General features: G+C 38.8%; 1 pseudogene; it reads right to left on the minus strand.

The window, feature by feature from the left end:
• Positions 1-48,454: 48,454 nt before the first annotated feature.
• Positions 48,455-49,343, minus strand: LOC139035510 (zinc finger CCHC-type and RNA-binding motif-containing protein 1 pseudogene; annotated as a pseudogene).
• Positions 49,344-72,089: the final 22,746 nt, after the last annotated feature.

Raw genomic sequence — 72,089 nt, forward strand, 5'->3', positions numbered from 1 at the left:
TTTATGTCCAAGCACCACTTCCTTTCTCTTCTTCTTGAAAAATTTTTCGACCTTTTACAGATTAATCGGTTTCTGTCACATGGTGCCTTTATTCATCCCTTGAAAGATGGTCTCAGATGGTCATCTGGAGAGCCAAACCTAAAACATCCTAGTTTCTAGAAATCAAAACCCCATCTTCTCTGGCTTTTGATAATGTCTTCGGGCTGGGGGAAAATTATCCGCCTAAGAAAAACAAACACTCCTTCTACTGTGTGTTTGTGTTTGCATGGATCAATTGTGAGACAAACAACATTCATTGACAGTTGCTGGCCATGAGTCTGCCTGTTTGAAATACCTTAGTCAGGAGAAGTACCACAAACTGAACCGAACAATCTCTCACAAAACATCTGCAACCATCTGACCCTGGCCTTAACCTTTAAATCTATCTTTTCATATTCATCTCAAAAGACCTTGTCAATGGCCAAGGAGACTCAAGAAAAGGATTCTTCAACAAACAAAAAAGATACAGAGGAAATTCAACCCAGATTAGGTGGCAGAAGATAATACAGTTTGCTCATTTTTATTCTGCTGCTCAAACTGGAGTTGAATTCATTTTCACTTTATCTTTATTCATGTTATTTAAACATAACATTCATTAGGATTGTGAACTGCAGCAGATAGAAGAGAACAAAACTGCTCACTAAATTCGTTGGGCATCTGTTCCCACTAGAGGCGGCCCTTTGCCAGCTCCGCATCATGTCGGTTTTTTTCCCCTGAATTCGTTTCAAAGTCAATCCATCAGTTTCTGAACTGTTTGATCAAACTTGTCATTAACCAAGTGAAACATTTAATTTGTATTAACAAAAATGGGACAAATAATTAGTATAGGGATTAACCATTTTACTTTTTTTTTCATTGTTATTTATTAAACGTGTTCATTGTTGATAGAATTTTTTTTCGGCGACACTATCTGGTTTCACCGGAAATAATGGGAAACCTTTTTTTTTTTTTTAATGAAAATACTGACAAACTGATGGCCATTTAAAAACACACACAAATATCTGGATCTCACAGCTTCTGCTAGTAACTGCTCATTTCTAGTCACCATCTTCATTAAGATAGAAGCACAGATTCCCCTAGAGCTGTTTTATGAGAAACAGCCAGAGTTTTATGAGAAAATAACCAGAGCTATATCAAATATCAAAGGACATTTTATTTTCATTTTTGAATAAACTTAACATTTCATTTTAGCATCTCACCATACTCTCTCTAACCATGCCACTCTAACACATGGCACAGGTAACTTACCACAAAGAGCTCTCCTCTTCCTCACACTTGCCTACAATATTTATTTCCATTTTGCCGCCATGAAATTGCTATTTATATAACACATGAATTAGACATGGAGCCAATGCTGTTGGTTGGGATTTTTACTTTCAGACTTAGTCATCATCTTGTGCAATTGCCGTGACCGTGACCTCTTTGGGCACTTGTCGGCCTAGCTATGACAATTTGTTAATGAACTAGTTTTGTTTTTAATTGCTTACTTAATTATGGAGCACCAACATAATAGCATTTCTAATTTGTATCATAATTGCGTGCAGAGATGAAATGTTGGTGTCTATCATATGCTTGCTTCTAATCATCTCTTGTTCATGGAAAATTTTCCAAAGAGATATCTTCTTTAATATGGTGATGTGGTACCAGTTATATGACTGTTTTCTTAAATGCAATTGTGTCTGTAAAATAATTTCAATGTCTCTCTCTCCAAGTGTGTATAAACATGTATATATATATGTTATTTAAAATTTTATATTTTCAGTAAAAGTACATGCAAAAAATACCTATCAATGCATAAATAACAAACATTAATTGGCATTTTGACAATGATATCTATGTCCATAACAATTTAAAAGAACAGTTAATAAAAATATTTCATTTAACCTATAGGATATTCTCACTATTGCCTTAGTGTTATTGCTGCTGTATAGAATGTTTGATTCACCACTGGTGTGTGTTGTGTGAACCAGTTTTCAACATTCTTCAAACCCATTGGGAAAAAAAAAAGAGGCCCATCATTCTTTAAAATCAAATCACTAATCTAATAGCATTTCTTTCTTGTCATGATCTAAATTTGAAAAATTCAGAGAATTAAGTCAAGTCTCTTTTCAGATAAAGAACAAGTGGAAAGTAGGTTTCAGAAACAAAGTCATGGTAGAGTCCATGAGGTCACCATCAACCTGTGTCCTTCTCCATGAATTTCCTTCTTTACAGTTAGTTTCCCGTGGAAAATATATATTGAATGAAAAACATTAGTTATGGGCCCAACAGCACAGTTCAAAACATGTGTAGTTGACGTATGTTTCCCTCCCAAAAATACAAGTATTGGCCTGTTCATTGTCATCTACACAAAGAACTGAGTCCTAAAATCCTTTACTCAACTAAATTCTTAATAAGTAAACTGAGACTAACCCTCTAATACCAGATTTGTTAAACAACATGATTTAGGTCCTTGCTATTCATGCACCTTGTACAACTAAAATGACTGGTAAAGCTAGAATCATGAAAGAGTCATTTTATGTAGCTGCTAAATTCCTCTCAAATCTCCTTGCAACTTAACGAGTAAAGAAAGCTCAATGTGTAATGCCAGCTAATGTGGTTTATGCTAGAAAATAGTATCAACCTATCTTTGTAGCTTATCTAAGCCAGGATAATACTTTTAGCCTTTATAGTAGACCCAACTCCATTTTTTCAACTCTTGACTATGTATTTCCTGAAATCCTTTTCCAAAGAGTTAAATTGGATGTGAAATCTGTACTAGGCTATGGAGCTGTCTTTGTTCTAAGTCTCGCCAGCAAAGCCTCGTCTCTGTATCACTTTCATTGCGTTCTGATTGAGCTTGACAGTGTGACAGGAAAGCAAAGGGAGGCAATTCCAAACTGAATGAGAGCCTTTTTCAGCCACACAGCAGCCTCCTCCTTAGCCCCTAAGAAAAAGAGGTAACAGATGCCGATAGCAAAGCATCCCTAACAAAGTCCTAACTTTGATGCAGGCAAAAGAAGAAAAAAATGTAAAAGATTGTCTCAGTGCAGGAAAACCTTGAATGGAACACAAAGGAAGCAAAATGAGAAAAATTGTGGTGCAGAAAACGGCTGGGAGAGTTATGTAGCGGCAGTGCATTTAAGAAATCATTTTCCTCTTCAAGTGGTTAGGGTCTTCAGAATCTGCTCTGCCATGTATGGTACAAGGAGAAGCCTTACATTAGTTGAGGCCTGAGCAAAAGGTGATTAATGATGCTGTGATTGCTTGGACATTGTTCATGGGACTAATGCACAGTTCCTTGGGTGGAAAGAAAAGCTCCATTAAAAAGACAAATCTACCATATAGTTCTTACCTTTGTACTCTGGGAAGTATACTTTTTTCTGATTAAAAAAATGAGAAGTTACCACTTTTTACATTCTATAATTAAATGAATTGGAGCATCACTTACTTTATGCTGCTTTATCCTGTCTGAGGATCAGCCTCTTGGCCTTGTCAAAGAGTAGCTTCTGAGGGTACTATAATCTCTGAAAGGAAGTTATTTAGTTGCCTTGAAAAAGATTATTATAAGAGACAAACATTTAAAAATGTATATTAGTCTCTCTTACTTATTCAGGAACTAATTTAAAATATCATTATTTGTGGTGAGAACATGAACCAAAGTGGACAAGATCTATCCAGCTGGACCAAAGCATTGCTAATGTTCATGTAGTGCTGCTGCTGCTGCCAAGTCGCTTCAGTTGTGTCCGACTGTGCAACCCCATAGACGGCAGCCCACCAGGCTCCTCTGTCTCTGGGATTCTCCAGGTAAGAACACTGGAGTGGGTTGCCATTTCCTTCTCCAATGCATGCATGCATGCTTAGTCACTTCAGTCGTGTCCGACTCTGTGCGACCCTATGGCCAGCAACACACCAGGCTCCTCTGTCCATGGGATTCTCTAGGCATTGCTTAGATAAAGACAGGGAAATGTGAGTAGTCCCATCCCATCCACATACAAGCCCTGGGATCAGAACAGGTCCTGAAAGTTTGCAGAAACAACTCACTCTTTTGCTGGTGGGAGTGGGAGATATAGGGGGAGAGCAGAGTCTCATGGTGCTCTTGTCTCTACTTGTCTTCATTTATTTTCAGAGACTAAAATAAATCAATATGATACAGAGATTGCTATACTCTATCATGTAAAATAGTGGGGAGCATGCAAATGAAGAGTTCCTTCCTTGATAATCCTCAGTGGCTGATGTGCTTGGTAAAGCCTTGTGAATTCAAAGCTCAGTGACATGAGAAACATCCCCTAAGGAGTCGTTATTGGCTACTGCGATATCTCTATGCTGGTGGCATGGCAGTATAAACAGTACAAGCATTAGTCCTTATTACAGGCCAAACTTAGGCAAGACCCTGGTTTACTACACGGAACACGTTGTTTTAACTGGAGGATAATAGTTTTAGAATGTTGTGTTAGTTTCTGCTGTACAACAAAGTCAGTCGGCTCTATGTATACATATGTCCCTTCCCCCTAGAGCCTCCTTCCCACTCCCCCCATCCCACCCCTCTAGGTCGTCACAGAACACTCAGCTGGGCTCCCTGTGCTATCCAGCATCTTCCCACCAACTATATATTTTACATATGGTACTGTATATATGTCAATGCTATTTTCTCAGTTTGTCTCACACTCCCCTTCCTCATCTGTGTCCACAAGTCCGTTCTCTACATCTGCGTCTCTATTCCTGCCACATTTGTATTTTGATACTAATATCACAAGAGAATTTTTTCTTTTAAGCAGACTCGTTTTTAGACCAGTTTCAGGTTCACAGCAAAATTGAACAGGAAGTCCAGAGAGTTCCTGTAGGCCCCCTTCTCCACACTTGCACAGCCTTTGCCACTAAGACATCCTCTACCAGAGGAATGTTTCTTCTTGTTGTCCGTTGCTCAGTCGTATCCAACTCTTTGCGACCCCATGGACTGCAGCACGCCAGGCTTCCTTGTCCTTCACTATCTTCCAGAGTGCTCAAACTCATGTCCATTGAGTCAGTGATGCCATCCAACCATCTTGTCCTCTGTCATCCCCTTCGCCTCCACCTTTACTCTTTCCTAGCATCAGGGTCTTTTCTAATAAGTCAGCTCTTCGAATCAGGTGGCCAAAGGATTGGAACTTCAGCTTCAGCACCAGTCCTTCCAATAACTACTCAGTGTTGATTTCCTTTAGGATTGACTGGTTTAATCTCCTTGTAGTACAAGGGACTCTCAAGAGTCTTCTCCAAAACCACAGTTCAAAAGCATCAATTCTTTGGGGCTTAGCCTTCTTTCTGGTACAATTCTCACATCTATACGTGACTACTGAAAAAAAACATAGCTGTGATTAGATGGACCTTTGTCAGCAAAGTAATGTCTCTGCTTTTTTAATATGCTGTCTAGGTTTGTTATAGCTTTTCTTCCAAGGAGCAAGAGTCTTGTAATTTCATAGCTGCAGTCACCGTCTGCAGTGATTTTGGAGCCCAAGAAAATAAAGTCTCTCACTGTTTCCATTGTTTCCCCATCTATTTGCCATGAAGTGATGGGACCAGATGCCATGATCTTAGTTTTTTGAATGCTGAGTTTTAAGCCAACTAATTACTTTACATCATTACAGTAGTTTTTGTTATACATTGATATGAATTAGCCATGGATTTACATGTATTCCCCATCCCAGTCCCCCCTCCCACCTCCCTCTCCACCCGATCCCTCTGGGTCTTCCCAGTGCACCAGGCCCGAGCACTTGTCTCATGTACCCAACCTGAGCTGGTTATCCGTTTCACCCTAGATAATACACATGTTTCAATGCTGTTCTCCTGAAACATCCCACCCTCGCCTTCTCCCAGAGTCCACAAGTCTGTTCCATACATCTGAGTCTCTTTTTCTGTTTTGCATATAGGGTTATCGTTACCATCTTTCTAAAGTCCATATATATGTGTTAGTATACTGTAATGGTCTTTATCTTTCTGGCTTACTTCGCTCTGTATAATGGGCTCCAGTTTCATCCATCTCATTAGAAGTGATTCAAATGAATTCTTTTTAATGAGAGCCAACTTTTTTAAAGTACAGATTTTGTGTGATCTTTTTCCTCTGGAAATTTTGTGACTTCTTTTCTTCCCTCAGATATGTTAATGCTGCTTTGTCTCAGGTTGAAATGTTTCAGTTGCATAATTAGACTAGAATAAAGGTTAGTTACAGTCTATGAAAATAAAGCTTAGACCAGGAGCATGGTTGGAGCAACATTACAGCTATCTGCACATTTTGCTAGAACTGTAGTCTAAAAATGTGCTAAAGATAAAAGAGGCGAGTAAAGCACCAGATAACCTGGAGCTCTAGAACTCCTAGCTTAGTTTATAAATGACTATCTATCTGTGCTAAAGTAAAGCCTGTGTATATTTAGTTGATGATTGTGTGTTGAATGCATATGTCATAATTGACACGCACAGATACCTAATTCATATATGTGACGGTCCTGCAGGTTAACATGTTCATCTATATATGAGTTCTCGTATACTTAAGATGCTAGAAAATTCACAGAAACTTAAATCATCTCTCTTATATACTCATATACAGATTATACTATTATGTTTTCCAGATAATTAATGTCCTCTGTCTATATTTGACATGATTTGATTTCCTTTAAAGATAGCTAATGAGATAAAACAGGCACTATGAACCAGTTAAATCAACCACCTAATCTTGCACATGAAACATTAAACAGAAAGGAAGCATCTGCAATTAGCAAATTGCTTTGATGTGACTAAATATCTGGCTCCCTGCATCATCAACATTGTGGGTCTAAGTCCCAGATGAAGCTGCTGATCTAGACGTGCTGAATGTAAATAATGAGCACACGTTTTCTCATGGAGCTTGCTTGTTGAGGATGGTGGTTCTGTTTGATTCAGCAGGGCTCAGGGGCTTTGGACAGGGTGTGGAGAGGGAAGGGGGAGAGGGAGATGTGACCCCACTGACCATCTGAAAGATCTATGTTTCCTTCTTGAAAGACAGAAAACAGAGCACATTTCTGACTGCAGAAGGGTGTTGCATTGCTGAATAAGATGCTGAAAATGCAGATCTGGTAAGGGGATGGTTATTACCTGTCTATGTCCTCAACAGATAGTTACCAATTATCTGTTAAATATACACATGCTTTATTTTAAAATAGATAGATAATCATTTATTAGTTAAACTAGGGGTTCTAGAGCTCCAAGTTATCCTCATGTTTTCCTCATCCAGATCTTATCCTAACAGTGGATCTGGCCATCAGGTCAGTCTAACATGGATCTGAAAAACTCACATACTGAATTCTTCACTGTCTACCTGATAAAATTCCAAGGTTTACCCAGGAAGTGGATGGAAGAACACACCTTCTCTTCCCAATGACACAAGCATGAATGTGGGAAAAGCCATATGGAGAGAACCAATGGACATAAAGACAAAAATCTTTGATATGTAAATGCTCATTTAGGAAAATAGCATTAATTTTTTATTATATGCTAGCCACTGTTTTAAGTGCTTTCCATGGGTCATCTCATTTAATCATCTCAAAAAAATGTGCAGGAGGTGTGTATCACTCTAATTAACAGATTTTTAAAAATAATTAACAGATGAGGAGGCAGAGGCAGAGAAAGGTCCAGTGACTTGCACAAGGTTGCCATGTCCTTGGTAGATGGTGTGTGTTTAGTTGCAAAGTCATGTCTGACTCTTTTGTAACCCCATGGACTGCAAAACCACCCCCCTGGACTGCCTCCAGGCTCCTCTGTCCATGGGGTTTCTCAGGCAAGCATACTAGAGTGGGTTGCTATGCCCTCCTCTAAGGGATCTTCCTGACCTGGGATTGAACCCTGTATGTGGTACAGCTGGGATGTAAATGCCACTGTTTCCAGCATTTGTGCTCTTCACTGCTACACCACAGCTGCCAGGAAGGCTCCTAAGGTCAGAAGACCTGACCTTAGCTAAAAATAAACAAGATTGACATAATGGGAAAAAATAACAACTAGAACATGAGCTTTTGGAAAAGTAGCTGTATTTACGGGGGACAGGGTCATGATGTCCAGTCATTGAAAGCGAATAGTCCTAGGGGTGATCACTACTAGGACAGCCACCGCCCCCCACCTTAAGTGATAAGGAAGGAGAAGGGGGACAGCTGGAGCCGTGGGCATCTCAGTGATGCTGAAAAGGCTGAACACTGCAGGGTAGTTGCTAGGTGCCAGGCCTGCTCCGGAGCGTCTTTAGTCCTCTTGACAAAATTGGGAGGCATGTGTTAAAGCCTCATTTTAAAAAATTGAGTTGATTTTGTTTATTAGAAAAGTTTCCTGTGTACATAAAAATTGTGCAGACAGTATAAAATTCCCATAGTTCCCATATACCCCTCCCCAAGTTTCCTTCATGATTAATATCTTACATGAGTGTAGTACCTTTCTTACAATTGATGAGTGGATATGATTCACTCTTAATAACTGAAGCCCACCATTTACACTAGGCTCAATCTTTGTATTGCACCATTTTGCAAGTCTTAACAAATGCATAGTGTCATGTATCTACAAAAGCAGTATCATACAGAATAATTTGCTGCCCTGAAAAATCCTCTGTGCTCCACTCATTCATCCTTTTCTTTCTTCCTTCCCCCACCAACTGACCTTTTTTTTTTTTTTTTAAGCTATCTCTATAGTTTTGCCTTTTCCAGAAGTTGGAATCACACTTTATGTAGCCTTTCCAGATTGACTACTTCCACTTAGCAATGTGCAACTCAGGTTCCCCCATGTCTGCTTAAAGCCTAATAGCTCATTTATTTTCATCACAGAATAGTATTCCATTGTATGGGTATACAACAGTTTGTTTAGCCATTTCCCCGCTGAAGAACATCTTGGTCGTAAAGTGTTATGTTTTGAATGTGGAAATGAAAACTCAGAGAAGTTTTCATTGGGACTTCTCTCTCTGGTGGTCCAGTGGTTAAGAATCCACCGTGCAATGCAGGGGACGCAGGTGCGATCCCTGGTTAGAGAACTAAGATCCCATCTGCTGCAGAGCAATGGAGCCCGTGTGCCACAACTACTGAGCCCACGTGCCGGAACTAGAGAGTCTGTGTGCCGCAACGAAAGATCACGCATGGTGCAAAAGATCCTGTGTGCCGCAACTGAGACTCTATGCAGCCAAATAAATACATCGTTTTATTTTTTTTATTTTTTTTTTTTTTAGACATATATATATATATGTAAACCTTTATACAGTAGACACTTTAAATTTTACAATTTCCTTACATTTTCTTTTGGTAATGTATGTATATATATATATATATGTATATATGTATATGTATGTATACACACACACACACTTAAATTAAGACATTATAATCTCAGAAGTTTGACTTTCTGGTAGAAAGCTTTCAGTTCAATTCAGTCACTCAGTTATGTCTGATTCTTTGCAACCCATGGACTGTAGCACCCCAGGCTTCCCTGTCCACCAGCAACTCCCAGAGCTTGCTCAAACTCATGTCCATTGACTTGGTGATGCATTCCAACCATCTCATCCTCTGTCATCCCCTTCTCCTTCTCCCTTCAATCTTTCCCAGCATCAGAGTCTTTTCCAATGAGTTAGTTCTTCACATCAGGTGGCCAAAGTACTGGAGTTCCAGCTTCAGCATCAGTCCTTCCAATGAATATTCAGGAAAGATTGATTTCCTTTAGGATGGACTGTTTGGATCTCCTTGCTGTCCAAAGGACTGTCAAGAGTCTTCTCCAACACCACAGTTCAAAAAGCATCGATTCTGTGGCATTCAGCCTTCTTTATGGTCCAACTCTCACATCCATACATGACTACTAGAAAAACCATAGTTTTGACTATACAGACCTTTGTTGGCAAAGTAATGTCTCTACTTTTTTTTTGTTTTTGTTTTTTTTGTTTTATTTTTTTTTATTTTTATTTTTTTTAATTTTTATTAGTTGGAGGCTAATTACTTTACATCATTACAGTAGTTTTTGTTATACATTGAAATGAATTAGCCATGGATTTACATGTATTCCCCATCCCAGTCCCCCCTCCCACCTCCCTCTCCACCCGATCCCTCTGGGTCTTCCCAGTGCACCAGGCCCGAGCACTTGTCTCATGTACCCAACCTGAGCTGGTTATCCGTTTCACCCTAGATAATATACAAGTTTCAATGCTGTTCTCCTGAAACATCCCACCCTCACCTTCTCCCAGAGTCCACAAGTCTGTTCCATACATCTGAGTCTCTTTTTCTGTTTTGCATATAGGGTTATCGTTACCATCTTTCTAAAGTCCATATATATGTGTTAGTATACTGTAATGGTCTTTATCTTTCTGGCTTACTTCGCTCTGTATAATGGGCTCCAGTTTCATCCATCTCATTAGAACTGATTCAAATGAATTCTTTTTAATGGCTGAGTAATATTCCATGGTGTATATGTACCACAGCTTCCTCATCCATTCGTCTGCTGATGGGCATCTGGGTTGCTTCCATGTCCTGGCTATTATAAACAGTGCTGCGATGAACATTGGGGTGCACGTGTCTCTTTCAGATCTGGTTTCCTTGGTGTGTATGCCCAGAAGTGGGATTGCTGGGTCATATGGCAGTTCTATTTCCAGCTTTTTAAGAAATCTCCACACTGTTTTCCATAGTGGCTGTACTAATTTGCATTCCCACCAACAGTGTAAGACGGTTCCCTTTTCTCCACACCCTCTCCAGCATTTATTGCTTGTAGACTTGTGGATAGCAGCCATCCTGACTGGCGTATAATGGTACCTCATTGTGGTTTTGATTTGCATTTCTCTGATAATGAGTGATGTTGAGCATCTTTTCATGTGTTTGTTAGCCATCTGTATGTCTTCCTTGGAGAAATGTCTGTTGAGTTCTTTGGCCCATTTTTTGATTGGGTCATTTATTTTTCTGGAGTTGAGCTGGAGGAGTTGCTTGTATATTTTTGAGATTAATCCTTTGTCTGTTGCTTCGTTTGCTATTATTTTCTCCCAATCTGAGGGCTGTCTTTTCACCTTGCTTATAGTTTCCTTTGTTGTGCAAAAGCTTTTAAGTTTCATTAGGTCCCATTTGTTTATTTTTGCTTTTATTTCTGAAATTCTGGGATGTGGGTCATAGAGGATCCTGCTGTGATTTATGTCGGAGAGTGTTTAAATACATCGTTTTAAAAAAAGAAAAGTTATCCTGTGTCAGTTCTCAAAGCTAGAAAGGGATAGAGCCAGACCTTCCGGTCCAAGTCTAGAGATTTCCTCGTCCATGACAGCTGCTTGCAGAGCATTAGGGAAAACTGTGGTGGGCAGCAGGGAACAGTGTACACTGAGGGACTTATTTAGTCAGACTGCTTGTCTTCTTTTCCTTCTTAAGTGGTCCAGCTGCATTTTCACTATGCAAAATGTGTGCTTCTAGAGGAGCTAGCCCCAGCAGAGTCATACATTTCCCTAAAAGTGAGAGTTCTGCTATGCCAGGAAAGTTACTTCAGGGAAGACAAATAATCTATACCCCAGACCCCTGGTTGACAAAGTGAAATATCTTGGGAGCATTGGCCAGCAGATTACCACCCAAGGGAGTGTTGTTTTCAGAAGCCCTGCAAAGGATTTATTGACAGCACAGATTACCACCCCAACTCCCCGTGGGGCCTTCATTCCTCTCATTTAAGGGATTTGAATTCCTGTGAAGGGTCCAGCCCCATGGGGAAGAAAGCAGTTCTGTGAATAAGGACCAAGAGCCAAGTGAGGAGGTGAGAGGCAGAGGGAGAGGAGATGAAAGAGGGAACAGGATGGTGTGGATGTGAGTTGAAGTCACTACCCCTAAACTAAGCCCCCTGTTTCCTTACTCAGAGGAACTCACAGTGGTATCACTTTTTGGGTCTCCTGGGCTCTCACTCATGGAATCAGTGATGGTTGATTAGTGAATCTGTGAAACTGATCCTTCCTCTCCTTTTCTTGTAGGAGTGAGCCACCAGACACAGCACTCTTCTATCCTTCTGTCCGCAAGATTTGTCACAGGAGGCCTGTCCCACGCAGAAGGCCTCTGGCCATCCAGTGCAGCCCATGCCTGTGGGTGGCTGTAGGTGGAGGTCTGATTATCTCTATGTTCAGAACTAGAGAGCATTGTCTGCCAATAAAAGTCACATTCTCCAACATCTGCTTTGCCAGTGATAAAGGTGGCAATTTGCTCTGTATCTGCTTTACTACTTTATCTATTTCAGTTTGTTCAGAATGAATGAAGAGAAGGAAAGTGATATTTTCAGGGAACTCATCAACCAAGTTCATGGGGAGTCAGAGATTACCTTTATCCCTTTACAAATTTCCTTATTTATGACTTTTTTCCCAAGGATGCCTTGAACGTTGACAACAAAGATGGAGGAAGGAGACAGAGGGTGACAGGTTTGAGGAGAGTCATCAATAATAATTATAACTACTACCAGCTCACTGAATTCTTATGAAAGTGATACCTGTGATGTTCAAATTGATATACCCATTTTATTGACCAAAGGCAGAGAGACTTGTCCAAGGTCACATAACTAGGAAGTGATACATCAGATTCTAGTTGATTCCAAACCTTCCACTTTTTCATTGCATTTCTCCCAGAAGAGTTAGGTCTTCTTTCTCAATGCTATTTTCATCTCCACTTCCCTTTCATCCCTGGTGCACTTTCCCCACATCTGGCTTACATCTGACTTGTCACCTTAGGCCCCCTCAACCTCAGCTTTCTACTGAGTCCATTGTGCACACTACTGCAAGGCTAGCCCTCCTAAAACTTGATTTCATATATGCCATTCCCGATCCATGATCATGCTCATTTGTTCCATCAGCTCCTAAAATATGACTTCACTGTGAAGAAATAGAATACTCATCAATAGCTCTAATTCAGAGCCGAAAATCTGACCTGGTATGAACTATTTACACTGAACTCCGTATAAGTCATTTCACCCTTCTTTGAATAATAGCACTCATTTTTCCCTTCCCATGACAGTTATTATAATCCACTCAATGACCCTATTTCTTAATGTGGAATTACAAACTCTCCCCTTGAGGGAGCACTACACACCCGCCAATATTTACTTGTCCTTGAATTTCTCTTCTTTCAGGAAGAAGATCACAGATGTATTCCCCAAGCCCATCCACAGGCAGGGGAGATAGAAATTGCCCCATAAATACCTGTTAAATGAATTAAACAAGTTCCCTTTGGTATTCTTACAGTATTAGGCATGCTGCTGCTGCTGCTGCTGCTGCCGCATCGCATCAGTCGTGTCCGACTCTGTGCGACCCCATAGAAGGCAGCCCACCAGACTCCCCCGTCCCTGGGATTCTCCAGGCAAGAACACTGGAGTGGGTTGCCATTTCCTTCTCCAATGCATGAAAGTGAAAAGTGAAAGTGAAGTCGCTCAGTCGTGTCCAACTCCTAGCGACATCTTTTACTATTGTGATTATGTAACTATTATTCACTTAGTATCATTGTATCATGATTGGTCAACAGAAAATAATAGAATTCTATGTCACCAAAACTACCATTTAATAGAAAAACCTGTAATTACTTTTTAAAATCCAGATGAATGTCAGAATTATCTTGGAATGTTTTGAAAAATAGTAACGCCCGGTGTTGCCCTTTTTCTCCAAAGCTCCAGGTATGTTTCTAATGAGCAGCCATGTTTAAAAACAACTGGACTATATGTTGATCTTTTACTTTTATCTAGTTTGTTTAGCTTTTTCTATTTCATATTCAGTTCTCCTGTTTCATTTAGTTTATGTTCTCCAATTTCTCCGTCCCTTCTTTTTTTTTTTTTTTTTTTTTGATGTTCTTTCTCAAGCCTTTATCAAGCAGAGTAGAAAGTATATATATACATATATATAGTATATATATATAAAGTACAAATACACACACACACATACTTTGTGTGTATGTATGTATAACATGTATAGTATGTATGTATAACATATATATGTATACTCAAAATAGTATGTATAATATATATATGCATGCTCAAAAATGACAGAATGGTCTCTTCATTTCCAAGGCAAACCATTCAGTATCACAGTAGTCCAAGTCTATGCCCCAACCACTAATGCCAAAGAAGCTGAAGTTGAACAGATCTTTAATGACCTGCAAGACCTTCTAGAACTAACACCAAAAGAAGATGTCCTTTTCATCACAGGGGACTGGAATGCAAAAGTAGGAAGTCAAGAGATACCTGTGGTAATAGGCAAGTTTGGCCTTGGAGTACAAAATGAAGGAGGGCAAAGGCTAACAGAATTTTGCCAAGAGAATGCACGGGTCATAGCAAACACCCTCCTCCAACAACACAAGAAACGACTCTACACATGGACATTACCAGATGGTCAATACTGAAATCAGACTGATTATATTCTTTGCAGCTGAAGATGGAGAAGCTCTACACAGTCAGCAAAAACAAGGCCGGGAGCTGACTGTGGCTCAGGTCATGAACTCCTTATTGCCAAATTCAGACTTAAATTGAAGAAAGTCTAGACCATACCACTAGACCATTCAGGTATGACCTAAATGAAATCCCTTACAATTATGCAGTGGAAGTGACAAGTAGATTCAAGGGATTAGATCTGATAGACAGAGAGCCTGAAGAACTATGGACAGAGGTTCATGACATTGTACAGGAGGCAGTGATCAAGACCATCCCCAAGAAAAAGAAATGCAAGAAGGCAAAATGGTTGTCTGAGGAGGCCTCACAAATAGCTGAGAAAAGAAGAGAAGTGAAAGGTAAAGGAGAAAAGGAAAGATAAAACCATCCGAATGCAGAGTTCCAAAGAATAGCAAGGAGAGATAAGAAAGACTTCTTCAGTGATCAATGCAAAGAAATAGAGGAAAACAATAGAATGGGAAAGACTAGAGACCTCTTCAAGAAAACTAGAGATACCAAGGGAAAGTGCAAAGATGGGCACAATAAAGGACAGAAATGTTATGGACCTAATAGAAGCAGAAGATACTAAGGAAAGGTGGCAAGAATACACAGAAGAACTATACAGAAAAGATCTTCATGACCCAGACAACCATGATGGTGTGATCACTTACCTAGAGCTACACATCCTAGAGTGCAAAATCAGGTGGGCCTTAGGAAGCATCACTATGAACAAATCTAGTGGAGGTGACGGAATTCCAGTTGAGCTATTTCAAATCCTAATAGATGATACTGTGAAAGTGCTGCATTCAATATGCCAGCAAATTTGGAAAACTCAGCAGTGGCCACAGGACTGGAAAAGGTCAGTTTTCATTCCAACCCCAAAGAAAGGCAATGCCAAAGAATGTTCAAACTACTGCACAATTGCACTGATCTCACACACTAGCAAAGTATTGCTCAAAATTCTTCAAGCAAGGCTTCAACAGTGCGTCAACCAAGAACTTGCAGATGTTTAAGCTGGATTTAGAAAAGATAGAGGAACCAGAGATCAAATTGCCAACATCCACTGGATCATAGAAAAAGCAAGAGAATTCCAGAAAAACATCAATTTCTGCTTTATTGATTATACCAAAGTCTTTGACTGTGTAGATCACAACAAACTGTGGAAAATTCTTTAAGAGATGGGAATATCAGACCACCTTACCTGCCTCCTGAGAAATCTGTATGCTTGTAAAAGAACAACAGTTAGAACCAGACATAGAACAATGGACTGGTTCCAAATTGGGAAAGGAGTACATCAAGGCTGTATATTGTCACCCTGCTTATTTAACTTATATGCAGAGGACACCATGTGGAATGCCAGGTGGGATGAAGCATAAACTGGAATCAAGATTGCTGGGCGAAATATTAACAACCTCAGATACCCAGATGACACCACCCTTATGGCAGAAAGCAAAGAGGAACTGAAGAACCTCTTGATGAAGGTGAATGAGAAGACTGAAAAATCTGGCTTCAAACTCAACATTCAAAAAACTAAGATCATGGCATCTGGTCCCATCACTTTATGGCAAATAGATGGGGAAACAATGGAAACAGTGAGAGACTTTATTTTCTTGGGCTTCGAAATCACTGCAGATGGTGACTGCAGCCATGAAGTTAAAAGACGCTTCCTCCTTGAAAGAAAAGCCATGACCAACCCAGACAGCATATTAAAAAGCAGAGACATTACTTTGCTGACAAAGGTCCATCTAGTCAAAGCTGTGGTTTTTTCAGTAGTCGTGTGTAGATGTGAGAGTTGGACTCCAAAGAAAGCTGAGGGCTGAAGAATTGACGCTTTTGAACTGTGGTGTTGCAGAAGACTTTTGAGAGTCCCTTGGACTGCAAGGAAATCCAACCAGTCCATCCTAAAGCAAATCAGTCCTGAATATTCATTGGAAGGACTGATGCTGAAGCTGAAACTCCAATACTTTGGCCACCTGATGCGAAGAGCTGACTCATTAGAAAAGACCCTGATGCTGGGCAAGATTGAAGGCAAGAGTAAAAGGGGACAACAGAGGACAAGACAGTTGGATGGCATCATCGACTTGATGGACATGAGTTTGAGCAAGCTCTGGGATCTGGTGACAGACAGAGAAGCCTGATGTGCTGCAGTCCATGTTGTCACAAAAAGTCAGACATGACTGTTAACTGACTGAACTGACTATCATTTTTGATAGAATAATCACAATGAAAGATATGGGTACTTCAGATTTAGCATATTTTTAAAACTATAAGGGATAGGAAAGATTTGTTCCTGAATGTATGTGTTACAGCCTGTCACCCTTTGAGATCTTTCTACCTTCTTCTTTAATTTAACCATTATCTTTATCCTTCAGAGATTTTTGGAGACTTGCTGAGGTTTCTGCTATGACAAGAATGTTTCGGTTTGGGGAATCCGTTTTCTTTGGACAGGACCACCTGAAAGTGATTTTTTAAGCCCATGCTAAGCAGATAGCATTCCCTGGATTAGCAGTGGGAGTAGCAATGGTGGTATAATAGACTAACAATATAGTAGCACTGATGGAAAATAATAGACGAGTAATCAGCACTGAGGGACTTCCCAGGTGGCGCTAGTAGCAAAGAACCTACCTGCAATACAGGTTAGATGTAAGAGACCCGGGTTCAATCCCTGGGTCGGGTAGGTCCCCTGGAGTAGGGAATGGCTACCCACTCCAGTATTCTTGCCTGGAGGATCCCACGGACAGAGGAGCCTGGCGGGCTATGGTCCATAGCGTCACAGAGAGTCGGACACTACTGAAGTGGCTTGGCACCCACACAGGCAGGCACGCAAGCAGCCACTGGGATTTACAGTTAGCTGGAGAAATACAGTAAACAAGAATTCTGGTTAAACAGCATTTAGTTCTTCAAATAGGAGATGGGACATTGGAGAAATGAGGAGAGAAATTTTTATCTAGGAGAAAAAATAAAAATGAACAACTTGGAAGGATACTGACATTACCCTTCCATTTCCTAAAAGATCTTTAAAAAGAAAATCTTTGCTGATTAACTCCTAGGCATTCATTGTTTGGCCTAAGATGCATGCATATCTATTGTTTTAGGTGAATTATACCATTGGCAGAGAAACTAGAGTGAAGCCCACAGACATGCCTGACAGAACCAAGATCATGAAGAGTAGTTAAGAACTCAGTAAGTGTACTGTGGCAATACAGAGAAAAAGCCTTAAAATGTGTGTCTTCTTTAACCCACACTTTCACACCTAAGACTTCTCTCTGAGAATAGATTTGTATAAGTGGCAAAACTCAATGTAAAAGGAAATTTACCACAGTGAATCATGCCACAGCAAATCTACTAGCAAATTATATGAATTTAATATCCAATAATAGAGAATTCATTCAATACATTTTGGGACATCTATCAGTTGAATGCTATTGCCATTTAAAATAATATAAAGGTGTGTTTACTGACATAGGGAGATGCTTGCACTATATTGTTAAGGAATAAATTAATATGTAAATTATCTGGATGTGTATTTGCCAAAATGTTATTAATGATGACCTCTGAATGTATTCAGATAAATTTTAAAATATTTTTCTGTATTACATTTTTTTCTACAGAGTATTACCTATATGATAAAAGTAAAAAAACAAAAGCAAACAGGTAATCTGGTGAACAGCTGAGACAGAATGTCTGGGTTCCCACTGAGCAGCTGATGGAGGATTGAAGAAGCAGATGTTCTGGTCTCAAACCTAGAGGTGAGTACATACCTCATCTGAGATAATTCCCCTTTACCAAGAGCAGTTAGGGTCTTTTACTAAAACTATACTTCATGCACCATGAGCTTCATCAAACTGGTAAAGAATTAGTCGTTTAAAATATCTGCCATGAACAAACAGGCAAAATGGTCAAAATGACATCTTCACTTACTTTCCCCACATGAAGAGCAGGGCTGATATTTAATAGTTTGCTTCTATCAGGCGCACTTACACAGGTGATCAGCCCTCAGTGGACGCCTTTGTTTATTACTGAAAGAGAAAAGCAGCCTGAATTAGTTATTCAACAGATGCTCTTTGATCACTCAACTGAACATATCTTTTATTAAATTTAGAGTTCTAACATTTGGCATTTCATTTCTTCATTAGGATACATCATTGGGCTGTTCATAGTTAAGAGAATTCATCTTATTTACAGCTGATGGGTCATCTCAGTTATCTATGGCAGGAGCACATTTTCCTCTGTGTCAAAACAGTGCAATTAATTTAAGAAATTCACTCTTGGGGATATCTTTATCCAGCTTTTTTGTTTTTGTTGTGTTTTTTTTTTTTGCAAATCTTTCCTTTCTTCTCTTTTCAGTTCAGTTCAGTTCAGTTGCTCAGTTGTGTCCGACTCTTTGCGACCCCATGGACTGCAACACATCAGGCCTCCCTGTCCATCACCAACTCCTGGAGTTTACTCAAACTCGTGTCCATTGAGTTGGTGATGCCATCCAACCAGCTCATCTTCCATCGTCCCCTTCTCCTCCTGCCCTCAATCTTTCCCAGCATCAGGGTCTTTTCCAATGAGTCAACTCTTTGCATCAGGTGGCCAAAGTATTGGAGTTTCAGCTTCAACATCAGTCCTTCCAATGAACACCCAGGACTGATCTCCTTTAGGATGGACTGGTTGGATCTCCTTGCATTCCAAGGGACTCTCAAGAGTCTTCTCCAACACCACAGTTCAAAAGCATCAATTCTTCTGCGCTCAGCTTTCTTTATAGTCCAACTCTCACATCCATACATGACTACTGGAAAAACCATAGCCTTGACTAGACAGACCTTTGCTGACAAAGTAATGTCTCAAAAAAAAAAAAAAGTAATGTCTCTTCTTTTTAATATGCTGTCTAGATTGGTTATAACTGTCCTTCCAAGGAGTAGGCGTCTTTTAATTTCACGACTGCAATCACCATCTGTGGTGATTTTGGAGCCCAGAAAAATAAAGTCAGCCACTGTTTCCACTCTTTCTCCATCTATTTGCCATGAAGTGATGGGACTGGATGCCATGATCTTAGTTTTCTGAATGTTGAGCTTTAAGCCAACTTTTTCACTCTCTTTCACTCTCCTCAAGAGGCTCTTTAGTTCTTCTTCACTTTCTGCCATAAGGGTGGTGTCATCTGCATATCTGAGGTTATTGATATTTCTCCCTGTAATCTTGATTCCAGCTTGTGCTTCTTCCAGCCCAGCATTTCTCATGATGTACTCTGCATATAAGTTAAGTAAGCAGGGTGACAATATATAGCCTTAACGTACTTACTCCTTTTCCTATTTGAAACCAGTCTGTTGTTCCATGTCCAGTTCTAACTGTTGCTTCCTGACCTGCATACAGATTTCTCAATAGGCAGGTCAGGTGGTCTGGTATTCCCATCTCTTTCATTCATTAAAATAGTGATGAACCCTACTTTTCTGAACTGTGGACTAAACTGAACTCAACATATTCCCAAGGAATGCAGTTTCTCATCCTCAAATTTTTAATATACAAATGGTGCAATATCACTTCAATTCTCTGGTCCAGAAGTTTAGAATCATCCTAAGTCTCTCAGGCTTCCACTATTAAATTAATCATCCAATGAGCCTACCTGCTAAATAACCCAGTTCTGTCCTGTTTTCTCTATTCCCCCTCCAATTCATTAATTAAACAAATACTTATTAAGCAGCTACCACTGGGGTTTTACAGTGGTGAGCAAAACAGTCTCTGCCCTCATGGAGCCTATAATGTAGCCGGAGAGACAGATGATTAAAAGGTTATCTTATTGGGGAGTGATAAATTCAGTGATGATAAAGTAGGGGGTTATGGGATGGGGAGTGTGTTAGGCTGGATGGTAAGGCATGGCCTGTTTGTGGAGTGGACATTGTGCAGGAAAAGCTGAAGGATGTGAAGGGGGAGCCATCGCTTTCAGAGTGGGGAGAGCCACTCTGGCAGAGAGAAAAGAAAATGCAAAGATGTGAGGTGGGAAAACATTTAGTGTGTTCTAGAAGGCCAGTGTGCCTCAAATGGAGTGAGTGAGAGGGAAGTGATGACAGCCAGGCAGGGACCAGGCATGCAGGGGATGTCTACCATTTGGAAGGAGTTGAGATTTTTCTTTAGTATGATAGGAATCTATTCAAAGTCTTGAGGAAGGGAATGACATTACTTGATTTAAGTTTTTGAAAGACCACCCTGACTACAGTGTGGGGAAGATTCTACAAGAGAGAAACCAGAAGGTCAATTAGGAAACTATAGACATCCAGGTAAGAGATGAGGGAGCTGGTAACTGTGGAGTTAGTGAGAAGTGATCAGATTCAGGTGTATTTTGAAGGAAGCGCCAGTAGTACTCCCAATGGATGGAGGAGATGGTAGGAAGGGAAAGAGAACAATCAAAATGACATCGAGGTGTTTAGCCTGAGCCTGTATACCTTAATATAATTTGTTAAACAATTTATCTTTTTGCCTATCAGGAGAAAATTGTCTTTCTCGTGTATTCACTTCCTTTGTAAGTGTGGATTTATTTCTTGCTTTTCTGTTGTTTCTTTGCTCAGTACCAATTAGGAATTCTTTGAATTCCTAATTTAAAATTAAAATTATTAATGTATTATCAATTTGTATATTATGTAGTATGTTATAAGGGCTTCCCTCGTGGCTCAGTGGTAAAGAATCTGCCTACAATGCAGGAGATGCGAGAGACATGGGTTTGATCCGTAGGTTTGGGAAGATCCCCTGGAGAAAGAAATGGCAACCCACTCCAGTATTCTTGCCTGGAAAGTCCCGTGGATAAAGGAGCCTGGTAGGATACAGTCCATGGGGTCACAAAGAGTCGGACATGACTTAGTGACTAAATAACAACAACAAACAATATATTATAAACAAAATTATCAATATAAACTAAAAAGTAATTTTCTAAGTATTCTTATTTTCAGCTCTGTTTTCGTTATTCTCACATACTAGTTTTACAAATAAATTTTAGTGTCCCCTTTATCAAGTTTGTTGAAAAATGGTCTGCTAGGAATTTTTATTTTATTTTATTTTTTTGAATTTTTATTTTTTAATTGTATTTATCACTTAGTTTTGTGTATAATAGGATTCTAAAATATTCTTTTTCTTTCCTTTTACAATGTCCTCTGTAAAGTTTTATAATTTCTTTAGTACAAAGTGTACACATTTCTTCTTATTTTTTCTTTTGTGAATGGAAAACTATTTTACTTTCTAATTAATTATTGCAGGCAACTAAGAAAGTTATTACTCTGTATATTTGTATTTTAAACCAGATAATCTATTAAATTCTCTCATGTTTCTAGGAGTTTTTAAGATGATTCACTTGGGTTTTTCAAGACTGTAATCTTTATAATCTGCAAATAAGGATACTTCTGCCTCTTCCTACCCAATATTTGTGCTTATCTCATTCTCTCATCTAATTATATTGGTGAGCACTTCAAGAACAATCATTAAATAATTGTGGTGATAACAAGTACCCTTGTCTTGTACCTGGCTTTTATGAGACTATTTCTAGGTTCTCCCAGTAACTGTTAAAACTAGCTATTACAACATATGTATGAAATATCTTTTTAAATATATGGCTTAAAAAGCTTTACTCTATTATCACAATAATAAGATCTTTTAAAAAGCCATTTTTGGGGGGAGGGATGGCAAATATTGAACTAATCATGGAAGATTTTTTAAAATTATTTTTTAAAATTTTAAATTGAAATCCAGTTGAGTCACAATGTTTCAAGTATACAGCAAAGTGATTCAGTTTTATGTATACATTTATATACCTCTTTTTTCAGATTCTTTTCCATTATAGGTTATTGCAAGATATTAAATATAGCTCCCTGTAAGAGAAGATCCTTGTTATTGAATCATGTGATTTTAATTCTCTGATCTGTTTATATGATAATGTCTCTGAATAGATTTTCATATGATTGAACTAGCTTCAGAAATTTGGAATTACCCCCAATTGGTTATAATATATTCTTACTTCATTCTACTATTCTCATAGTTAAATATGATAGTATTTTATTTGGTGTTTTGTGTCTTATTCATAACTGAGATCAGTGTGTTTCTTATTTACACCTGGTGGGCCCAAAATTGCACATTCCAGCAAAATGTGGGGTTAAAATGGTCATTGTTCCTGCACCCACCTAGCCGATGCGCTCCCGGCAGCCCGTGGCAATGCCCACATAGCCTGGCTGTCACACAATCAGCCTAGTGGGTGGTATGTTTCTTACACCTTCTGTGAACAAGCGAGTGTTGGGCCTGGTGGTCCCCAATTATTTTAGCTCTCCTCTCCTTTCAGGAACCAGCGAGCCAGACTCCTTCAAGCAATAAAGAAAACATGCACTATTTATTAAGTTCTTATCTACTGCTGACCATATAATTGTAAATAAGGAACCAGTTCCTGCCCTCACAGGGCAGATTGTAAAACCAAATGTGACACCTCCTCATATGGGAGCAAGTATCAAGGATCGGGAGCTGCCCTGCTGGCTCAGACAGGAAAGACTGCCTGCAATGCAGGAGACCCAGCTTCGATCCCTGGGTCAGGAAGATCCCCTGGAGAATGGAAATGGCAACCCACTCCAGTATTCTTGTCTGGGAAATCCCATGGACAAAGGAGCCTGGCTAGCCACAGTCTATGGTGTTGTAAAGAGTCAGACACGACTGAGGGACTAACACATCAGGGATCTGAATTCTGTTTGTCCAACTTCATCTTTGTTCTTCAGGCATAAACTTCCCTCCTTTTTTTTTAAAAAGTGAATTTGAAATGTATTTTCTGAAGTTAATTTATGTAAGAGAAATTTCCAGAAGCACTGCCTGGGCCTGCAGGGCCTGTTAAGCATTAGCATCCTTCCTTGAGGCTTTATTTCAATACTCCCCAGGTCCATCTGCAACCTGTACTTTGAATCTGATTAGTTGCATAATAACTCTTTACATTTTTATACAGTGTGGCACCTTTCTTTGGATTAGCTTAAAGTGTTTTACAGCCATTATTCTATTAACCCTCACCCTAGGGAGTGTTGAGGGTGGCATAGAATATGTTATTATCTTTCTTTTCTCGAAGGGACATGATGGCACAAGAAAGTCAAGAAACTTGAGCAATAGCACACATGAAGTTGGATGGAACCGGTTATAGAAACAGGTTTTTGCTGCTGGGGCATAAACCTGTCTGCTTCCCTCTATCAGACAGTCCCAAATAGGCTGAATGGTGATAGTGAAGGTTTTTCTTTTGTCAAAAGGAATGAGTTAAATATATGCTGGAGGAAGCAGCAGCTGAGTTAAGCTAAATCATCCAGAGCGATAGAGAGCTGTTGAATACACGTCCTCAAACAACGCGCACACATACTTCAAGTCTACTTTACTACATGATAAATGCTGCCACATGCAGTGGGAGGAAATCAGGAAGTGCCCTGCTTGACACTCAGTCATGTCTGACTCTTTGTGACCCCATGGACGGGCTCCTCTGTCCATGGGATTCTCCAGGTAAGAATAATGGAGTGGGTTTCTATTTCCTCCTCCAGGGGATCTTCCTGACCCAGGGATTGAACCCAAGTCTCCTGCATTAGCAAGAGGATTCTTTCACCGCTGAGCCACTGGGTAGGAACTAAATACTATGTATTTGTTGAAGAAAAGAAAGAAAGTAGAGAGAAGCGAAGATAAGGCATTGTTCTCATCGTGGAGAAGCTTACGGCTGGGGAGGGAGAAACACTGCAAACTAACATAAAACAATAATGTGCTGCACTAGAGAGCATTGCCCCTGGCTGGAGTGGTGTGCAGAGGAGGAAGAAGCCATGTGGCCTGGCGCCATCACAGAAGCCTTGCAGTAGATGCAATCTGAATTGGCTCCAGAGAATGCATGCAAAGATATATTTATCACTATTAATGTGATTATAATCATTATTTTTTACTGTCATTCAGTTCTAATTAAAGACACTGCTGCATCCATTACTGTCCCATCTCCACTCCATGTGTATCCCTCACTGGGGATCCATCACTGGCAGATGTTTTCCTAGCACTGTCTTTTTCTGACCTGGGTTGAACAAATTAGAATTTTACATTATGGAAATAAATATTATTGTCTTTTGGAAATTTCAACCTCTTCTCACCCACAAACCAGGGAAGGTGGAAAGGTTCAGAAGCTGAAATCTCTATTCCTAACTCCTGTTGCCTTTAAACTAGAAGTAGACTATCAAAATAAGAAAAAAAAAAAAAATTTATTCAATATTGTAGGAAATGTATATCAACCCGAACAGGAGATTTCAGGTTGTTAAAAGATGATACGGATTATTCGGGGTCTGAAGAAGGCAGAAGAGGGTCTAGGCCCAGATTTGGAGGCATTCAGACTTTGAAGAGTCTTATCAGGGCAGTGAAGCTGGAAATATTAATACGGTGTGCACCAGTGCAGAAAAGTAGAACCTATAGCCTTGCAGCTCAGTCCCAGGTAAGACTGGGGGGAAGGGGAGCATACAGGCATGACCCTCAGTTTGCATTTCAAGCTTGCAGGCTTACAGGGCTTCTCAGGTGGCACTAGTAGTAAAGAACATTACTGCCAATGCAGGAGAGGTGAGAGAGTCAGGTTCTACCCCTGGGTCAGGAAGCTCCTCTGGAGGAAGAAACAGCAACCTACTCCAGTATTCTTGCCTGGAAAATCCCATCGACAGAGGACCTTGGCAGCCAATAGTCCCTAGGATCACAGAGAGTCAGACACAAATGAAGCAACTTAGCGCGCACGCAAGCTTACAGCTGCAAGGGGGGTGGGGGTAAGAATATTTAGAAGAGAGACTGTAAAAATTTTTCTGAAGTTCATTTCCCATTTACTACTTTTCCATCTAATGGAGAGCCTGACTGAGAATGAGGTTCATATCAAATTCCTATTTCTCTTTTCTCTCTTTGAATGTTCCCAGTTTAATTCGGGCGCATGCATTATCAAACATCTGTTTTAATTACAGCCATTGTTAAGGTAGTTAATCAGTTGTCGTCTCTCACCAGCCAAAATCCTATACTGCTGAATTTTCGTACAATCAAAGATACAATAAATATAAAAGGAATTCTTGTATATCAGCACGAAAAAAATGCATACAACTTCTTTGCTCACTGATGCAACCAAAACACCCAGGAGTTATTATAATGTGCATTCCCTTGACACAGACTTTTATTTCATGCAAATGACTGTGATTAAGATTCAAATACTTTTTTTTTTCCATTTTCACACATTACTTAATCAATGTGAAGTACTGTGTAAAAATTGCATCTCTTCATAACAGTGATTTTGACCAAGTCAAGTGTTGCTCCTAGAATTATAATCCAGACTTGTGATTCAATTATCATTTAGAGACTTTCTAAATTCAAATTAAGTTCACTCTTCCCTCCTTCTCCCAAGACTGTAAACTTAATATCAGTATGGATCATTTGTGAGGTGTGATCAAAATAACTTTCCACCGCAAGGACATACACAATGTGATGTGTGAATTTTCCCTTGCTTGCAAAAAAAGCACAACAATCAATAGTACCTGGCCATTAAAATGTATGAAATGCATGAAGTACAGTCTATTTTTCCATTTATGTTACACTTAGCTTTTAGGTTGAATAATACTGACACTCCCGAGAATACTTATCTATTTAAAGTTAACCTGGAGCAGTTGTACAAACTGCCGTTTAAAAAGTTAAATAAGAACTTATGGAATACTTAAAGTTTGGCATCTCCATTTAATGATTTAACTATTGGGCATTCAAAAGCACATTCTTACAGGAACCAATGAGGAATGCATAAAATAAAGTAGGGTTCCAGAAGCATCTCATACAACTATAAAACACTGATCTATTTACCGTTTACGGCACCCAAGCTAGAGGCTGAATCTTGCTTTGTTACTGTTTGTGACTCTTTCTTGCTCATCTTGCATTTCATTTATACTAGAGGAAAAATTAGATTTTACCAATGACTAGGTTTGAGTTATTACCAAACACTATCTACATTCATTTTCTTAAAATATGTTTTTTTAGCCTCCAAGTTGAAAACAAAATCCAATTTTAGATTGTTTTTCTTTTTTCAACACTCATCCCAAATTCCTCTTTTTGTGTCCAACTGCAGTAAGCAGGGGAAAATACTCATCTTCTGTTTTCCATGCTTCCTGGAACACAATGCTATTTCTATACCAGAGCTGAATTTGTTGAATTTGAATAATTTTTTTTTTTTTTGAGAGAAGGATAATTTGCATTCAATGGAGTTTGATAAATTCAAACAGATAATGTTTGAATCTGGATGTTCATTTTTGAAAGTTGTTTCTTGAACATTCTTATGATGATGTTCCATCTCTTCTGTCAGGAAAGGTTGGAAAGACATGGGCAGTTAGTCCAAATGAGAGTCCCAACTCATAGGGACCCTGACCAGTCAGAACCAAAGGTATTGTCTTGAATTTACCAGAAGACTGGGAAATATCTGTGAGACTGAGATAGTTCTGTGAGAGGAAGATCCGTGTGAGAAGTCAGGGTAGCATTCTGTAGGAGTGCAAGAAGCCAGCCATGCCCGGGTCATCTGAAGTCAGTCCAGGCTGCTTACAGAGAACCAAAGGGATAATTCCTACCTATTCTGATCTTATTTAGGAGGTTCTGGGGGAAGGGTGCTTTAGGATAAAGCTTTAGGGGAAAAATGAAATTGTGTCAGAAACTACTGACTGGGTACTAATGTCCAATTTTCCCTATTCCATAGTAATAGAATTTTTGTTGGATTTTTACGGTTGCCTGGAATAAAGGCTTTCCCAGGCACCTTTGCAGCTGATAGTGGACCCATCACTAAGTCCTGGACAATGGAATATAAGCAGAGTAGTGGTCCAGAATTAATTATCCCATGCCTGGGGCCAGATATGGCTTGGAGTTCAGATTTTTCCAGATTTTGAAGGTGCTATGGTGCACGTACTGCTTATTGTGGAATATGTCAGTTGGAGTCAGGGACAGCATATCACTGTCGACTGCAGCAAAGCATAATATTTACTCTAAGTGGGATAAATAAAGGTCATAGTCTCATGTCAGCTCAGGTCAAATTTTACCTCCAAGTGAGTTTTTGTTGAGCGTGGGATGAATGGAGAAAGAATCGGCATATATACACTACCATGTGTAAAATAGATAGCTGGTGAGAAGTTGCTATACCACACAGAGCTCAGCCTGATGCTCTGATGGCCTAGAGGGGTGTGATGGGGGGAGGGGAGGGAGGCTCAAGAGGAAGGGGATATATGTATAATTACAGCTGATTCTCATTATTTTACGGCAGAAACCCACACTACATTGTAAAGCAATTTCCCTCCAATTAAAAAATACCTGAAAATTATATGATGATGAGGAAATGGCTGGAGAGAGGAACAGGCATTAACACAATATAATGCTTTGTAAGCGTAACCCTGATTTCAGCAGACTTAATGGAGCCTAAATGAAAGATGGTACGCATTTCTCAGAAAGTTAATTCTGTGATCTCCCTCTTGTAAGAGGGAAGGGGCCGTAAGGGCACCCCGAGCAGGTAGAATTGTGTTCAGTCCTCGGCTATGTGAGGGGGGTCACAGCCCCCCAGAGAGTGTCTCCAGGAGTGTGAAAGCAGCTGCCACCCAGTAAGGGTCCCACTTTGACAGCACAGGGATGTCAGCTCAGGGTTACACAGTTGCAGTCCTAGGAAGGAGCTTTTCAGACATAGCATTCGCTTTCTGCTCAGATAGGGAATGCGTCACTCTGCCGGAGTACTAGTTTTTACAGATGACAAAATAAAGCTGTATATGTCTCATTATTTAAAAAATAAATAAAATGTATAAAAAAGTTTAATTTTTCATATCTTTTTGGATTTTAGAATTATGTATTACGTGGTAACTTCTAGAAAACTCCAGAGACAGTTGACAAATATCCTTCGTCCTTTCCCTGTTCTTTCCTACATCCAGCCTCCTGGAGTACGATGCTTCTTTAGACCATGAGGACTGTGGTTAAAGAGACAATCTCTACTGCCCTTACTACTTTCCTCAAAGAGCTATTATCTTTTTTTAAAAATCTCATTTATTTTTTTCATATACTGACTTTTACAATTTTTATTTTTTAATTAAATGGAAGATTCTTTAAATTCTGTGGTGTTTTACAACTTTCAGATGTTTCACACACACGATTTTATATAATTTCATAATAACACTTTTTTTCTCCCTCTCCTTTCTTCCCTCTGCACACTTTCTTCTCTCCCCTGCTAACCACTAGTTTATTCTCTATATCTGTGAGGTTGCTTCTTTTTCTTTTCTTTCTTTTTTGTTTTATTCCCTAATTGTTGTATTTTTTAGATTCCACATATAAGTGACATCATACAGTATTTGTTTTTCTCTGTCTGACTGACTTCACTTAGCACTCTTGTTGATCAGTTGCCAAGTCTTGTCCAACTCTCTGTGACTTCATGAACTGTAGCATGCCTGGCTGCCCTGTTCTTCACTATCTCCCTGAGTTTGCTCAGACTTATGTCCATTGATGCCATCCAACCATCTTATCCACTGTCACCCCCTTCTCTTCTTGTCCTCAATTTTCCCCAACATCAGAATCTTTTCCAGTGAAATCTGCTCTTCGCATCAGGTGGCCAAAGTATTGGAGTTTCAGCTTCAGCACTGATCATTTTTGAAAAATAAAATATCTACTTACTTGGCCGTATTGGGTCTTAGTTGCAGCATGCCAGATCTGCACACATTTTGGTATGCAGGCTCCAGAGCACACAGGCTTTTCTCTAGCTGCTTCTCTCTCAGGTTTAGTTGCCTTTCTGCAGTCAGGATCTTAGTTCCTTGACCAGGGATCAAACCTGAGTCCCCTGCATTGAAAGACAGATTCTCAATGACTGAACCACCAGAGAAGCCCCAGAAGCCTACTGCTCTTGAAGACCACTCCAATCCTTCTAACCACAACATCATCATGATGGAAAACATTGGTCAGAATGGCTTATAGGTCTCATCACTTCATAGCCACCCTTCCAGCCTAATTTTTAAATTCACTTTTGTGAACTTAAATTTTGGAAAGTCAATTAAGCTGTCATCTTGGCCATACTTGTTGGGACACTGCTGTCTCATTGAGGTGTCACACACTCAGTGGTTGGTGGCTTTTTACTATTAATATCTAAGTACCACAAGAAGTCATGATTTAATAACAAAGCAGTCCTAGCTCAAATCTGAGACAACTTAGAAGTTATAATTTTATCATACTCACAAATAACTGTCATTACATTCCTGCAATTTCTGGCACAATTACCCTAGAAAACTATGGGGATAAAATTTAACTGGTTAGCAAAAGAGAAGGCAGGGCTAATGGAATTGGTTTTGACCCTGGAGAAGTGTGTGTGGGAATGAGCCCTTCTCAGTCCCATAGCTTTCCAACTCTTATTAGCATAGTTGGAGCTCAAGTATCATTGTGGCAAATACAGTAAAACATTAACAATTGTATCAATGTGATGAACATATTGATATGCATTATACTATTCTCCCTACTTTTGTGTATTTGACAATTTCATAATAAAATTCTGAAAACAAGGGGAAAATCCATCCAAATAATACTTTTAAAAATTAGCTCCCAAATAGTATTATTTAAGTGAAATGGTCTAAGCATTTAGCCCTGTACTGTCCAACACAGTATCCAGCAGGCATATGTGAAAGTCGCTCAGTCCTGTCTGACTCTTTGCGACCCTATGTACTAAACAGTCCATGGAATTCTCCAGGCCAGAATACTGAATGGATAGCCTTTCCCTTCTCCAAGGGATCTTCCCAACCCAGGAACCAAACCCAGGTCTCCTGCATTGCAGGTGGATTCTTTACCAGCTGAGCCACAAAGGAAATTCAGCAGGCACATATGACTCTTTAAATTTAAATGTAAGTCAATTTGAAATAAATAAAAAATACAGCTCCTCAGTTGCACTAGCCATATTTCAAGGACTCACTAGTCACTGGCTGTATATTTTTAAAACTATGTTTCAATTGTGGTAAAATATGCATTAAAAATTTTACAGTTTTTAAGTGTATAGTTCATTGTCATTAAGTGCATCCATGTTGCTATGCAATTATCACCAACATCCAGCTCCAGGGTGTTTACAGTATATATATATATAATATATATATAAAGATATATATTTTGAATCATATTTATTGTGGTAAAACATATATACAAGTATATTAAGAGCCTGTTCAATTTAGTGCTAGTATCTGTTTCCAAATTTCTCTGAAAATATTAGCTTGTTACTTGCTTACCATTATGTTGATTGCAAAGAGAGAGGTAGCAAAAACATAAGGCATGAGAAATTTAAAGGAGAAAATTGTAAATTGTGAAACATTATTCATTACCCATTTTGTTTTTTTGGAAATGGAGAAGTAGGACTGTTCAACGGTAGCACCAAAACAAATCTCACTCTGTTGCTGAAATCTCCATGCTCTGGTCCTCTTGAGCATGCTTTGAGATACATGGCTCTAGTGAGCACAGCCCGTGATTCTGTCAAGGAGCATCTGGAGAGGGCCCACTTTGAGCCAGGCACTCATGGAGACATAAGGATGAGGAAGATAGGCAAGTCTCTTGTTTTTCATGGCACTTCCTTTCTAGTGTGGGTAGACAGACAATAAACCAACCAATAAACCAAAAAGAATCAGATGGTGTTAAATGCTGTAAAGAATGTGAAACAGGATGGGGTAATAGATATCACCATGAATTTATATCTTATGTGTTAGAAATCTCCACTGACCCTAAGTTACATGTCATCTTTGAAAGCCAATTTCAAATTAGATGTAAATTATCTAAAAACAATGAAAAGTGAAATTCACCAAAAAGAAGTTTGAGTTTTATTACCTTGCTGTTCCTGCCTCCTGATTTGCATTTCTTGGTTGATTCTACTCAATTACTTACTTAATAAGCTTGGCTAAGTGTGGATCGTATAAATTTAGTAATTGTTCAGGCAACTCACACCTTATTCTTTTGTTTAAAAAAGAAGACACCTGTAATTTTTGCAAATGAGATTCATACAGATTGATGCTTTGCTGCAAATTGAATGAATTTGCTGCAAATTTAAATGAATAAAGGAAAAGTCTGAAAATATTTAGAAAAGAAATGCTCAGATATGTTGGGTAGTTTTGCATAGTGCCTGTAATCATCTCCTCAAGTCCAGTCAAGGTGCAGTTAACATTTCCACCAACATTTTCTCTATTGCATTGAGACAGTGATGTTTCTCAAGTTTCACCTATAATCCAGGGGCAAACACTGACTTGCAGAGCCAGCAGTGGTATGAACAAGGGGAAGGTAATATGATTCAGCATAACTTTCCTTCTCTTAACAAGAAATAAAACCAAGCGTTTCCTATGTTCCCATAAAGTTCATCATCTTAGAACTTCTGTACACCTAAATCTATTACTTTAAGGGGAAAAAACACATGTATGAGAAGAAATATTTGGTTTTCATTGAGTAAAAGTTTAAATTTGTGAAGTGAGTAGTGTTATAACTGTCCACATAAACAGAAATGAACCAGTTTGTCAGTGTTGAAGATAGACGTGCACATTGCTCAAAGATCTCTTCTTGACTGCAAAGCCTTAATCATTTTCAAGCTTCTGATTATCCTATCTCTTGTCTACACCTCAGTCACTGTTTCCTCTGTAGCATCTGTTTACAGCCTTGAAAATAGCCTGGGGCAAATAGCAATTTATACAAGGCCAGCTTGAGAATGCGGTTTTCAGTTACTCTTCTCTTTGGGTAACTCTAATGGAGGTGACGATTTTGAGTGGATTTTAAATGGCAGGGCTGGTAGAGTGAAGGTCAATATTTATTTGTAAGTTTTCTTAATTAGTTGGCATGATATTTCAATTTGTACATAGCTTTTAGATTTTAGAGAATTGAATTCCCAAACTCAACTTCTTTGCATTAGAAAATTGACCATAATACAAACATCCTACAGAAGCTCATAAGAATTTGTCAGCATTAATGATAATGACACTAAGAATAAAACCTTACATCGATTGTGTACGTATTATGTGCCTAGAACTGTGCTGAGAGCTTGCTGTTGCTGTTTAGTCACTGAGTCCGACTCTTGTGAGCCTGCCAGGCTCTTTTGCCCATGGGATTTCTCAGGAAAGAATACTAAAGTGGGTTGCCATTTCCTTCTCCAGGGGATCTTCCCAACGAAGGCTTGAACCCATGTCTCCTGCACTGGCAACCTGATTCTGTGCTAAGAGCTAACCCTGTATTATCTGACAACATTCTAATGACAATCTCCACGTTAGTAATGAGAAAGCGTTTTCTGAAGGCCATTCAGTCTGGAACTGCCATTATATATACACATGACTGTTACCATCAAATATCCATTTATCCAATACCCATCATGTTTGGAACACTAAATTCAGATGCTTACATGATGAAAGAGATGGAAGAGACATGGAAGGAACCCATGGAAGGGTGGTAGTGTAGAATGGTGGGACAAGACCAACCCTGGTAATCAGGCACACCTGCCTTCTAGTCTTGGGTTTTAGTCATTATTTCTTTGGCCTTAGACAACCTATCTAGCTTCTCTTAGCTTGAGTTTATTGAATATAAGTTGAGAGGGTCCACGTGTGTGTGTGTGTGTGTGTGTGTGTGCGCGCGTGTGTGTGTGTTAGTCACTCAGTCGTGTCTGACTCTTTGCCATCCCATGGACTGCAGCCCTGCAGGCTCCTCTGTCCATGGAGTTTTTAAGGCAAGAATACTGGAGTGGGTTGCCATTTCCTTCTCCAGGGGATCTTCCTGACCCAGGAATCGAACCGGGTCTCCAGCATTCTGGGCAGATTCTTTAATGCCTGAGTCACCCAGGAAGCTGAGATGACCCTTTAAGTCTCATATAGCTATAAAATATGATGTCATGTCTTCCAATAGCTTACAATCCTTTAGGATGATGAGACAGACTCAATAGTTAGAAATGTTTTTAAACCCTATATTGTAATTGATTTGGTGTGTTTTTTCTCCACTAAATCTTGAAACTGGAGGCTGTAGATGTGTTCTTTGTATCCTCTCTGCAGCTTGACACTAGGTATGTATGTTAGGAGCCTCTTAAATATTTCTTACATAAGTGAATGAATAACATAATGGGTGAGTATATGAATTGTTGTTGCTCAGTTGCTAAGTGATGTCCAACTCTTTGCAACCCCATGGACTGTAGCATGCCAGGCTCCTCTATCTCCTGGAAATTGCTCAAATTGATGTCCATTGAGTTGGTGATGCTATCTAACCATCTCATTCTCTGCCACCGCCTTCTCCTCTTGCCTTCAATCTTTCCCAGCATCAGGGTCTTTTCCAATGAGTCAGTTCTTTGCATTAGGTGGCCAAAGTACTGGAGCTTCAGTTTCAGCATCGGTCTTTTTTTTTATGTTCTTATGAAGGTTTTATTTATTTATTTATTTTTAAATTTTTATTAGTTGAAGGCTAATTACTTTACAATATTGTAGTGGTTTTTGCCATACATTGATATGAATCAGCCATGGATTTACATGTGTTCCCTATCTCGATCCCCCCTCCCACCTCCCTTCCCATCAGCATTAGTCTTTCTGAACCCTGCACAAACCCTGAACGAATATTCAGGGTTGATCTCCTTAAAGATAAACTGGTTTGGTCTCCTTGCTGTCCAAGGGACTCTCAAGAGTCTTCTCCAACACCACAATTTGAAATCATCAATTCTTCGGCGCTCAGCTTTCTTTATAGTCCAACTCTCACATCCATACATGACTATTGGAAAAACCATAGCTTTGACTATACAGACCTTTGTCAGCAAAGTGATATCTCTGCTTTTTAATATGCTGTCTAGGTTGGTCATAGCTTCCCTTACAGGGAGCAAGTGTTTTTTACTTTCATGGCTGCAGTCACTATCTGCAGTGATCTTTTGAACCAAGAAAATAAAATCTGTCACTGCCTCCATTTTTTCCCTTCTGTTTGCCATGAAGTAATGGGACTGGGTGCCGTGATCTTCATTTTTTGAATGCTGAGTTTCAAGCCAGATTTTTCACTCTCCTCCTCACCTTCATCAAGAGGCTCTTCGGTTCCTCTTCACTTTGTGTCAATAGGGTGGTGTCATCTGCATATCTGAGGTTGTTAATATTTTGTACATCAATTTAATTTCCCAAGCACCAACATATAAATGATGATACCCAGCATCTTCTAATGTTCATGTTCATTTTTACATCATTTATTCCCAAGAGCAAATCCAGGTTTTGTGGATTATTAGATAAAGCACTCCTACTTAATGCTTTAGTAAGTGCTCCTCCAACCCATGTCAGTCATTCTCTGTTACAGCTCTCTGATTATTTTTCTAAATTGTGGTAAAATGTACATACTGTGGATCATTTGATGATTCATAAGTGTACAGTTTAGTGGCACTGAATATTAACACATTCACAATGTTGTGCAGCCATCAGTGCTATCTATATCCAAAACTTTTTTAGCAACATAAAGTTTGTACCCATTAAACAATAATTACCTCAACTCCTCTCTCCTCCAAGTTCTGGGTAATCTCTATTTTACCTTCTGTCTCTATGAATTCACCTATTTTGAGTACCTCAAATAAGTGGAAGCACATAATATTTCCCCCTCTGTGTCTAGCTTATTTCACTAAGCATGATGTTTTCTAGGTCCGTTCATGTTATAGCATATATCAAAGTGTCATTCTTTTTTATGGCTGAATAATATTCCATTGTAGGCACATATCATATTTTGTTTATCCATTCATCTGATTTGAGTTGTTTCCATCTTTCAGATACTGTAATGTTGCTGTGAATGTTGGTGTACAATTATTTATTTAAGTCTTTTGGGTCTAAATCTGGGTGTGGAATTTCTGGATCATATTCTAGTTTTATGTTTAACTCTTTGGGAAACTACTAAACTGTTTCCTACAGCAGTTGTATCACTTTATATTCTCACTAGCAATGTATGAGGGTTCTAATTTCTCCACATACTTGCCAACACTTGTTATTTTCTTTTTTTAAAAACAAATTGTAACCATCCAGGGAATTCCTTTGCTATCCAGTAGTTAGATCCACTGCTGAGAGCATGGGCTCAATCCCTGGTTGGGAACTAAGATCAAGCCACGTGGCATGACCAAAAAAAAAAAAAAAAAGAAATCTTGCTTTAGAAAATATTATAGCCATTCTAATAGGTGTGAAATAGTAGCTCATTATGATATTACCTGATTTTGTAATCGTTTTAACATTATATAAATGAACTTGTATATTTCTTTTTCACTTGGTTGCTAGTCTGGAAATCCATGAAGGCAGGGCCACTTCTAGTATGTTCACTTCTATATTTTCCAGCATCCAAAACTATTCCTGTCTCATGTAGGCATCTGTTGAATAAGTGAATGCACAAATGTTTTCCTTGAAGCACTATGTGACTATCACTGTTAATCCGTTTGTCCTAAGATCAGTGTTTAAACAACAGCACATGAACTAGATAACGAGTCTACAGTTATTTGTATCAGGTATCAGAAAAATCCTTGAACCAATGGATACCATTACCTTAGGACTTCTATAAGTGAAGACCAAATACAATTTAAATTAAAAGATGTGTCATAAAAGAAATAATTTCAGTAATTAGATAACTTCAGTATAGATAACTTCAGAAAGTTATATAAGGTTAAATACATAACTTCAGAAATAACTTCAGTAATTAGAATTGGAATTCAAAGTGAATCATAAAAATTTTCACAAACCCTGCATGGAAAACTGTACACTGCCCCATTTTCAAGCTGCCCAACACTAAGGTTGCTTTGTATCAAGAGTAAATGGAGTGAAAATATTGCACTGGGGGATGGAGAGGAGCTCTGTCAGAGAAACCCAAGTCCTAAATTGCTAACTTACTGACTCAAGTTGGGTTGATAAGAAAGTCATGGCGCTGCCCAACACTCCGTTTAAAACTAGGGAAAACAAAATTTCATCTCTTAAACTGAAGCCTGAAAATTACTGAGTCATTCAGAACAATATGTGATCTTAACTCAGCACCTGGCTTCTGCGCATTTTATAAATACACAATTTCACAACTGAAAGCTTTCAACGATTCCATTCCGTCTGCTACTAGCCGGTCCTTGATCCTGGAAATGCCTGAGGAGCTCCAGCCATCAGGAAGTGTGGGCGACATTGCCCCCGTGGCGAATTGCAAAGCACACAGTCACGTCTATCATAGCTGCCCTCCTGGGTACCACCCAGTTTCATATGATCTGTTTGCTAATGTTGCAAACATAAACCAAATCATGTCAATTATGTAGTCCACAGTTGTTCCTGATCACGCTCTGAGTTACCAAGCCAACTTGCATAATATGCGTATTTTGAAATTATGAAGCTTGTGTCTCTGAAGGCCCCACAGGGCATTTTAGTAAATGGTCAAAATAATTTCTGTAAGGGAAATGGAGGAAGGAATTGGATGGGCTCCTGAGTATGAAAAGAGAACAGAAGACACGTCTGAAGGCAGCTGTCCTAGGGAGAGCAGATTTGCCCTGAAGCTACTGAAGGTGGAGCTTTAGAACACTCAACCTGCACCGTGCCTTCCAAGGGGGGCAATGTTTTTGTCATTGCAGATTCTTTTGCCTAAAGAGGCTCCCAAATTGTGTATGCTTAGGTGCTCCAAAACCTGAATCCACCCAACCTCTTTTATCTCTAGCCTTTCTCTGAAATTTTTGAAGATGCTTTTACTAGCTATTTTCTACAGAAAAACTTTGACAGACACCAGGGAGGATTTGGGCATCCCTGCAGAGCCTAGCACAGAGGCTTCCACATTGCAGGGCTCAGTATGCATGTGATATAACAAATAAAATAGATCAAACAAAACACATGGTCTGTGTGTGTATATGTGTGTGTTTCTAATACTCATCTTGAACATTTAGCTCTAGATGTTCACTTGTCGTTCCCTATTCACTTGCTCAGTGGTGTCTGACTCTTTGTGACCCCCATGAACTGCAGCACACCAGGCTTCCCTGTCCTTCACTATTACCCTGAGCTTGCTCCAACTCATGTCCATTGAGTCAGTGATGCCATCCAGCCTTCTCATTCTTGTCGCCCCCTTCTCCTCCTGCCTTCGATCTTTCCCAGCATCAGAGTCTTTTCCAAGATGTTCAGAGTTTACCAAGAAATGAAAAAAAAAATGGCATTGTACCCCAAAGGCTTGTGTAGGAGTAACTGGAAATTTATCTACGACGACCAGTGATAAGGGGCTGAGGGAGAACCCTGTGCTTTTGTTGGATGACTGTGAACAATGGCTAATAAAATAATTTCCTATTGTCTTTTTTTCTTATAAACATTTATTTTTCATTGGAAGATAATTGCTTTACAGTATTGTGTTGGTTTCTGCTGCACATCAACATGAATCAGTCATAAGTATACATATGTCCCTTCCCTCTTGAACCTCCCTTCACCTCCCTCCCATCCCACTCCTCTAGGTTGTCACAGAAAACAGGATTTAAGTTCCCTGTATCACACGGCAAACTCCCACTATCTATTTTACATATGGTAATGCATATGTTTCAGTGTTGAGTAGCAGTCATTTCTTAATTAATTTTTTTATTGAAGGATAATTGCTTTGCAGAATTTTGTTGTTTTCTGTCAAACCTCAACATGAATCAGCCATAGGTATACATATATCCTCTCCCTTTTGAACCTCCCTCCCATCTCCCTCCCCATCGCACCCCTCTAGGTTGATACAGAGCCCCTGTTTGAGTTTCCTGAGACATATAGCAAATTCCCGATAGCTGCCTATTTTACACATGGTAATATAAGTTTCCATGTTACTCTTTCCATATATCTCACCCTCTCCTCCCATCTCCCCGTGTCCAATAAGACATAGAAAATAGATATTCTCTAATATTCTCTATGTCTATTTCTCCATTGCTGCCCTATAAATAAATTCTTCAGTACCAATTTTCTAGATTCTGTATATGTGCGTTAGAATACAACATTTATCTTTCTCTTTCTAACTCACTTCACTTGGTATAATAGGTTCTAGGTTCATCCATCTCATTAGAACTGACCCAAATGCGATCCTTTTTATGACTGAGTAATATTCCATCGTGTATATGTACCACAACTTCATTATCCATTCATCTGTCGATGGACATCTAGGTTTTTTCCATGTTACAGCTATTGTAAATAGTGCTGCAATGAACATTGGGGGACATGTGTCTTTTTCAATTTTGGTTTCCTCAGGGTATATGCCTAGGAGTGGGATTGCTGGGTCATATGGTGGTTTTATTCCTAGATTTTTAAGGAATCTCCATACTGTCTTCCATAGTGGTTGCATCAATTTACATTCCCACCAACAGTGCAAAAGCGTTCCCTTTTTTCCACACCCTCTCCAGCATTTATTGTTTGTAGAATTTTTGATGATGGCCATTCTGACTGGTGTGAGGTGATACTCATTGTAGTTTTGGTTCTCATTTCTCTAATAATGAGAGATATTGAATATCTTTTCATGTATTTGTTAGCCATCTGTATGTCTTCTTTGGAGAAATGTCTGTTTAGGTCCTATTGGTTTTATTATTCATCATATATACCATTATGTTTTGTTCTATTCTTTGGAAAAATTAAAATATGTGGCTTTGAGATCAAGATATTATTTATTTCTACCCAAATACTGACTTTAATTTTTTTCTGTACAAACTACTTTGAATGTGCTCTAAAGCTCTTTGCAGAAAGTTGATTAATTGGGGTCAAAAGGGAAAATTTTTAGCTGGCAGTAACTTGTATGCACACACACACAGAAACACTCCTGGCATCTGGACTTTGAAATTTAATCTGAGAAGAAACGAGTCTGCTGTGTGGAAGCCTGCCTAGTTCACCTCAAGTTGAAGAGTCAATGTGAGTGCTCTCAGGTGAGACCTGTAAGTGACATGTGGAAAATTCTCGAGATAATCAATTTCTTGGAGATGCTTTGTAAACTTCCTCACCACACAGGACAAGTGATAGTGTCCACCACTCCCTAGAGTTTGTGCCCATCGGCCATTTGTATTCCCTGAAAGGGGCTCACTTTTTAAGGCCTTAACAACAAAGCCTGACCCTCCAGTTTTAGATTCAGTCATTTGTCTGTTAGATAGGAAGTTAGTGGGCATTTCATACTTCTTTTCTCTCAGCCCTGAAAGAAGCATTAGCAGGGAAAGTCCAAAGCAAGCAGAAAACTGGCATAGCTAATTTAGGCTAATTAGGATGGTGGAAGCCGAGCTCTGTTACTTCAGAGCTTCCCGTGCCCTCCCCTGTCTCTACCTGATTGCTTTGTCCAGCAGCAAACCCAGGAGGCACTTCCAATTACATCATATCCTCTTCAAACACCAAACCACTCAAGCTAATTTTATCCTATTAAACAGACTGAAGGATCCAGAAGAAAGGTTCTCTTCCCCTCCCCAAAAGCTTCAATTACCAGGGTCCCTGATTATCATCGCTTCAATCCTATATGCACTGCTAAATACTTTTTTTTTGCTTAGCGTTGCCTTCTTGATTCAGATGAAAAGCAAATATTATGAGCATGTCTTTGCAGCTCTGGTAAGTGACATTAGGAGTAAAACTAAAAAGAAGCACCCTGGTTATTAGCCTGGTTAATCAAAGTCAAGTTTGAAGTTTCCAAAGACACAGGATGATAGAAATCGCAGCACCTCTCTGAATATGAGCATTTAGAGGGAGCACTGAAGATTCCTGTTCTTTCTTCTCTCTTCCCTTTTCCTTCCTTCTCTCTCCTTCCCCATCTCCCTGCCATCCTTCTTTTCTCTCTTTTAATAACTACTGAAAAAGTTACTAGCAAAGAGAAATTTGTTACTCATGATAATAAATATGGAATAAGCAACTTGGCCATGGAAGAAAATGTAAGGAAATGTGAGAGAGATGAACAATGTCATCATTCATCATCTGGTCTACTTCTTCCTCAAACACAAATGTAAATAGTGTATTTTCATGATGTGTGTACACAAAAACTTACTGTAATAGAACATGAACTTTTAATTTCTAAACGCAAAATCAATTTTGCATTCAATTTTGACCCTTGAAGTCTTCATCTGAAAGATTTTGATATATATATTTTTCTGATTACAGCAAGAATGGGACAGTGTTCTAATTCTGACTATAAAGTCCTTTCCCAACTGTAAGTTTAAGACCTGGAATCAAAATGGAACATTTAATTGTTCTCGCTTCTTTCTTGGAAGAAGATTTTTAAAAGCCACCCAAAAAATATCCTTCCTTAAGAAGACATGTCAAGTAAAGATATGAATTTACATGAAGGGGGTTATGGAGTCTGAAAGACTTGAAAAACTATTTTTGAAGTTTAATACATTTAGTGTGCAAGCACTGCTCCTCTTCTCCACAAGAAAAATAGGTTTGACAAATCTCAAAAGGTTCAAGTGTAACAAAGAAAAGTTTTCCCACCTTCAGTATCATCCAGCTGCCTGGAGGATCCTTTTACAATGAAAGAAAATAGTGATTTTTTTCATTCCTCTTAGAAATTGATTATAACTTAAAAAAAACACAACAACTCTTTTTAAGACTTTTGGTGGACCTCAAAGTATTTGTCAGTTGTAGTTTCAGAAAAATCTCATTTATTTTCTGTGTAGTCAGTCCAAACAATTGAAATTAAAAGTTTGCTTTTTTTTTTAACAATCACTTTCCCATAGTAGAAAATCTACCCAGTGGCTCTCACCAATTGCCACTGTTTCACAGGTATCAAAAAGCCATTGTCTTGGGACAGTCACCCTCCCTCCCCACCTTCCCGGAAAAAAAAAAGAAACAAACACTAAACAACAGTCCATCCCAACTCTGTTTGGGCCAGTTTTCTTAATGTTTCAGCAAGGCTTAATCTGTTGGCAGAAGTGTTTAGTCCCATTAACAGCTAAAGTCACAGAGTCCACAACTCACTGTGCTGACAGTAAACAAGGAATTTGAGGAATGACTTTTAAACAATGACTAAGCCTCAAGCCATTTTGTCTTCAGATGCTGTGAAACTGGTCCAGGCCAGAGTTGCCTCCTTTCTGCAGCACCATTTCTACTTAAAATGCATCTCCCGCCCACCATCCTGGGATATGCTGATTAGATTTGTCTTGCTAACTTCACTCTTTTCTGACTGGCTATGGAGGACCCACGTGATCATGAAGATTAAACCACACATTATTATTTCTTGCAGGATCAAGCTTTGGTAAAAACTGGAAAGTGGTGTTTGCCCACACTGGATTTCTTTCTCAAGGACCCCACTCGGTGTCCTGTGGGACACATCCTTTGGGTAAGAGCAGGGATGTCCTGACTTCTAGTTTCATCTGTTGTGCTTGGAGAGAAGAGCAGGATGTGCATAAACGGACCTCCTCATGGTCAGAAATGATTCCACAAATCTCATCAGAGCATATTCACCACAAGTGGTTAATTCTGCTCTTGAAGTATCTAACTTCACTTTGAAGGCATTCTGGGGTGCTTTAATCCGTAGATACATCCTTGTGTATAATCTTCCCAGCTAGTGTTTCTGTATTTGTCAATTATGCTACAAGAAAGAGCCAACAACTTGCTGCTTCTCCATCCTCTTGCTCTCTCCACCACCCCCATTGCCCACCCACGACTTACAAACAATAACAAGGAAGAGTATTCTTTCCCTCAAGATCTTCATATGATTCCAGGATTAAAGAGATTCCCCAAGGGATCCAGGCTCCTCTTTAGGGGCTTTTTCACATAGTGATCTTTTAAATGTGAGCTCAAATCTCCTACTTTGCAAACAACAAACACCAATTGTTTCCCTGAACCTACCACATCCCCATGAAACATCACACACGTGATATTCAGACTCTCTCATGCATGCTGTCCAGCATTGCTGAATAGAATGGGGTTGCATTAGGAGTGTGGTATTCTGGCTAGCTGAGGTTGGGCTTGTAAACAAAGGGAGTAAGAAGGAAGGCTGTAAGTGGAGAAGTTGATGTAGCTAGCAGGAAATTTTGAAACTCCTTTCTCAATCTCTATCACATTAAAAGGTATACAAATTAAGAGGCAGAAAGAGAGCAAGGAAGGTGAGAGAGTGATAAATTCCTTTCACATCTCAACAATATTTAGCAAATGCTATTCTATGTCAGACATTGTGTTTCATAGCACTAAGTGCTGGTGGGTGTGGCAGGATATATTTTTCCTATCCAAGTCTCAGAGGGCAAACAGAGCAGAAACATCAATCATGTCTACCCGGAGTGTTAAGCTGCTTTGCGACAGAGGGGAAGCCCAGAGGAGAGGCACCTAAGTCATCTGGGAGTGGGCAGGCTGGGTGTTAAGGATGAAGGCTGCACAAAGGAGAGGGTGGTTTAGATGGGTGTTGATGGGTGGGGAGCTTCAGGGAGGAAAGGTGTGATGAGGAGAGGAACATCTCAGGATAACAACAATAATGACAACACAAGGAAAAGTCCAGAGAAACAGGATAGGATTTGGAAACTAAATAAGCATCTTGGTGTGGCTAGAGATTAGGGGAACCAAGAGCAAGTATAGTCCTAACTCTTAAAGAAGTCTATAAATCTATGAAATGTGGCTCTAACATTTCCATATTTCATCTTTTTCAATTTTTGGAAAATATTTAACATTCTAAGTTCTGTGCTGTTATCCAGATAACACTACAGAGGTAAGTCTGTGGATGTCTATGACGCAAGTCTTATGGCTGGAATCACATTATCTTCATGATTATAGTTGTCTTCAGTCCCTGCAGACTTCAACTCTAAGATGAAGCTGCTCCTTCTCAGAAGTTGCCCATTAAACACTGGTGTTGTCCAGGGTTCTGTCTCTACACTAAAGTTATAGACTTTATCCACTCTTCCTGGGGAATTTTAACTACTTACAAGACTTCAACCAACACTATAAACAATATAGAAATCTCTTAAAGGAGTACTCTTTAGTCTGAGTTTCAAGTCCCTTTGCTTACCTTTAAAGCCATGTGTCACTCATTGGTCCATCATCTTTGGGATGGCTGGGATTATACTTCTCATGTCCACAGTAGTATTCTCAGTATTTAGCATAGTGTTAGTCACTATTTTGATACAAAGAAATAGAGGAAAACAATAGAATGAGAAAGACTAGAGATCTCTTGAAGAAAACTAGAGATACCAAGGGAATATTTCATGCAAAGATGGGCACAATAAAGGACAGAAACAGTATGGACCTAACAGAAGCAGAAGATATTAAGAAGAGGTATTACAGAAGACATTAAGAAGATATTACAGAACTGTACAAAAAAAATCTTAATAATCCAAAAAACTACTGTAGGTGATAACTCACCTACAGCCAGATATCTTGGAGTGCGAAGCCCAAGTGGGTCTTAGGAAGCATCACTACAAGCAAAGCTACTGGAGGGGATGGAATTCTAGCTGAGCTATTTCAAATCCTAGTAGACGATGCTGTGAAAGTGCTGCATTCAATATGCCAGCAAATTTTGAAAACTTCACGGTGACCACAGGACTGGAAAAGGTCAGTTTTCATTCCAATCCCAAAGAAAGGCAATGCCAAAGAATGTTCAAACTATCACACAACTGCACTCATCCCACACACTAGCAAAGTAATGCTCAAAATTCTCCCAGCCAGGCTTCAGTGGTATGTGAACTGTGAACTTCCAGATGTTCAAGCTGGAAGTTAGAGAAGGCAGAGGAACCAGAGATCAAATTGCCAACATCTGTTGGATCATAGAAAAAGCAAGAGAATAACAGAAAAACATCTACTTCTGCTTTATTGATGACGCCAAAGACTTTGACTGTGTAGATCACAACAAACTGTGGAAAATTCTTCAAAAGATGGGAATACCAGACCACCTGACCTGCCTCCTGAGAAATCTGTATGCAGGTCAAGAAGGAACAGTTAGAACTTGACATGGAAAAACCGAATGGTTCCAAATTGGGAAAGGAATACGTCAAGGCTGTATATTGTCACCCTGCTTATTTAACTTATATGCAGAGTACATCATGAGAAATGCTGGGCTGGATGAAGCACAAGCTGGAATCAAGATTGCCGTGAGAAATATCAATAAGCTCAGATATGGAGATGACACCACCCTTATGGCAGAAAGTGAAGAAAAATTAAAGGGCCTCTTGATGGAAATGAAAGAGGAGAGTGAAAAAGCTGGCTTAAAACTCAACATTCAAAAACTAAGATCATGACATCCAGTCCCATCATTTCATGGCAAATAGATGGGGAAACAATGGAAACAGTGATAGACTTTATTTTGGGGGGCTCCAAGATCACTGCAGATGGTGACTGCAACCATGAAATTAAAAGATGCTTGCTCCTTGGAAGAAAAGCTATGACCAACCTAGATAGCATATTAAGAAGCAGAGACATCATTTTGGCTGACAAAAGTCCATCTAGTCAAAGCTATGGTTTTTACAGTAGTCATGTATAGATGTGAAATTTGTACCATAAAGAAAGCTGAGTGCCAAAGAATTGATGCTTTTGAACTGTTGGAGAAGACTCCTCTGAGAGTCCCCTGGACTGCAAGAAGATCCAACCAGTCCATCCTAAAGGAAATCAGTCCTGAATATTCTTTGGAAGGACTGATGCTGAAGCTCCAATACTTTGGCCACCTGAACCAAAGAACTGACTTGCTGGAAAAGACCCTGATGCTGGGAAAGATTGAAGGCAGGAGGAGAAGGAGATGACAGGATGAGATGGTTGGATGGCATCACTGACTTAATGGACATGAGTTTGAGCAAGTTCTGGGAGTTGGTGGTGGACAGGGAAGCCTGGCGTGCTGCAGTCATGTGGTCACAAAGAGTCAGACACAACTGAGTGACTGAACTGAAGTGAACTAGTCACTCAGTCATGTCTGACTCTTTACAACACCATGGGGTGTAGCCTGCTGGGCTCCTCTATCTGTGGAATTCTCCAGGCAAGGATATTGAAGTGGATTGCCATTCTTTTCTCCTGGGGATCTTCCCAACCTAGGAATCAAACCCATGTCTCCGCATTGCAGGCAGATTCTTTACTGTGTGAGCTACCAGGGAAGTCCATTTAGCATAGGACTGACCTCAATAAATATTTATTGAACAAATGAATAAATAAATTAGCAAAATGGGTTCTCGAATAGGAGAACGCAAGAAGAAAGAGTTATCCTGGAGCCTGAGGAATGGTAGCCTTTTAATATGTTTGATTGAGTGGCTCTCCGCCTTTATTTATTACCCTCCCTCCTGAGATATGTTGCAAAGTGTAAATACTACCTCCAATGCAAATGACTGTGCAGCAGTGGACCAGCAATGTCAAGGAGTTCCGGATGACTGAGGAAGGACATCAGATATGGGTTGGTCTGAGAGAGCTGGTGAGGATGGTGGAGATGGAGTCATGGTGAGACTCAAACCCTCCCCAACTCACTTTTCTTTGCTCACTGGTAAAGGGCACCCCACTCCTCCTGATACTCCATGGATGTCCATTCCCCAACCTCTTACTGTTTAGGCAAAGGCGGTGGGCTGAGGTAGGTCCTAGTGCTATAGTCCTAGAATAGATTCCCTATCTTAGAGTGTGTCCTACTCTTCATAGACTCAACCATAGGTGCCCTTTGTCCAAGGAGCTTTGAGAAGAGTGGATCATTTGTCTGGGTTGGGAGGTGGGGAGGCTGGACCCTTTTTCAGTTGGAAAGTCGTTTCAAGACAAGGAAGCAATTTTTTTTTCTTTTCAATTTTTAAGGTTATTTAAATTGTGTAGTCAGTCTACCCTGTTCATCATTCTTCACAAGGTTAGATTCCTTTTCCTAGCTTAGCAGTAAGCCTCCAAACTTCACACACACAATTTTCACTCCAAATGGGAAAAAAACAGGCCATATTCAACTCTGAAAATGAAAATTTATCACAAAACCTTTCCAAGAGCTCTATTATTAAAGTTACCATCATTTGGTTGGATATTATCAAGGCAAAAAAAATTAAGGTAGAGATTGTGAGCACTGCTGCTCTCTTTTCCTCCCTTGTGTGTAAATGAATGTTTTCAGCTTTCCCCATCCATCTTCATTAACATTGTGAGCAATTTGTATTGGCCCGCATTGCAGCATCTTTACATTGTGCAAATGTATGTGATGTTCTGGAAATGGGCAATTTAATATGAAAAGCACACCATGTCTCAGATTTTTTTAATTTTCTAAATAGTAATTTCTGCTAGGAATTATTCCATGATTTGTGCATAATTTTGTGCAGATGGTTATTTAAATATAAATAGAGAAATGTGTCGCTTAATACCGTGCTTGCCTCTACTTGGGTTGGTATTCCCACATTTTTAAACATTGCCATAAGTAAATGATAAAAACATCCCTAAGCCACACACTAGTCAGAGATAATTGTGCCTGTTTGTTAATTGTCATTTGAGTGCCCTCCAATTAACTTTCTTAATATTTTCCAGTTTCTTTAAAAAGAAACTTAAATGAGTCTTTTTGTGAAATGTGTTTACTGTGTAATGAAAAACCTCTTTGTTTACCTAATTAAGACTACATTCTCCCTACAGTGAAAACAGAACTCCTTCTTTGGTGACCAAACCACTTTCCTCCTCTGCAAACGCAAACTTTTGTCACTAAACTAATGTGGGAATGGTTGGGATAGGAAGTCACAGACACAGGCCTGATCTAACCATTTAATAATTCAGGTATATCTTTTGCAAAAAATTGCCACACAGTTGTTTGTTTTGACAAGCTTTGTAATAATTAAAACAGACAACATGGGGAAAATGTGTACTGCAATTAACCTTCTTTATTTGAACAAGATCTAATTTAGTGGCAGCAGATTTAGAGTTAAAGGTTCTGTGAATGCCAGTCCAGAACACTGCTTAAATAAATATCCTGTAACACTCATTAACCTCAAAATATGACCTTGAGAAATGACGATGAGAACTTATAAAAGGGAAAAAGAAAATATCTGACTCATCTCCAAAGCTCTGCCTTCTGCTTTGTCATGCAGTATACCATTTCTTCACTCATTCTAGTGGGAGGGTTATGAAGATTTTTCCAGACCAAATTTACTCCTGTGAGTGTGAACCTCACTGAGAACAAAGGTGGTATTTTCCCATCCCTAAAAGATATCTTTCAACCAGAATTTTAAAAAAAAGATAAAGGGGTGAAGACCTGGATGTGTATGTGTATGAAGATGAACTGGACTTCCTGATGCCGGTTTTTGTGTCCCACTGACCTTCAGCTCTGAATTTTTGGTCCAGATCTTTTCTCCCTTTCTGTTTCCTGACTTTGAATGGCAACAGGGCATCTCCACTTGGGGATTCAGTTTCTTAAAAGCAAGTATGTTGGGACTTCTCTGGTGGTTCAGTGGTTAAGACTCTGCCTTCCAATGCAGGGGACGCAGGTCTGATCCCTGGTCAGGGAAAATGAAGATCCCACGTGTGCAATGCAACAAAGAGCCTGCACGCTGCAACAAAGACGTGATGCAGCCAAATAAATAAGTAAAAACAAAACATTTTCTAAAAAGCAACTTTTTTAATATTTAAAATTTTGTTTTCTGTCCTTGTCTTCCTTCCCAGTTTCACCATTGCCTTAAAATTGAATTTGAAGTCTTCTTTTTTTTTTTCCTCTTGAGAAAACTTTATTAACATGAATAACAATAAATCACTCCAAACTTTCCACAGTCTTTATGAAGTTTTTGTTTTAAAGATGAAATTTATTTCATGAATAAACTTTTATAATGAATAAACTTTTATAATGAACTTCTCAAATATTTTTACTATCTACCTTTCTGGCTCAGCTGGTAAAGAATCTGCCTGCAATGCGGGAGACCTGGGCTCGATCCCTGGGTTGGGAAGATCCCCTGGAGAAGGGAAAGGCTACCCACTCAAATATTCTGCCTGGAGAATTCCATGAGCTGTATAGTCCATGGGGTCACAAAGAGTCGGACACGACTGAGCAACTTTCACTTTCTTCTTGGGATAGCATTGTTATGATAGTATTACATTTTCTTTTTTATTCAAATGAACTATTTTAAAGATTAGTGATTATTAGCAAATCTTGATGCAAGATAAATATGATACTATAAAATTACCATTTCCTATCAACTATCTAAAGTAAAAAAGTATTTGGTACTAAGTGTTCTTATGTTCAAATTCTAAAAGTAATTTTTAATCCCAAGGGAACTTGGTACTCCAAGACTTAAAAAATTTTTTTAATGATATTTACATAATATATATATTTTTAATCACTAAGTTCCTCCTCATCACTGAAGTATGTGCTTTTCTTTATCCTTGGGCGTCTTGAATCATCTGATGTTGAAGGACCTCCTGAACTGGGTTTCCATTTTTTTTGTTCTTCTTCAATTTTGGCTTGCTGGAAAGCTATAGCCTGACTGAGGCTGTCAAGAGCAGGATCTTCCCCTTCATCTTCACTTTCTTCTACTTCTTCAATTTCTTCTTCTGGCTCAGGAGTTTTCTTTTATTTCTTTTTCTCTTTCTTCTTTGGAGGTTCACATTCTCCAAGCATATTTTTAGGACAGGCATAACTTAAGTGTCCACTTTCCCCACATTCATAACACTTAGATTTATCAAAATAGTTTCGTCTTCGGATGAACTCAGCTGCTCTTCCATTGTCAATAGCAATGCTTGCTTTTATCACTCTACCAAATAACTGTTTGTTGTTTATTGCCCTGGTACAGTTTTGTGCAGAGTCTTTATCCAAAAATAAAATAAATGCAACCCCCCTTTACTCCTCCTGGTATCTTTATCTTTCATTATAGTAACCTTTACAACTTTGCCATACTTGGAAAATATCCGATATAAGTCATTGTTGGTTAGGGAAAAGGGCAGATTGGATACATACACTGTGCTTTTACTTGGGGCCAATCCACCACTCATTTCTTCAAGTGGGGCGGGCCCGGAGGATAGGGCCAGAAGAGCGCAAGCCCTCAGCTCACTTGGGGCTCAACCCCGACCGTTCGTCGCTCCTCGCAGCTGCCTCGGCATCACGGATCCCGGGAAGGGTCAGGAGCAGGAGAGGAGAAAGTAGATACCGTGCCTCTTCCCGGCTTTCCTTTGACCCAAACCTGAAGTCTTCTTTTCCCTCTATTGTTCATATCAACTGTTTGGCAGTTCAGTCCTACAGGCACTTCCTTTTACATCTTTAGAAATTCCAGTGATTTTTATGCCTACCAGCAGAAGCAGGCATCATCTTCATACATATCTTTCTGCCTATTTTGCTCTTTCCCTAAGAACTCTGAGGTAGCTTATTGACTCTGGACACTGGGAAGAGCTCTAGTTTGGGACTTGGGAGAACTGGGCGTTCTTGTTCTTTTGTCTCTGACAGTGTAAAGTCATTTCACCTGTCTGGGCCTCGGTTTCCTAATTTGTTAAGTAAAAGGATTAGACTTCAGTGAGCTATTAACTCCTCTCCAGAGTCTCACACCCTGTGCATCCACAGGTCTGGAAGAAAAGTCCTAAACAGGAATTTAGAGTCTCATGAGAAGTGCTGTCTATTGCTAGTCTTGTTGACTCCATCTATACCTTCCTCTGTTTTCCTGGGCAGATGTTTCTCACTGGAATAACCCTGTAAGCCGAGGGGTTACTTGATATTTTCAATTCTATTGAATATGTGAAAGGCTAGTGTAGTGTAGTGTGATTAAGACAAATTTGTCAGATTACCTGCTTTAGAATCCAGCTTCACCGTTTATCAGCTACTTAACCGGGAGCATGTTATTTGACCTCCCTGATCTCAGTTTCCTCATCCATAAAAAGGGTACAATAATAATAGCATTTCATAGAGTTACAAGGGCTAGTGTAAGCTCTCAGAAAGTGCACAGACCTTGGTTAGGACTTAGCGAATAGTAGCCATTGAAATGAAATAGCTTCTTTTTCCAGATTCTAGATCAATAAGTAAAATGTACAAGAATGTATTAGACACAAATGGCTCATAATATTTTCTTCTTTTTTTTTAACATTAGCTATAACACCTGGGAGGCCTGGTGTGCTGCAGTCAGTGGGGTTGCAAAGAGTCAGATATGACCAAGCAGCTGAATAACAACAAATCACACTTGCCTTCAGAGCTATGTCTGATAAGGAACTATGCTTTCATCATATCATAGAAAATTTGTACTTGCTTATCTTTGTCATAACAATTTCTTCCTGTAAGAGTGGAGGGTCTCCTCTTGATAGCTGTGTACATATACGGTGTCCAAAAAGCCAGTTGGTTTAGTTACATAAAGTATTTTTTAATTTTAAAAAATTTTTATTTATTTTTAATTGGAGGATCATTGCTATACATATTGCATTGGTTTCTGCCATATATCACTATGAATCAGCCATAGGTATACATGTGTCCCTTCCCTCTTGAACCTCCCTCCCACCTCCCACCCCATCTCATCTCTCTATGTTGTCACAGAGTCCCAGATTTGAGCTCCCTGCATCATACAGCAAATTCCCACTTGCTATCTAATTTTCCATATGGTAATATATATGTCTTAGTGCTACTCTCTCAACTTATCCACCCTCTCCTTCCTGCCCTGTGTCCACAAGTCTGTTCTCTATGTCTGCATCTCCATTGCCACCCTGCAGATAGCTTCATCAGTCCCATATTTCTAGATTCCATATACATGCATTAATATACAATATGTCTTTCTCTTTCTGACTCACTTCACTCTATAATAGGCTCTAGGTTCATTGAGTAAATGATCCATTTAGAAAAATGAAAGATAATTTATATTGGGTCTAGCTTCAAAAGCAATTAAAATATTCTAATTATATATATTTTTATTTATTAAAATGAACAAATATTTTTAAATTGGGAAGTGTGGCATCATTATAAGTTTAAAATGCTAGGGCTCTTCGGTCCTCTTTAATAGGAGGCATGAGATTTGTTAGCCTAGAGTTGTATTCAACATACTCGTATTTTGGAGAATCTTATCTATGTCTTTGAAAGTCTACATCATCATAGTAATCCAAAATTATTTAGTTAATGGTATTCAATGAATGTATGGTGCTGACTTGATTATATGTTATATTAAATGGCTCCTGCCATTAAGGATGTTAAACTTTAGAAGGGATATTATTAGTATGTCACGGAAAGGTCAAGTAGGTCCTTCTGAAAAACATGCTAACACTGTGTATGCAATGTAAAACACTATATGTTTGCTAGTGATATACTGATGAGCTAAAAATATTAAAGACTTTGTTAATATGAGCAATCAATATATTTTGATTAATCACAAAGTACTCTTTTTAAAAGGCTCAAACTTGATATTTAGGGATTCTGGTTGTTTCTCTGTTTTTGGTGTTCACAAAACTTAAACCAGGAAGCTTGTCATCACCTTCCTTTCCCTTCCCTTCATTACCTTTGTGAATTCTCTGTCCAGCGCTAAGATTTAACTATGGGTCACACTCTTTCTTTCCCTGCCCACTGTTTGAGCTATTCCAGAATCCAGAGTAACCCAAATGTTGCTTTACTCAGAGTCCTTCACACCTCGATGCCTTTGTTCTCAAGTGCTTTAAAAAAAAAAAAAAAAACTCTTGAATTCACTTTTAGGTTACCCAGCAGTGGATATTCTGTGTTTGCTTGACATCACATTTGAACTTTTTAGATGTAAATATCCTTCTCTTATTGTCTAAATGACCAAGAGTCCTGTTTCTGGGGTTGATCCTTTGAAAGGACATCTAAGTTTTCAATCTGTGAGGGTTTGAGTGTGTGTGCACACAAGAAGATCCAAGGTTGTGTGCCCTAAGCTGGTAGAAGATCAGGAAATTTCTGTGAATAATTAAATAGTCAATGATTTGATGACAATATATCACAAGTTTCATTAAACCGTGTCTTTAGAAAATTACCAATAGTATTAGTGAGTTAAGACTGTCTTAAATCACAAGCAGCCATGTATATAGCCAGTTTCTTGTAGGCACTGACATTTCCAACCACAACTAAATGGCATAGAACAACATGGATATTATAAATTTTTTAAAAAATTAAAATTACTGAAATAGCAAAGAATGGTTTTTTAAAAGTATCATTAGGATAAGTGAAGAAAATAATTGAAGAATGATATCTCTAGTTAACACTTTTACAACAGTTTTATTTTACTCTTTCTTCCTTGTCATGTTGTTAATTCCACACAAAATTTTCCATGGAAACATAACCCATGCAAACTAAAATGATTTTCTTTAAATGAAGGCAACACAATTGGGTCCTTGATCCATGGTTTGTTTCTCACCAAGAGAGAGCCATTTGACCCAAAATTCCAAGCCAGAAGAAATATGAAAATAAAGAGTCAGGGTTAAGTTACCTAATTCCAAAGAGAAGCTCAAAGGACACTTCCCCCCTTATCTTAGGAATTGTGCATATTGAAATAACTGCTTTCTATGCACCTAAGTGCCATAGACTCTTAATAGTTAAAAAAAATTTAAAAATTAAATTTAAAAAAAAATTCTTACCACAAAGATGAGCTAAAGGTGTCCTCAGAAAATATGCAGTAAAATTGAACCAGAATCAAGACTGGGAGGGTGTATTTTGTGGGTGTTTTGTCTGGAGAACGGCTGTGGGACAGAGTGATACAATCCACAGGAGAGTGAAAAATATGCAGTATACACTATTCGAAACCAAGAATCTCGGAAGAACACAAATTGACATAGGGACACCTCATCTGTTAAACAAAAACACCAGCTATCTCAAGAAATTTAAACTGAGATACATGCAGATGAATATTCTATTAATTCTTTAAAATGCACTTCTAGGAAAAAGGTTCTTGCCTAGCTCACTTCATAAGGGCTTCTCTAAAAAGCCTGCATATTTGGAAATATAAATAGATATCCACCCAGTGGAATATGACTTAATTAGACCAATCTGTTTTCCCTGTATGCTCAGTGTAAACTGCTTAAATGTACAACTCAGAGAGAAGATAAAAGGGAGCAATCCCAGACTTCCATTTTCTTACTCTCAGATAAACCTATTCAACGCCCACGCATTATAAGGGAAGTTTTAGACAGCTTTAAGCAAGCCCCACTGAATTATGGACTAAGAGACCCAAAATGTACATTTTACTGCCTTCTATTTCCTAATGGCATTTTTAATTACAAAGTACCTTCTGCAGAGTTAAAAAGTCATCGTGTGAAAACCACACATTTCCTTTTTAGTTGTCCCCGCTCGGAAAAAGTTCTCCATTCACTGACTCCTGAATCTGATTTCATCAGCCTAAAATTTTGAACGTATGTTCATCGACACTGTATTTCCCTCTTAGAAAACCTGAGACAATGGCAGGAATTCATAGTAAGTTTTTCCCATTTAACCAGACATTTCTTGAGGGAATTGCAAAAGCTCTGCAAAGAAACAGTTAATATGTATAGATCTCTCTGAAATTGGCAATTGTCTTTTATTTCTTCTAATATTCTAGCCAAAGATCTGAGCTCATTTTTTTCTGTCCATAGGCTACCCGCCTAACACCACCCCCCCCCAAAAAAAAAGACTGTATTCGCTAATTATACATCCTGAAAAGAATTTGGTTCAGTGTAAGATGATCCTAGTGATATGCTAATCCCTTTTTCTGCTTGGTGCTGCCTGAAGCTTGTGTCTAACATTTTTTTCAACTGTATGACAATAAAAGTTCTGGCAACAAAAGAAATAAATGGGCGGCTAAAGAAGGTATAGCTCAAACACATGGCAGGCCGCTCTCCCCTCTCCTTCTGGCTGCTCTTTTGTAGACTGCAGTTTGCTATCCTTAAGTCAATAGCCGAAATCCAGCCACCTTAGCAACTTAGTATGACACCCAAGCCCTCTCTCTTCACATTCATGAATAGTCAGCACCCAGCAGACAAAATAGAACTAATCTTTTTTGACAGAATTGTTCAATTTTAGAGGAAAAGCTTTTGAGTCTTCCACACATTTGCAGAATATGAGACAACAATAGCGGCAATCAAATTTTAAAAACAACAGTGGCCAAAGGGGCTGGAAAGAAGTCTCTTTGAGTTAAATAGCACATTCAGTCAGTCCCAGTGGTCATAAACTTGGGGGCAAACATTCATCTCAATACGTGAAAGAGGGAGATAAATACAGGGGATACCCCACAGCCCTGTTCTGGGCTTCAAGCAGCAATTCCTTCTGCTATGATACACATGTAATTTTTTTTTCAATTTCCTTTGTATGTTTCTTTTGCAGACTCATACAAATATTTCTTCCCTTTCTAAAATAATTTTGTTTGGGGTCAAGGGTGGGGGGAAACTGACCAGTCTTGGTCTAAAACGCTTTTTTATCCACCAGCCTTTTGTAGTCATTTGAAAGCAGTTTTACCATTTAGAAATCCTATAACGTATCAGTCACTCACAAGTCTAACGTGCTAAAAATGAATCTTCTCTCCAGTCCTACCCCCCACCCCCATTTCATACAAGGCATCACTATACCGTTGGAGACAATATGAACAAGACGAAAAATCTACCCAGTTCATGGCAAAAACAGAAGTTAGCAGCATGGTCCATGCAGCTGCAACATTACATTTAAAATTCAGTTTCCTCATAGGAAGAGGGCTAATCCTGCCCCCGTAATTCCCTACAGCCAAAATGTGCCCCCTCCCCTAGTGACAGTGCAATGCAAAGACACTAGCATGCTTATCTTGCCTAACCAGATGGCCGACTTGGATCAATGCACACACGCCACGATCAATGGGAGAGATAAAGAATTAGGAAAACAGTGGTACATGCTCCCAGAAAGCTTGTACACTGCATAATTATTTTATGATTCTACACATGGCTATATGTGATACTGAAGTAGAGAAGGAAAGGATAATTAGAGTGCCAGGAAGAATTTTGTAGTAGACTACACTTTGTCTGTCAGCACTTCCCACTCTAGCAAACTCACTGCCCTTATCTGAAAGTGAATTTAGAAAACATGAGCAAAAATGTCAGGGGAGGTATTTCCATTTTTGCCAGGTTCTGTCACTTCCCAAAGTTTAGTTCAAATCCCAAGGAGCCTTGCTGGGGTTTGGATATGCCTCTCGTCATTAGCTACCCCCTGGTTCCCCAGCCAAGGAAACCCACCAGATAATATTTGCGTGTGATGCAGACTGTAACCAGGGAGAATTCGGAATCCAAGTGATTCCGTCAAGTTCATTCAGTAAAATGGAGCAGGACGAGACATTCCCTTAATTTCTGTTTCCTGATTGGCTAACCAAACCAGTGTTTTTGAGGAGATTAGTTACAGATTTCAAACTAAGCGGGAAAAAATGGACTTACAGCCATTCGGGTCGTAAAGAAAGTATATGAGGGTCTGAAGTTGGCACATTGCCGCTTTATTCTGAATTCAGACCAAGATCATAAACCAGAACAATAAACTGCTACAATCCTCCACTGCGGCAGTATGTTAATCAGAAAAAAGAAAATGTTTCTTCAGCTCCTGGCAGCTCCTGGGTTTCTAATAAATGATTATATTATTGCAAATAATAATAATAAAAATATTTTACCTTGTGCTATTCCAAAATTGTATTCTTTTATCACCTTGTGTAGGATGCAATTAAAAGTAGTATTAGGTTCTCCTTTGGATTTAATACTCAGCTTGCATGCTAATTAAAACATTCAATGAACTTTTTACACCATTTCTTATGTAAAGAGAGACGGGAACTGGAATCTTGAATTAGACACAGCTCTCCACCGCTATCAACCTCAAAACCCCCGTGGGGGAGCCAGTCATTTTAAGTAGTCCATTACATTCAAAATAGAGTGAATATTCACGATGCAAATAATTAAAATTACTATAATTTAATTCCTAAGGATAACTAAAATATAGTCTAGATAAAAATTCGGGGGGGGGGGAGGAAGAAGTGTTGACTATTGAGAAAGGCCATAGTCATCCCCTTTCTAAGTTATTTTTGTTAGGTTTGGCATGATACTGGAGATTTTTACAATTCAGTTCTTCTGTCTGATGCTCTCTGTAGAGTTGTTTTGTTATCTTTGCCCCAAACACTTCCCTCCTTGATCTTAGTGCAAAATGGAAAGCTATATACATAAGTAACACCTAGCTTGGCTGCCCATAATCAGATTTAGAGAACGATCCTAGATTTGGGAATGTGATACATATTTTGCCACCAAGTTTTAATTCAAAACCCTCAAAAGGCACAGCTATCATTTTACTGTTTAAGGCTTATTTCTGTTTTCTCTGAGACTCAGAAAGAGGAGTGCAAACGTCCCATGCGCTTCCAGCAGTATAACAGATTCACTGAAGGTTCCTTTTGCAGCAAAGCAACAAATTCCACAGTACCTGACTTTAGATCATGTAGCTGAGCTTGCAGGAAGTAAGGGAAACCTCTAGGTGGGAGCAAGGGGAGAAATCCATGAGTTGGAACTTGAGCATTTGAGTAGAAAGAGCATGTGAGGTTTCTCTGAGGGCAAGCTGGCATGGGTTCAACTCTGGTCTGGAGACGAGGGATGTGGCTGGACCTGCACCCCAACATTACGCTGGAAAACCTGGAGCGAAGCTGCTGTGCTCTCAACTCAGTAGTGCCCCGGCTCCCTGTAAGAGCAGACCTGAATACCATCTGTAGAAAAGCATCAGGAAAGACCCCCAATCCCTGGTTTTCACGGGATTTAGATTAATGAAATACAAACTTTTAATTGAAGGTCACAATGACACAAGAAAATAATCCTCTGTGAAAGTCAGTGGAAACAATCAACACCTTTAGATCTTCGAGGACTAAATGATCAGAATTTACCAGATATAGAATACAAAATAAACAAGTATATAATGTTTTTAAAAATTCAAGCTGGAATCACTAAAGTGAGTCAACAATAAGAGACTATCAAAAATTATAAGGCAGGTTTGTAAAAGAACCAAGTAGTACTTTTATTTATTTACTTTTCAAGTTTGAGGAATAATTTACAGAAAGCACATTGCATTCATTTAAAGTGTACAAATCAGTGAGTTTTGACATGTGTATATGTATGTGTGTGTGTGTATAGGGCTTCCCTGGTGGCTTAGATGGTAAAGAATCTGCCTGCAATGCAGGAGACCCAGGTTTGATCCCTGGTTTGGGAAGATCCGCTGGAGAAGGGAATGGCTACCAACTGCAGTATTCTTGCCTGGAGAATTCCATGGACAGAGGAGCCTGGCAGGCTACAGTCCATGGCGTCGCAAAGAGTCAGACACAACTGAGTGATTAGGGCACACACACACACACACACACACACACACACATGTATATGAAGCCATCACTGCAAGCAAGATACAGACAACTTCCATAAACCTCAAGTTATTCTTTGTGACCTTTTGGAAATGACCCCTTCTTCTACACCTGGCCCTAGGCAAATCACTGGAGACAACTACTGATATGGTTTGTGTCACTAGAACATACTTTGCATTTTCTAGAATTTTACCTAAATAGAATCATACCTTATAAACATTTTTTGGATCTGACTTTTTTGACTTAGCATAAGAATTTTGAGGGCTTCCCTGATAGTTCGGTTGGTAAAGAATCCACCTGCAAAAAAAAAAAAAAAAAAAATCCACCTGCAATGCAGGAGATCTGGATTCGATCCCTGGGTTGGAAAGATCCCCAGAGAAGGAAATGGCTAGATTTAGAAAAGGCAGAAGAACTAGAGATCAAATTGCCAACATCTGCTGGTTCATTGAAAAAGCAAGAGAGTTCCAGAAAAACATCTATTTCTGCTTTATTGACTATACCAAAGCCTTAGACTGTGTGGATCACAGTAAACTCTGGAAAATTCTTTAAGAATTTAGGGAATACTAGACCACCTGACCTGCCTCCTGAGAAATCTGTATGCAGGTCAGGAAGCAACAGTTAGAATTGGACATGAAACAACAGATTGGTTCCAAATAGGAAAAGGAGTACGTCAAGGCTGTATATTGTCACCCTGCTTATTTAACTTATATGCAGAGTACATCATGAGAAATGCTGGGCTGGATGAAGCACAAACTGAAATCAAGATTGCCAGGAGAAATATCAATAACCTCAGATATGCAGACGACACCACCCTTATGGCAGAAAGTGAAGAAGAACTAAAGAGCCTCTTGATGGAAGTGAAAGAGGAGAGTGAAAAAGTTGGCTTAAAGCTCAACATTTGGAAAACTAAGATCATGGCATCTGGTCCCAACATTTCATGGCAAATAGATGGAGAAACAGTGGAAACAGTGGAAGACTATTTTCTTGGGCTCCAAAATCACTGCAGATGGTGACTGCAGCCATGAAATTAAAAGATGCTTGCTCCTTGGAAGAAAAGCTATGACTGACCTAGACAGCATATTGAAAAGCAGATACATTATTTTGTCAACAAAGTAGTCAAGGCTATGGTTTTTCCAGTAGTCATGTATGGATGTGAGATCTGGACTATAAAGAAAGCTGAGCGCAGAATTGATGCTTTTGAACTGTGGTGTTGGAGAAGACCCTTGAGAGTGGACTGCAAGAAGATCCAACCAGTCCATCCGAAAGGAAATCAGTCCTGAATATTCAATGGAAAGACTGATGTTGAAGCTGAAACTCCAATATTTTGGCCACCTGATGCGAAGAGCTGACTCATTGGAAAAGACCCTGATGCTGGGGAAGATTGAAGGTGGGAGAAGGGGATGACAGAGGATGAAATGGTTGGATGGCATCATCGACTCAATGGGCATGAGTTTGAATAAACTCCAGGAGTTGGTGATGGACAGGGAGGGCTGGCATGCTGCAGTCCATGGGGTCGCAAAGAGTTGGAAACAACTGATTGACTGACCTGAACTGACTGAAGAATTCTGAGATTCATCCACCTTGCTGTGTTTGCCAGTAGCTCACTTTTTTTTATTACTAAGTAGGGGTCACACAGAGTCGGACACGACTGAAGTGACTTAGCAGCAGCAGCAGCAGCAAGCATCCTATAGATAGACCACATTTTGTTTATCGACCTCCCAATTAATGGGCATTTGGATTGTTTTCAAGTTTGGGCTTTGTAAATAAAGATACAATGAACATCCACATAAAAGTCTTTGCATGGACATATGCTTTCATTACTTTTGGGTAAGTACCTAGTAGTGAAAATGCTTGGTCATTTGGTAGGTGTATGTTTATATCATTTTATGTTAGTAGTAGTAGATGCCAATAGCATATGAGTGTTCCAGTTGTCTCATATCCTCTTCAACACTTGATATTGTCAGTATATATTGTTTTAATTTAATTTTTTAAAATTTATTTTTGGCTGTGCTGGGTCTTTGTTGCTACACATAGGCTTTTCTCTAGTTGCTGAGAGAGGGGGCTTCTTTTTAGTTGGGTGCCCAGACTTCTCATTGCAGTGGCTTCTCTTGTTGTGGAGCATGGGGTCTAGGGGCAGGAGCTTCAGTATTTGCAGCATGCAGGCTCACTAGTTGTGGTGCCTGGGCTCAGTGGCTGTGACTTGTGGGCTCAGTAGTTGTGGCACACGGGCTTAGCTGCCCCTCGGGCACATGGAACCTTTAGGGACCAGAGATGAACCTATGCCTCCTGCGTTGGCAGGTAGATTCTCAACCACTGGATCACCAAGGAATCCCAATATTGTGTCTTTTTAATTCTAGCTGCTCTAATGAACATGTGGGCTTCCCAGGTGGCTCAGTGGTAAAGAATCTGCCTGCCAAGCAGGAGGTTCAAATGAACCCCGGGTTGGTTAGATCCCCTGGAGAAGTAAATGGCAACCCACTCCAGTATCTGTGCCTGGGAAAACCCATGGACAGAGGAGTTAATGACTGAACATGCATGCACACAATGAATATGTAGTAGTGTTTCACTGTGGTTTTAATTTCCATTTCCCTCTGTCGAATGACATGCTTATTTGCCATTCTTATATCTTGTCTTGTAAAGTGTTTGTTCAAATTTTTGCTCATTTAAGAATTTGTTTTTTTATTGACTGGGATGAGTTTTTATGTATCTTGCATACAATTTTTTGTCAGATCTACCTATCACCTATCAATATTCATGTATCTATTGAATATTTTGTTCCATTCTGTGACTTGCCTTTTGTTTATTTAATGGTGTATTTTGAACAAAAGGTTTTAATTTTAATGAAGTTCAGTTTATCAATTCTCTGTTTTATGGAGTACACCTTTTTGTGGCTAAGGAATATTTGAATGTTTAAAGCTTTCAAAGATTATTTTCTTTTATACATTGTTTCAGAAGTTTCTTGTTTTGTTTTTATATCTGTGACCCATGTGGGGTTAATTTTAGTGTATGATAGGATAAAAGCCTGTGTTTCCCATAAGATATCCAATTATTCTAGACCTATTTTTATCAGGAAGACTCTATTAAAAAAAAAAAACAACTTTTTATTTTGTATCAGAGTCTAGCCAATCCCAGCACTATGTCTTCAAAAAGACTTTCTTTTCCTTGTTGAATTTTCCTGGCACCTTTGTTGAAACATCAATTAACTATATATGTGTGACTGTCTATTTCTGACTCTGTTCTGTTGGTCTATCCTTTCATCAACACTGAATTGATTTTTATAATTTTATAGGAATAAGGTAATGATATCTTCTCATTTTGTTCTTTAAAAAATTGCATTAGTTATTCCAAGGCACTTGCATTTTGTTATATATTTCAATATCAGCCTGCCAATTTTTGTGATTGCCTACTGAGATTTTGGCGTTTTCAGTTTTTAGTTTATTAATCAATTTGTTGATAACTGACTTCCTAAGAATACTGTCTTCCAAATCATGACAATAGATTGTTTCTACTAATTTAGGACTTAAATTTTTTTTTCCTGGTAATGTTTAGCAGTTTTTACTGTAGGGGTCTTGCATACAATTTCTGATGATTTTATTTGTAAGTAGGTTTTGTTTTTGGATACTGGATACAAATGGAATTTATTTTTTGAATTTAATTTTCCAACTGCTTGTGGCCAGTATATAGATATATAACTGATTTTGTTATACTAACCTTGTAGCTTATGATCTTACTAAACTCAATTAGTTCTAATAATTTTGTTTTAGGTTCATTAGCATTTTCTCCATAGTCATGTCTTCAGCAAATAAATGATTTCTTTTTCTCTCCAGTATTTATAACTTTTGTCTTACCTTATTGCAATGGCTAGGATCCCCTAGTACAATGCTGAATAGGGAGCAAGCATCTGTGCAATTTCCCAATCTTTTTCATATTTTGATGATAATTTTTAAATCATAAATTGATGTTAATCATGTCAAAAGTTTTTCTGACCCCATGGACGTTATTATACAGTTTTTCTTTTTTATTGTATTAATATAGTGATTGTGCTTATATGATTGATTCTATGTATTAAAACTATCTTCCAGTTAGTTCCAGGATAAACCCTCCCTGGTAAAAATACACAAATTTTAAAAAATATTATTGAATATTATTTACTAATATTGTGTTAAGAATTGCCCTTTATGTTTAAGCAGGATCTTAATCTGTTATCTTCCCTTTTAATTTTTTTTGGATCATCCTTGTCACCCTGTCATCTTTTGGTAGTAAGGATTTGATATCTGTATAGCAGTGTGCTCTATAACTTTAGAGCCCTTCCTCTAATAAAGATAGTAATTTGCATTTTTTTATATTAAGAGGTTTAATTAACAAAATGAGTTCATAACATATATCAATATTAAGAAGATAAAGTGTAAATATTCACAAATCAGTCTGGGGCAGCAGTAGTTTGCATTATAATTTCATTTCTGATAGGATGCCCTATTTAAGCTGTGCCTGAGTGGGCACAATTAAGGTTTTCCCCAGTCCAGATATCTTACTGTAACAAATCTGAATGAGGTGCTTTTAAAATACACTTTTGGAAATTAGGGCTTCTCTGATAGCTCATTTGGTAAAGAATCCACCTGCAATGCAGGAGACTCCTGTTTGATTCCTGGGTCAGGAAGATCTGTTGGAGAAGGGATAGGCTACCCACTCCAGTATTCTTGGGCTTCCCTTGTGGTTCAGCTGGTAAAGAATCTGCCTGCAATGCAGGATACCTGGGTTCGATTCCTGGGTTGAAAAGATGCCCTAGAGAAGTAAAAGGCTACTGCAGTATTCTGGCCTAGAGAATTCCACGGACTGTGTATTCCATGGGGTCGCAAAGAATCGGACATGACTGAGTGACTTTCGCTTTACTTTACTTTGGAAATTATCTGAATTATACTATAGGGGAATTTATATATTCAGAATTACTCACTATTAACTTAGATGTACAATGGTCTTATTTCAATACAAGTTCTCCTTTCCTAGAGAGTGGATCTATAGCCACAGACAACTGAGTCTTGTTCTGAGGTTTTTCTGCTTCTTTTCTGCTTTGTACTTTTCTGTCCTGACCTGAGACACTCTCTTCTTAGGTCCCATGCTGTCCTAGGTGAGCAGTGGACATCTTCTAGGGGTATAGTTGGGGTACCGCCTTTAGTTGTCCAGAGGTCACAGAGCTTCACTGACTCCCTTTGTGAACTGTGCTATGTCCTTACAGTACAGAAGTTTGCTGCCCTAACAGCAAAAAATGTCCTCTGTTACTGCTGGTCTTTCTCTACTTTCACTGTCCTTTTGCCCTACACATTCCATACAGCACCAGGCTTCTTTCTCTTAGCTCATCAGCTCCACCCAAGGTTGAGCAGGAAGCAGTGGAGGGAAGTTTTTAAGTCTATTTCAAATAGAACTATTGTGAAAATCACTCTCCCCTCCAGAAAGCCAGAACAAAGTCTCACTGTGGTTTTTCATTTTCCATTTCAGAATGACCCCTTGGATGTCACAAAGGAACTAGGATCAAAGGTGTTATCCAGCAGTAAAATGCTACCCACTTCTCTACCGCTGCTGCTGTGGCTGCTAAGTCGCTTCAGTCGTGTCCGACTCTGTGCGACCCCATAGATGGCAGCCCACCAGGCTCCCCCGTCCCTGGGATTCTCCAGGCAAGAGCACTGGAGTGCGTTGCCATTTCCTTCTCCAATGCATGAAAGTGAAAAGTGAAAGTGAAGTCGCTCAGTCGTGTCCGACTCTTAGCGACCCCATGGACTGCTGCCCACCAGACTCCTCTGTCCATGGGATTTTCCAGGCAAGAGTACTGGAGTGGGGTGCTATTGCCTTCTCTACTAATGTTTTGTTAATAATGATTTTTATTACATTAATGCAAAAGGATGGCCAAAATTTATAAAAAATTGAATCACTTAGCCTTTACTCCCCTCATATCGCATAAGAATATGGGGTAGACCAGTTGGCTATAACTAGGCTAGGTTGCTGCTACCACCCTTCCCCTCCTGGGAGTTTTAGGCAGTCCTGTGTTGTCTAATACTTTTGCCTTCCCTGAACATTTGCCAACAACTTCTGGAAAATACCTTGTCATACAACCATCCTTAAAGATATGATCCTTTAGAAGAACAATTCAGTTGGACATTTCTTAAATTCTTTCCAATACCCTAGATTTCTGAGCCTTTAATGGAGGACTCCAAAGAGATTCATTCATTGTCTAGTTAGGGGTTGAACTCAACTCCACAATACAGATATATATATCCTAAACAAGCTCTGAATCTAGGGTCAGAGATGTGCCTTGAAGGTCCCAGAGTGACAAGTAACTACTAATTTTATGAAATCTTATCTTTCTTTTCAAAGAATAGGTATATTATTCTTTTAAGTGTACTCTAGATGTACTAAAATGCCATTTCCTATGAAGACTCATAAAAACATAATGAAATGAGGAAAAAAGATTAGACTTATCATTCAATAATTCTCAGTCTTATTGCCTGATTCTTTAAGTAGAAGACAGATCTATCATTGTTTCTTCTGGCATGGTCCCTGCTTGGAGGGGCCACAAGTTACATGAGCCCACCCCATGGTCACAACTCACGACCAGGGTAAAACATCTAATCAAGGGGAGCCAGTCAAATTTTCAATGTTGTGAATCTGAATCAAGAGCTGAAGAGAGTAGTTGCCAGCACTGGAAGGTTGTTTTGCCACATGTGAGGTGAATAGATACTGCCAGTCAAACAGTAGGCAGGAGCAGGCAAATGGAGAAGATGCCAGAGAGAACTAAAGACAAGAGATCCTGTAGTCCTAAGAAAGACAGAAAGACTTCATTCTTGAGGGTCCTTCCAGGAACTAAGACACTACTTTCATTTTAAAATAATTTTTTATTTTAAAATAAAACAATTTTATTTTCTATGCTTGGATTCTGTGAGATCTTTACAATAGACTGCTCTTTTATTTGTATCAGCTTGAGTGGACTTCCCTGATGGTCAGACAGTAAAGAACCCACCAGCAATGTAGGAGACCTGGGTTCGACCCCTGGGTTGGGGAGGTTCCCTGGAGAAGGAAATGGCTACCTAGTCCAGTATTCTTGCCTGGAGAATTCCATGGACAGTCTGGCACTCCATGGGAGTGCCAAAGAGTCTGACACAACTGAGCCACTAACACTTTCAGTTTTTTTCTTCACTTTCAGTAAACTATGTTCTCATTTGGAAATTCACTGCAGCATACTAAAGGCTCTGAGAAGTTGTGCAATAAATAAATCTACCAGTCTGCTTATGTTGGGTTGGGTGGAGGTGAGTAAGGCGTGTCCATTGAGGAAACTGTTTAGTTTAGCATAATGACTCTACCACCCGCCTGTTGGGTGACTTAGACAAAAATAATATTAGGATAATGGTAGCCTTATCTTACAGACTTATTGGGAAAATTAAATGAGGTCTTAAATGAGGAATATAAAGCACTTAGCCAGCACATAAAAGCACTCAGTAAAGGCTGTTCTTATTATTAACATAACTTTTTCTAAACTTTCTGAACTGTGTCTAGTAAGTGCAATCACTATTAACATCTCTCAGAATACAGTCTTTGGAGGATGTGAGGAGGAAAAAAGCTGTTTAAGAGAGGAAGGAAGGAAGAAATGCTGAAAGAGAAAAAAGTGAAATGGACAAAGGTAACTTTGCTTAGTTTATTATTCTGTTTAATTTAGCAATGATAAATTTAGGCATAGGCCTCTCTTCAATCCTAGTAGAGTGCAGGCTTATAGCAGGCATTTAATAGAAAGACTTGCTCTTTAATTAAAAATACAAACTGCAAAAAAAAAAAAAAAGGCAAGTTTAACTCTCTTATATATGCTATCACCTTATGTTTCAGAGCAAGAAAAAATTTTTGATCTAGAAAAAGTCCTAAAAAGTGCTGATCACTATGTATTTCCAAGCATCCTGAGAGTTCACTTTCAGGGTTACAGAAACTTCTAACACTTGTAGTGTTCCAGAAACGGCAAAACCAAAGCATGTCCCCACAGCCCTACTTTTTTCAGGCTTAGAACCTAAGGCCAAACTCCAGCGCTAGGATGAAAGCAAAATAAAATAACAACACCCTGATCGTTAGAAAACAAAGACTGAACAAGCAGAGACTGATCTTGGCTCTAGTGCAATTTTAACTGCTTTTGTGTTGGACTCGACACAGGGGTGTGACTAGTGTTACTTCAGTCTTGTGTAAGAAACTAGCAGCATCCATTCAAAAGAAAAACGATAATTGCTCAGTGAAAAGAAAAATAACATAAAAGGCTCCTCAGAGTATTGTTTCAGAAACACCCAAATTAAGAACATATAATTAGGGGTAAACTAGTCCAGCTCTGACTTTGATAAACATCTTTAAAGTTTGATAAACATCTTTAAGTCTCAAACCAGTCTTCAAGAATTCAAGTTTCATTAAATCTGTCATTGCTTTTGTGGCCAGTACTTCTCATTTGCTTTTCATAAGATAGGCAGATAGACAGACAGATGCGTGGAGAGGAATCTTTCAATGGCCATTCAAATATATCAATTTTTAAAATTTCCTTATATTGTACATGCTATACCATCCCTCACCACCAGCAGTTACAGGGAGGCAGACAGACATAAGGATTCAGGAATGAGTGAGGAAAGGGAAAACTGTACAGCCAAAGACAGTCTGCCCAGTGGTTAAGGCAGAGGTTCTAGAATCAGGGAGACCTGGACTCTCAATTATGGCCCTTCCACGCGGTAACAATGTGACAGTAGGAAAAGCACTTACCTTCCTCAGTTTCAATTTACTGAAAGTAATGACATCTAAATTTCCAGGTGTTGTCAGGATTCAATGAGCTAGTAGACATAAAACATTTAGCATAGTGCCTGGCACAGAGCCATAATAGCTAACATTTAGTGACCCTGTACCAGGCATTGTACTAAATGCTTTCAATGTAATATTTCCCCGAGTCCTCAAAATAATTTTTTCAGGAGTAGATGCATTGACTGCCTCCTCTTTATAGGTCAGAAGTTGGAACTTTAGAGACATTACATAATTGACCCCAGAAAGTGGCAGAGCTAGGATCTGAATCCATGTCTGGTTGACTCCAGACACCTTACTCCTGGCTGCTGCATAGAAGGCAGTCAGATGGCGGTTACTGTTTTTACTAAGAAACCACTGTGTGTCTGGGGCATCACAAATTTCACAAATAACTCATTTAACGTCTGTTACACTAAAAAGCCAGTGTTTCCTCTCATTCTACAGATAAGGAACTTAAGGTATCAAAAGATTAACTGTGACTGTCAGGTAGGGTGGCTCCAGGGTCTTTGACCTGTGCAATTACGCAGGACCTTGTGCTTAGACAGGCCCCAAGCTTGGTTTATTGCTTTGCTGTTGCCATCTTGAAACTCTTAAACCATATATATATATATATATATATATATATTTCCCTTCTGGTTTTTTTTTGCATTGGGTTCCACCAAATAAACAGCCAGTCATGCCCTTCCTGCACTGTACTTGGCAGTACCCTCAGGATCCTAAAAATAGAAGCCCACCAATTAATGTCTGCAAGTACTGCCTATGATGGGGCAGTCTTAGAAAATGAGTGGAATGGTAACAGAGTTGAAATAAGAAATTTTAAAATATGCATTTACACTGCATTCTTATAAATACTCTTCAAAGGAAGGGAAACTCGCAGTCTGCCTTGAAAGTGTTCATGGCAGCAACACCATAGATTTATTATCAAAGAACAGATGTGAGATATATCACACCTGTATACCACCCTACTCAGAATTTTAGAGAAATGATGCCAAACATATAAGAAAATACATGTTTATAGTGGCACAGAGGCTAAGATGATGGCTTTGTTTAATGTGTTTTGTAGGGTAAGAAATTGCAACTGAGTTTATCTGACATTGCTAGGGGAAGAGTACTTAATCACAATCAAACCTAAGCACAGAATAGGAGGCATACCTCCAAACAGAAGAAATGGTCAGAACACTTTCTCTCTGTCTTCATCTCTGGTCCTTTGTACAGTACTTTTTATTTATTTTTTTTCACCTACAGCACTTAGCATTTTCTCTTACCTACTTTATGCAGGCTCTTTCCAAATGGCAGGATGACTGCTGCCCACCCAGCTGGAATCCTTGTAGCTTGCAACACAAAAGGAAAACAGACCATCTCTCTCCCAGATTCCTTATATCAAATCACATGGAAAGGTTATGATTGGCCCTACTTGGGGCAATATTTATGCATTAGACCAATCAATGTGAACAGGGGGTCATGGATACTGTGACTGGCCAGTCCTGGGTCACATGCACTTCTGTGACCATTCTGATTGGCAGATAGAGTTGGCCGTTTATTTATCGCTTTTCTGAAATTCAAATTTAGCTGGATGTTGTGTATTTTATCTGGCAACTCTGACACCAGGACCACACAAGAGCTGGAAGGAGCAGTTCTCAAAAGAAGGAAGGGTTGTGGACTAATACTTCTTAAAGATAGAGTTAAATTCTGCTGGTCTGATCCCCCCAAGTCTAGATTTCCTTTCCAAGTTCCCTGAGAAGATGCTGAGTTCTAGTTATAGCCCCATTTTTAGGGCCAAATCCTTCCTTTTTGAGCTAACACTTGATGCTCTAAATTGATTGCCACAACTGATTTCCCTGTCTGAAAGCTATTGAAAATGAAAAGTGTTAGTTGCTCAGTCATGTCCAACTCTTTGAGACCCCATGGACTGTACCCCACCAGGGTCCTCTGTCCATGGAATTCTCCTTAGAACTTTTAATTCATTTCTCTGGCTAAATTAATATTAATGAATCCAACAAAGTCACAGTATTTATTACCATTTATGCATTTGGGTTTGTCATGTTAAAAGTTCAATATAACATTTCAGTTTTAAAATGCATGAAAGTCTAGTTATTTATTTTTAACAGACCAGGATATACATTTTTAAAATGTTGAACCAAAAAATATATTTTGCCAAAGGCTTATACAGTCAAATCTTGTTGCAGAAATCAATTAATTTAACTGAAAAATATTTAAGGGGACTCTAGCCAATGGCCCAAATATTACAGCCAATATAGAATAAAATTAAATTACTGAGCAAAAGGAAAATTTGGATGGCCCTCTACAAATATGTTAAAATGTAATTTAGCTTTGAAAACCAAGCTCAAGTATTGTGACCCTGAGGTATATTTAAAAATGAAAAAAAGTCCCTTTTTCCCTCCCTCAGTCTTCTGGCAATTCTTCTGCCCTCCCTTGGATTCTTATTCTCATGTAAAACATGATGAAAATGTAGGAAAAAACATAGAACAGCACTGTCCAACTGCAGTGTCATGGGAACCAAATATGTAAATATGCCTATGTAATTTTCAAATAGGCACATTTAGAAACATGAAACAAGTGAAAGCAATTTTACTAGTATATTTTATTTAACCTAATATATTCAAATTTTTATTCTTTTGACATGTAATCACTATTAAAAATTAACAAGGAGATTCTACATTCTTTTTATGTTTATGCTGCTGCTGTTGCTAAGTCACTTCAGTCTTGTCTGACTCTGTGCAACCCCATAGACGGCAGCCCACCAGGCTCCCCCGTCCCTGGGATTCTCCAGGCAGGAACACTGCAGTGGGTTGCGTGCATGAAAGTGAAAAGTGAAAGTGAAGTTGCTCAGTTGTGTCCGATTCTTAGCGACCCCATGAACTACAGCCCCCCTAGGCTCCTCCGTCCCTGGGATTCTCCAGGCGAGAGTACTGGAGTGGGGTGACATTGCCTTCTCCATTTTGTATTTATAGTACATCTCAATTTGACACTAATTTAAGTGGGGATATTTGATTTGTATTTAGATTTTACAAAATTTACGGTTAAAAAAGTAGACTAACATGCCCAAGTTGTTCCAAAAATAGTTGATAATTTTCCAATAAGTGAATTGAATTGAGTTTTGCATCAGGGTATGTATCAGTTAGGGTCCACTCAGGAGACAAAACCACATCAGTATTGGAACAGAGAGAATTTAATTCAAAGAATTGTTAGCTATACAAAATTTTAGCTTTTGCATAGGACAGGGAGGCCTGGCATGCTACAGTCCATGGGGTTGCAAAGGGTATAACACAACTGAATGACTGAACAACAACAATATACAAAATTATCAACTTGGTAACTAAACAGTTTTTAAAGAAGGTAACTACATGTTCTCGCAGAAACAGCAACTGCAAGAAGCAGCTACCACTACTGCAAGAGCTGGGAAAACAAAAGGAAGAAGTTGGGATTAATTAAATTTAGAAACTTCAAGATGGAGTCCTGTGAAGATGAAATTCAGCCTTGGAGAAAGGAGCACTGCTTGCTTAGTGCTATATCAGCTTTAAAGGTTTCTAATGAGCCAGAGTAAAACTTTTATATATATTTCTAAACATTTCAATACCAAAGCTAGTACATTCTTATAGCTGCTGAAATGAGTCTACACTCTTCATAGACATAAAATTAATAGTATTAAAATTGATGAAGAGATGGATTACATGGGTCACAAAAGCTGTGAATTTAAAATTTTTTATGGTAGGAAGAGATACAAAAAAAAAAAAATGTTTTTTTCAATATTGAACATTGACAAAGCCAAGTCATTGGAAAATTGTCCAAGCCAAGTATCAGCAAACTATGGTCCATGGGTCAAATCTAGCCTGCTTCTTGTTTTGTAAGTTTTTATTTATTAAATTTTTATAACATTTAATTGGAATACAACCATGCTTGTTTGTCTATGTATTGTCTATGGTTGCTTTTTCACAATGACACAGCTGAGTAGTTATAACAGAGATCACATGGCTTACAAAGTCTAAAATATATACTGTTTTGCTTTTACAGAAAAGTTTGCAGAACCTTGATATAAATTTTTGCTGAGATAAATGTTTTGCTCATTTAAACATGACACTTTTAAAGCATTTCCTAGTGTGCCAGACTATACATATTCCTATATTGCATAGCCAACTTTTGGTACGCTGACATCTATTTCTTAAAATTGGCTTACTTTAAGCTTTCCCAACACCAAGCAAATCAAAAATAGCCTGGCTGCTGGTATTCCCTCCTCTGTATTTCTAAATTCTGCTGTACTTATTTTTTCAAGGAATGTAATCTAAATTTAAGACTAGTGTATATCCACATATTCCTTTAACTCATATTAAAGGATATGAGTTAAACTCCCTCATAATATTAAATAATATAATATTTAGGATAATATTAAACTCCCTCATAGTAAACAAACTATTCAGTCAGTACAAGAAACAGAAATAAAAACTCAACACTCATATTGTGGGATAAAATATATCTTATTCATTGTCAAAGTCAGTTGCACTATGAAATTATATTTATTTTTCTATCCATTACATTAAAATTGCATAAAGTGTCAGAATCTTTCCAAATATTTTTTGATAACATAATCTTTCCAGAAATGGGAAAATGAATATTTTTACAGTTATTTTAAAGCTCTAAGTTTAAAAAAAATTTTTGAGGTTTTATTTAGGCTCCCATGCATAAAGTTTAGTACTTTAGTACTTAGTACTAAACTTTAGTACTTAGGCAAAAGCTGTGACTCTTAGAGAAAGGAAAAAAATCTAGACTTCTCTCTTTGACTTCTTAATAATGGCTTTCATATTGGCCTTCATCATGTGGGCATTCCACCCCTTCATGTATCTAAAATCATAGCTAGACGCACAAATAAACAAGAAGACGATAATCACTTATGTTACTTAAAGTGTAACTAGTTCTGAAATTTGGGCATGTTCCCTTAAACATAAAGCTTACCATTATGGGAATAATGAGCAGTAAACCTGCCTGATCTTTGCCCCGAAAGGGACAGATTATTTTTATTTTATTGGACAGGAAGTAAAGTTGCTTCTTGTGCTGGAAAATGACACAGTCTTCGTCTTCTGAGGCTGTTTGCTATATAAAAACACTTGAAAAGGTATTTGGAACAAAGAAATTTTCAGTACACTAAGGAATAAGGGCATAGAGAAATTGACTAGTAAAAGCAATAAGGTAGATGTAATAAAATTATGTATAATACTTTGTTTCCTACCAACTCAGAGTGTGCATTTTTGTATGACTATAAAACATGCAGAAATTGATGGTATATTTGACTACAGAGAAAACTTAAAAAAAAATTTTTTTAAGGGAGAATACTCAGAAATCACAAAATTAAAAGCAAGTAAAAACTAATGCCCAAAACATCTTAACATTTTGGAAGAAACACTTTCCTAAATAACCTCTCAGAGAGAAATTTTTTAACTGAAATTACATATTATCTAGAAAGCATGAAAAAGCAAACGTTTAACATTAAATTCTTAATATTAAAAAAACTGAATTTATGTTCAGAGAACAATGTATAGCCTCAAATTCTTTCATGTTTGAAGAAATTTGAAAATAAAGTAATTTAGTCTTCTTGTTAGGGCTGAATTATGTCTACCCAAAATTCATATGTTGAAATCCTAATACCTAGCATCTCCAAAAGTAACTGTATTTGAGTATAGGGCCTTTAAAGAGCCAATTTAGGTAAAATGAGGTCATATAGGTGGTCTCTGATTCAATATGACTGGTGTCCTTATAAGAAGAGATTAGGGCACAGACAATGCACTGACCAAGAAACAATCATGTGAGAAGACAGGGATGAGAAAGTTATCTG

The sequence above is a fragment of the Odocoileus virginianus genome, chromosome 6 (genome assembly GCF_023699985.2).
Source record: "Odocoileus virginianus isolate 20LAN1187 ecotype Illinois chromosome 6, Ovbor_1.2, whole genome shotgun sequence".
Taxonomy (NCBI): Eukaryota; Metazoa; Chordata; class Mammalia; order Artiodactyla; family Cervidae; genus Odocoileus; species Odocoileus virginianus.